The sequence below is a fragment of the Stigmatopora argus genome, unplaced genomic scaffold (assembly GCF_051989625.1).
Source record: "Stigmatopora argus isolate UIUO_Sarg unplaced genomic scaffold, RoL_Sarg_1.0 HiC_scaffold_35, whole genome shotgun sequence".
NCBI lineage: Eukaryota > Metazoa > Chordata > Actinopteri > Syngnathiformes > Syngnathidae > Stigmatopora > Stigmatopora argus.
The window spans coordinates 592,672-654,653 of NW_027520049.1; the positions used below are offsets into that span (position 1 = coordinate 592,672).

General features: G+C 41.6%; 1 long non-coding RNA gene across 1 annotated transcript; it reads right to left on the reverse strand.

The window, feature by feature from the left end:
- Positions 1-49,315: 49,315 nt before the first annotated feature.
- Positions 49,316-58,373, reverse strand: LOC144070336 (uncharacterized). The gene is made up of 2 exons (XR_013299217.1): positions 57,833-58,373; positions 49,316-51,701 (listed from the first exon to the last, which is right to left on the reverse strand). It is a non-coding gene; the product is annotated as an uncharacterized LOC144070336 (long non-coding RNA).
- Between the last annotated feature and the right edge of the window lie 3,609 nt (positions 58,374-61,982).

Consider the following 61,982-nt stretch of genomic DNA (forward strand, 5'->3'; position numbering starts at 1 on the left):
GTTATGCCACAATCAATGTACCTAATATGGGCACTTTTATGACAACGAGTGCTTGTCTTGGAACTGGTCCTGAGCGGTTCTGGTTGGTCCATTTACCCTGAATTTTTGTCTCATATGAGGGGAGATGTATATTGACCATTTTCTATAAAATAATCTTCCAGGGAGTTTCTGGGTGGATGTTAGGCAAGAATAAGTGTCCAAATTGGGGTAATTTTCGTTAAAAATAGTGGTTGCATTGGAACTGGTCTTGGGTGGTTCTGTTTGGTCCATTTAACCTGAATTTTTGTCTCATATGAGGGTAGATGTATATTGACCATTCTGTATAAAATAATCTTCCAGGGTAGTTGTGAAGTAAAGTTATGCCACAAACAGTGTGCCTAATTTGGGCACTTTTATGACAACGAGTGCTTGTATTGGAACTGGTCCTGATTGGTTCTGGTTGATCCATTTACCCAGGAATGGTGTCTTATTTGTGGGTAGATGTATAATTCACAATATTGTGTAAAATTAGTCTTCCAGGGAGGTTCTGGGGGGATGTTAGGCAAGAAATAGTTCCCAAATTGGGGTAAATTGCGTTAAAAATAGTGGTTGTCTTGGAACTGGTCTTGGGTGGTTCTGGTTGGTCCATTTAACCTGAATTTTTGTCTCATATGAGGGTAGATCTATATTGACAATTCTGTATAAAATAATCTTCCAGGGTAGTTGTGAAGTAAAGTTATGCCACAAACAGTGTGCCTAATTTGGGCACTTTTATGACAACGAGTGCTTGTGTTGGAACTGGTCCTGAGTGGTTCTGGTTGGTCCATTTACCCAGGAATGGTGTCTTATTTGTGGGTAGATGTATAATTCACAATATTGTGTAAAATTAGTCTTCCAGGGAGGTTCTGGGGGGATGTTAGGCAAGAAATAGTGCCCAAATTGGGGTAAATTGCGTTAAAAATAGTGGTTGTCTTGGAACTGGTCTTGGGTGGTTCTGGTTGGTCCATTTAACCTGAATTTTTGTCTCATATGAGGGTAGATGTATATTGACAATTCTGTATAAAATAATCTTCCAGGGTAGTTGTGAAGTAAAGTTATGCCACAAACAGTGTGCCTAATTTGGGCACTTTTATGACAACGAGTGCTTGTGTTGGAACTGGTCCTGAGTGGTTCTGGTTGGTCCATTTACCCAGGAATGGTGTCTTATTTGTGGGTAGATGTATACTTCACAATTTTGTGTAAAATTAGTCTTCCAGGGAGGTTCTGGGGGGATGTTAGGCAAGAATAAGTGCCCAAATTGGGGTAAATTGCGTCAAAAATAGTGGTTGTCTTGGAACTGGTCTTGGGTGGTTCTGGTTGGTCCATTTACCCTGAATTTTTGTCTCCTATGAGGGTAGATGTATATTGACCATTCTGTATAAAATAATCTTCCAGGGTAGTTGTGAAGTAAAGTTATGCCACAATCAATGTACCTAATATGGGCACTTTTATGACAACGAGTGCTTGTCTTGGAACTGGTCCTGAGCGGTTCTGGTTGGTCCATTTACCCTGAATTTTTGTCTCATATGAGGGGAGATGTATATGGACCATTTTCTATAAAATAATCTTCCAGGGAGTTTCTGGGTGGATGTTAGGCAAGAATAAGTGTCCAAATTGGGGTAATTTTCGTTTCAAATAGTGGTTGCATTGGAACTGGTCTTGGGTGGTTCTGTTTGGTCCATTTAACCTGAATTTTTGTCTCATATGAGGGTAGATGTATATTGACCATTCTGTATAAAATAATCTTCCAGGGTAGTTGTGAAGTAAAGTTATGCCACAAACAGTGTGCCTAATTTGGGCACTTTTATGACAACGAGTGCTTGTATTGGAACTGGTCCTGATTGGTTCTGGTTGGTCCATTTACCCAGGAATGGTGTCTTATTTGTGGGTAGATGTATAATTCACAATATTGTGTAAAATTAGTCTTCCAGGGAGGTTCTGGGGGGATGTTAGGCAAGAAATAGTGCCCAAATTGGGATAAATTGCGTTAAAAATAGTGGTTGTCTTGGAACTGGTCTTGGGTGGTTCTGGTTGGTCCATTTAACCTGAATTTTTGTCTCATATGAGGGGAGATGTATATTGACAATTCTGTATAAAATAATCTTCCAGGGTAGTTGTGAAGTAAAGTTATGCCACAAACAGTGTGCCTAATTTGGGCACTTTTATGACAACGAGTGCTTGTGTTGGAACTGGTCCTGAGCGGTTCTGGTTGGTCCATTTACCCTGAATTTTTGTCTCATATGAGGGGAGATGTATATTGACCATTTTCTATAAAATAATCTTCCAGGGAGTTTCTGGGTGGATGTTAGGCAAGAATAAGTGTCCAAATTGGGGTAATTTTCGTTAAAAATAGTGGTTGCATTGGAACTGGTCTTGGGTGGTTCTGTTTGGTCCATTTAACCTGAATTTTTGTCTCATATGAGGGTAGATGTATATTGACCATTCTGTATAAAATAATCTTCCAGGGTAGTTGTGAAGTAAAGTTATGCCACAAACAGTGTGCCTAATTTGGGCACTTTTATGACAACGAGTGCTTGTATTGGAACTGGTCCTGATTGGTTCTGGTTGGTCCATTTACCCAGGAATGGTGTCTTATTTGTGGGTAGATGTATAATTCACAATATTGTGTAAAATTAGTCTTCCAGGGAGGTTCTGGGGGGATGTTAGGCAAGAAATAGTGCCCAAATTGGGGTAAATTGCGTTAAAAATAGTGGTTGTCTTGGAACTGGTCTTGGGTGGTTCTGGTTGGTCCATTTAACCTGAATTTTTGTCTCATATGAGGGTAGATGTATATTGACAATTCTGTATAAAATAATCTTCCAGGGTAGTTGTGAAGTAAAGTTATGCCACAAACAGTGTGCCTAATTTGGGCACTTTTATGACAACGAGTGCTTGTGTTGGAACTGGTCCTGAGTGGTTCTGGTTGGTCCATTTACCCAGGAATGGTGTCTTATTTGTGGGTAGATGTATACTTCACAATTTTGTGTAAAATTAGTCTTCCAGGGAGGTTCTGGGGGGATGTTAGGCAAGAATAAGTGCCCAAATTGGGGTAAATTGCGTCAAAAATAGTGGTTGTCTTGGAACTGGTCTTGGGTGGTTCTGGTTGGTCCATTTACCCTGAATTTTTGTCTCCTATGAGGGTAGATGTATATTGACCATTCTGTATAAAATAATCTTCCAGGGTAGTTGTGAAGTAAAGTTATGCAACAATCAATGTACCTAATATGGGCACTTTTATGACAACGAGTGCTTGTCTTGGAACTGGTCCTGAGCGGTTCTGGTTGGTCCATTTACCCTGAATTTTTGTCTCATATGAGGGGAGATGTATATTGACCATTTTCTATAAAATAATCTTCCAGGGAGTTTCTGGGTGGATGTTAGGCAAGAATAAGTGTCCAAATTGGGGTAATTTTCGTTAAAAATAGTGGTTGCATTGGAACTGGTCTTGGGTGGTTCTGTTTGGTCCATTTAACCTGAATTTTTGTCTCATATGAGGGTAGATGTATATTGACCATTCTGTATAAAATAATCTTCCAGGGTAGTTGTGAAGTAAAGTTATGCCACAAACAGTGTGCCTAATTTGGGCACTTTTATGACAACGAGTGCTTGTATTGGAACTGGTCCTGATTGGTTCTGGTTGGTCCATTTACCCAGGAATGGTGTCTTATTTGTGGGTAGATGTATAATTCACAATATTGTGTAAAATTAGTCTTCCAGGGAGGTTCTGGGGGGATGTTAGGCAAGAAATAGTGCCCAAATTGGGGTAAATTGCGTTAAAAATAGTGGTTGTCTTGGAACTGGTCTTGGGTGGTTCTGGTTGGTCCATTTAACCTGAATTTTTGTCTCATATGAGGGTAGATGTATATTGACAATTCTGTATAAAATAATCTTCCAGGGTAGTTGTGAAGTAAAGTTATGCCACAAACAGTGTGCCTAATTTGGGCACTTTTATGACAACGAGTGCTTGTGTTGGAACTGGTCCTGAGCGGTTCTGGTTGGTCCATTTACCCTGATTTTTTTGTCTCATATGAGGGGAGATGTATATTGACCATTTTCTATAAAATAATCTTCCAGGGAGTTTCTGGGTGGATGTTAGGCAAGAATAAGTGTCCAAATTGGGGTAATTTTCGTTAAAAATAGTGGTTGCATTGGAACTGGTCTTGGGTGGTTCTGTTTGGTCCATTTAACCTGAATTTTTGTCTCATATGAGGGTAGGTGTATATTGACCATTCTGTATAAAATAATCTTCCAGGGTAGTTGTGAAGTAAAGTTATGCCACAAACAGTGTGCCTAATTTGGGCACTTTTATGACGAGTGCTTGTATTGGAACTGGTCCTGATTGGTTCTGGTTGGTCCATTTACCCAGGAATGGTGTCTTATTTGTGGGTAGATGTATAATTCACAATATTGTGTAAAATTAGTCTTCCAGGGAGGTTCTGGGGGGATGTTAGGCAAGAAATAGTGCCCAAATTGGGGTAAATTGCGTTAAAAATAGTGGTTGTCTTGGAACTGGTCTTGGGTGGTTCTGTTTGGTCCATTTAACCTGAATTTTTGTCTCATATGAGGGTAGATGTATATTGACAATTCTGTATAAAATAATCTTCCAGGGTAGTTGTGAAGTAAAGTTATGCCACAAACAGTGTGCCTAATTTGGGCACTTTTATGACAACGAGTGCTTGTGTTGGAACTGGTCCTGAGTGGTTCTGGTTGGTCCATTTACCCAGGAATGGTGTCTTATTTGTGGGTAGATGTATACTTCACAATTTTGTGTAAAATTAGTCTTCCAGGGAGGTTCTGGGGGGATGTTAGGCAAGAATAAGTGCCCAAAATGGGGTAAATTGCGTCAAAAATAGTGGTTGTCTTGGAACTGGTCTTGGGTGGTTCTGGTTGGTCCATTTACCCTGAATTTTTGTCTCCTATGAGGGTAGATGTATATTGACCATTCTGTATAAAATAATCTTCCAGGGTAGTTGTGAAGTAAAGTTATGCCACAATCAATGTACCTAATATGGGCACTTTTATGACAACGAGTGCTTGTCTTGGAACTGGTCCTGAGCGGTTCTGGTTGGTCCATTTACCCTGAATTTTTGTCTCATATGAGGGGAGATGTATATTGACCATTTTCTATAAAATAATCTTCCAGGGAGTTTCTGGGTGGATGTTAGGCAAGAATAAGTGTCCAAATTGGGGTAATTTTCGTTAAAAATAGTGGTTGCATTGGAACTGGTCTTGGGTGGTTCTGTTTGGTCCATTTAACCTGAATTTTTGTCTCATATGAGGGTAGATGTATATTGACAATTCTGTATAAAATAATCTTCCAGGGTAGTTGTGAAGTAAAGTTATGCCACAAACAGTGTGCCTAATTTGGGCACTTTTATGACAACGAGTGCTTGTGTTGGAACTGGTCCTGAGTGGTTCTGGTTGGTCCATTTACCCAGGAATGGTGTCTTATTTGTGGGTAGATGTATACTTCACAATTTTGTGTAAAATTAGTCTTCCAGGGAGGTTCTGGGGGGATGTTAGGCAAGAATAAGTGCCCAAATTGGGGTAAATTGCGTCAAAAATAGTGGTTGTCTTGGAACTGGTCTTGGGTGGTTTTGGTTGGTCCATTTACCCTGAATTTTTGTCTCCTATGAGGGTAGATGTATATTGACCATTCTGTATAAAATAATCTTCCAGGGTAGTTGTGAAGTAAAGTTATGCCACAATCAATGTACCTAATATGGGCACTTTTATGACAACGAGTGCTTGTCTTGGAACTGGTCCTGAGCGGTTCTGGTTGGTCCATTTACCCGGAATTTTTGTCTCATATGAGGGGAGATGTATATTGACCATTTTCTATAAAATAATCTTCCAGGGAGTTTCTGGGTGGATGTTAGGCAAGAATAAGTGTCCAAATTGGGGTAATTTTCGTTAAAAATAGTGGTTGCATTGGAACTGGTCTTGGGTGGTTCTGTTTGGTCCATTTAACCTGAATTTTTGTCTCATATGAGGGTAGATGTATATTGACCATTCTCTATAAAATAATCTTCCAGGGTAGTTGTGAAGTAAAGTTATGCCACAAACAGTGTGCCTAATTTGGGCACTTTTATGACAACGAGTGCTTGTATTGGAACTGGTCCTGATTGGTTCTGGTTGGTCCATTTACCCAGGAATGGTGTCTTATTTGTGGGTAGATGTATAATTCACAATATTGTGTAAAATTAGTCTTCCAGGGAGGTTCTGGGGGGATGTTAGGCAAGAAATAGTGCCCAAATTGGGGTAAATTGCGTTAAAAATAGTGGTTGTCTTGGAACTGGTCTTGGGTGGTTCTGTTTGGTCCATTTAACCTGAATTTTTGTCTCATATGAGGGTAGATGTATATTGACAATTCTGTATAAAATAATCTTCCAGGGTAGTTGTGAAGTAAAGTTATGCCACAAACAGTGTGCCTAATTTGGGCACTTTTATGACAACGAGTGCTTGTGTTGGAACTGGTCCTGAGTGGTTCTGGTTGGTCCATTTACCCAGGAATGGTGTCTTATTTGTGGGTAGATGTATACTTCACAATTTTGTGTAAAATTAGTCTTCCAGGGAGGTTCTGGGGGGATGTTAGGCAAGAATAAGTGCCCAAAATGGGGTAAATTGCGTCAAAAATAGTGGTTGTCTTGGAACTGGTCTTGGGTGGTTCTGGTTGGTCCATTTACCCTGAATTTTTGTCTCCTATGAGGGTAGATGTATATTGACCATTCTGTATAAAATAATCTTCCAGGGTAGTTGTGAAGTAAAGTTATGCCACAATCAATGTACCTAATATGGGCACTTTTATGACAACGAGTGCTTGTCTTGGAACTGGTCCTGAGCGGTTCTGGTTGGTCCATTTACCCGGAATTTTTGTCTCATATGAGGGGAGATGTATATTGACCATTTTCTATAAAATAATCTTCCAGGGAGTTTCTGGGTGGATGTTAGGCAAGAATAAGTGTCCAAATTGGGGTAATTTTCGTTAAAAATAGTGGTTGCATTGGAACTGGTCTTGGGTGGTTCTGTTTGGTCCATTTAACCTGAATTTTTGTCTCATATGAGGGTAGATGTATATTGACCATTCTGTATAAAATAATCTTCCAGGGTAGTTGTGAAGTAAAGTTATGCCACAAACAGTGTGCCTAATTTGGGCACTTTTATGACAACGAGTGCTTGTATTGGAACTGGTCCTGATTGGTTCTGGTTGGTCCATTTACCCAGGAATGGTGTCTTATTTGTGGGTAGATGTATAATTCACAATATTGTGTAAAATTAGTCTTCCAGGGAGGTTCTGGGGGGATGTTAGGCAAGAAATAGTGCCCAAATTGGGGTAAATTGCGTTAAAAATAGTGGTTGTCTTGGAACTGGTCTTGGGTGGTTCTGGTTGGTCCATTTAACCTGAATTTTTGTCTCATATGAGGGTAGATGTATATTGACAATTCTGTATAAAATAATCTTCCAGGGTAGTTGTGAAGTAAAGTTATGCCACAAACAGTGTGCCTAATTTGGGCACTTTTATGACAACGAGTGCTTGTGTTGGAACTGGTCCTGAGCGGTTCTGGTTGGTCCATTTACCCTGATTTTTTGTCTCATATGAGGGGAGATGTATATTGACCATTTTCTATAAAATAATCTTCCAGGGAGTTTCTGGGTGGATGTTAGGCAAGAATAAGTGTCCAAATTGGGGTAATTTTCGTTAAAAATAGTGGTTGCATTGGAACTGGTCTTGGGTGATTCTGTTTGGTCCATTTAACCTGAATTTTTGTCTCATATGAGGGTAGGTGTATATTGACCATTCTGTATAAAATAATCTTCCAGGGTAGTTGTGAAGTAAAGTTATGCCACAAACAGTGTGCCTAATTTGGGCACTTTTATGACAACGAGTGCTTGTATTGGAACTGGTCCTGATTGGTTCTGGTTGGTCCATTTACCCAGGAATGGTGTCTTATTTGTGGGTAGATGTATAATTCACAATATTGTGTAAAATTAGTCTTCCAGGGAGGTTCTGGGGGGATGTTAGGCAAGAAATAGTGCCCAAATTGGGGTAAATTGCGTTAAAAATAGTGGTTGTCTTGGAACTGGTCTTGGGTGGTTCTGGTTGGTCCATTTAACCTGAATTTTTGTCTCATATGAGGGTAGATGTATATTGACAATTCTGTATAAAATAATCTTCCAGGGTAGTTGTGAAGTAAAGTTATGCCACAAACAGTGTGCCTAATTTGGGCACTTTTATGACAACGAGTGCTTGTGTTGGAACTGGTCCTGAGTGGTTCTGGTTGGTCCATTTACCCAGGAATGGTGTCTTATTTGTGGGTAGATGTATACTTCACAATTTTGTGTAAAATTAGTCTTCCAGGGAGGTTCTGGGGGGATGTTAGGCAAGAATAAGTGCCCAAATTGGGGTAAATTGCGTCAAAAATAGTGGTTGTCTTGGAACTGGTCTTGGGTGGTTCTGGTTGGTCCATTTACCCTGAATTTTTGTCTCCTATGAGGGTAGATGTATATTGACCATTCTGTATAAAATAATCTTCCAGGGTAGTTGTGAAGTAAAGTTATGCCACAATCAATGTACCTAATATGGGCACTTTTATGACAACGAGTGCTTGTCTTGGAACTGGTCCTGAGCGGTTCTGGTTGGTCCATTTACCCTGAATTTTTGTCTCATATGAGGGGAGATGTATATTGACCATTTTCTATAAAATAATCTTCCAGGGAGTTTCTGGGTGGATGTTAGGCAAGAATAAGTGTCCAAATTGGGGTAATTTTCGTTAAAAATAGTGGTTGCATTGGAACTGGTCTTGGGTGGTTCTGTTTGGTCCATTTAACCTGAATTTTTGTCTCATATGAGGGTAGATGTATATTGACCATTCTGTATAAAATAATCTTCCAGGGTAGTTGTGAAGTAAAGTTATGCCACAAACAGTGTGCCTAATTTGGGCACTTTTATGACAACGAGTGCTTGTATTGGAACTGGTCCTGATTGGTTCTGGTTGGTCCATTTACCCAGGAATGGTGTCTTATTTGTGGGTAGATGTATAATTCACAATATTGTGTAAAATTAGTCTTCCAGGGAGGTTCTGGGGGGATGTTAGGCAAGAAATAGTGCCCAAATTGGGGTAAATTGCGTTAAAAATAGTGGTTGTCTTGGAACTGGTCTTGGGTGGTTCTGGTTGGTCCATTTAACCTGAATTTTTGTCTCATATGAGGGTAGATGTATATTGACAATTCTGTATAAAATAATCTTCCAGGGTAGTTGTGAAGTAAAGTTATGCCACAAACAGTGTGCCTAATTTGGGCACTTTTATGACAACGAGTGCTTGTGTTGGAACTGGTCCTGAGTGGTTCTGGTTGGTCCATTTACCCAGGAATGGTGTCTTATTTGTGGGTAGATGTATACTTCACAATTTTGCGTAAAATTAGTCTTCCAGGGAGGTTCTGGGGGGATGTTAGGCAAGAATAAGTGCCCAAATTGGGGTAAATTGCGTCAAAAATAGTGGTTGTCTTGGAACTGGTCTTGGGTGGTTCTGGTTGGTCCATTTACCCTGAATTTTTGTCTCCTATGAGGGTAGATGTAAATTGACCATTCTGTATAAAATAATCTTCCAGGGTAGTTGTGAAGTAAAGTTATGCCACAATCAATGTACCTAATATGGGCACTTTTATGACAACGAGTGCTTGTCTTGGAACTGGTCCTGAGCGGTTCTGGTTGGTCCATTTACCCTGAATTTTTGTCTCATATGAGGGGAGATGTATATTGACCATTTTCTATAAAATAATCTTCCAGGGAGTTTCTGGGTGGATGTTAGGCAAGAATAAGTGTCCAAATTGGGGTAATTTTCGTTAAAAATAGTGGTTGCATTGGAACTGGTCTTGGGTGGTTCTGTTTGGTCCATTTAACCTGAATTTTTGTCTCATATGAGGGTAGATGTATATTGACCATTCTGTATAAAATAATCTTCCAGGGTAGTTGTGAAGTAATGTTATGCCACAAACAGTGTGCCTAATTTGGGCACTTTTATGACAACGAGTGCTTGTATTGGAACTGGTCCTGATTGGTTCTGGTTGGTCCATTTACCCAGGAATGGTGTCTTATTTGTGGGTAGATGTATAATTCACAATATTGTGTAAAATTAGTCTTCCAGGGAGGTTCTGGGGGGATGTTAGGCAAGAAATAGTGCCCAAATTGGGGTAAATTGCGTTAAAAATAGTGGTTGTCTTGGAACTGGTCCTGAGCGGTTCTGGTTGGTCCATTTAACCTGAATTTTTGTCTCATATGAGGGGAGATGTATATTGACCATTTTCTATAAAATAATCTTCCAGGGAGTTTCTGGGTGGATGTTAGGCAAGAATAAGTGTCCAAATTGGGGTAATTTTCGTTAAAAATAGTGGTTGCATTGGAACTGGTCTTGGGTGGTTCTGTTTGGTCCATTTAACCTGAATTTTTGTCTCATATGAGGGTAGATGTATATTGACCATTCTGTATAAAATAATCTTCCAGGGTAGTTGTGAAGTAAAGTTATGCCACAAACAGTGTGCCTAATTTGGGCACTTTTATGACAACGAGTGCTTGTATTGGAACTGGTCCTGATTGGTTCTGGTTGGTCCATTTACCCAGGAATGGTGTCTTATTTGTGGGTAGATGTATAATTCACAATATTGTGTAAAATTAGTCTTCCAGGGAGGTTCTGGGGGGATGTTAGGCAAGAAATAGTGCCCAAATTGGGGTAAATTGCGTTAAAAATAGTGGTTGTCTTGGAACTGGTCTTGGGTGGTTCTGGTTGGTCCATTTAACCTGAATTTTTGTCTCATATGAGGGTAGATGTATATTGACAATTCTGTATAAAATAATCTTCCAGGGTAGTTGTGAAGTAAAGTTATGCCACAAACAGTGTGCCTAATTTGGGCACTTTTATGACAACGAGTGCTTGTGTTGGAACTGGTCCTGAGTGGTTCTGGTTGGTCCATTTACCCAGGAATGGTGTCTTATTTGTGGGTAGATGTATACTTCACAATTTTGTGTAAAATTAGTCTTCCAGGGAGGTTCTGGGGGGATGTTAGGCAAGAATAAGTGCCCAAATTGGGGTAAATTGCGTCAAAAATAGTGGTTGTCTTGGAACTGGTCTTGGGTGGTTCTGGTTGTTCCATTTACCCTGAATTTTTGTCTCCTATGAGGGTAGATGTATATTGACCATTCTGTATAAAATAATCTTCCAGGGTAGTTGTGAAGTAAAGTTATGCCACAATCAATGTACCTAATATGGGCACTTTTATGACAACGAGTGCTTGTCTTGGAACTGGTCCTGAGCGGTTCTGGTTGGTCCATTTACCCTGATTTTTTGTCTCATATGAGGGGAGATGTATATTGACCATTTTCTATAAAATAATCTTCCAGGGAGTTTCTGGGTGGATGTTAGGCAAGAATAAGTGTCCAAATTGGGGTAATTTTCGTTAAAAATAGTGGTTGCATTGGAACTGGTCTTGGGTGATTCTGTTTGGTCCATTTAACCTGAATTTTTGTCTCATATGAGGGTAGGTGTATATTGACCATTCTGTATAAAATAATCTTCCAGGGTAGTTGTGAAGTAAAGTTATGCCACAAACAGTGTGCCTAATTTGGGCACTTTTATGACAACGAGTGCTTGTATTGGAACTGGTCCTGATTGGTTCTGGTTGGTCCATTTACCCAGGAATGGTGTCTTATTTGTGGGTAGATGTATAATTCACAATATTGTGTAAGATTAGTCTTCCAGGGAGGTTCTGGGGGGATGTTAGGCAAGAAATAGTGCCCAAATTGGGGTAAATTGCGTTAAAAATAGTGGTTGTCTTGGAACTGGTCTTGGGTGGTTCTGGTTGGTCCATTTAACCTGAATTTTTGTCTCATATGAGGGTAGATGTATATTGACAATTCTGTATAAAATAATCTTCCAGGGTAGTTGTGAAGTAAAGTTATGCCACAAACAGTGTGCCTAATTTGGGCACTTTTATGACAACGAGTGCTTGTGTTGGAACTGGTCCTGAGTGGTTCTGGTTGGTCCATTTACCCAGGAATGGTGTCTTATTTGTGGGTAGATGTATACTTCACAATTTTTTGTAAAATTAGTCTTCCAGGGAGGTTCTGGGGGGATGTTAGGCAAGAATAAGTGCCCAAATTGGGGTAAATTGCGTCAAAAATAGTGGTTGTCTTGGAACTGGTCTTGGGTGGTTCTGGTTGGTCCATTTACCCTGAATTTTTGTCTCCTATGAGGGTAGATGTATATTGACCATTCTGTATAAAATAATCTTCCAGGGTAGTTGTGAAGTAAAGTTATGCCACAATCAATGTACCTAATATGGGCACTTTTATGACAACGAGTGCTTGTCTTGGAACTGGTCCTGAGCGGTTCTGGTTGGTCCATTTACCCTGAATTTTTGTCTCATATGAGGGGAGATGTATATTGACCATTTTCTATAAAATAATCTTCCAGGGAGTTTCTGGGTGGATGTTAGGCAAGAATAAGTGTCCAAATTGGGGTAATTTTCGTTAAAAATAGTGGTTGCATTGGAACTGGTCTTGGGTGGTTCTGTTTGGTCCATTTAACCTGAATTTTTGTCTCATATGAGGGTAGATGTATATTGACCATTCTGTATAAAATAATCTTCCAGGGTAGTTGTGAAGTAAAGTTATGCCACAAACAGTGTGCCTAATTTGGGCACTTTTATGACAACGAGTGCTTGTATTGGAACTGGTCCTGATTGGTTCTGGTTGGTCCATTTACCCAGGAATGGTGTCTTATTTGTGGGTAGATGTATAATTCACAATATTGTGTAAAATTAGTCTTCCAGGGAGGTTCTGGGGGGATGTTAGGCAAGAAATAGTGCCCAAATTGGGGTAAATTGCGTTAAAAATAGTGGTTGTCTTGGAACTGGTCTTGGGTGGTTCTGGTTGGTCCATTTAACCTGAATTTTTGTCTCATATGAGGGTAGATGTATATTGACAATTCTGTATAAAATAATCTTCCAGGGTAGTTGTGAAGTAAAGTTATGCCACAAACAGTGTGCCTAATTTGGGCACTTTTATGACAACGAGTGCTTGTGTTGGAACTGGTCCTGAGTGGTTCTGGTTGGTCCATTTACCCAGGAATGGTGTCTTATTTGTGGGTAGATGTATACTTCACAATTTTGTGTAAAATTAGTCTTCCAGGGAGGTTCTGGGGGGATGTTAGGCAAGAAATAGTGCCCAAATTGGGGTAAATTGCGTTAAAAATAGTGGTTGTCTTGGAACTGGTCTTGGGTGGTTCTGGTTGGTCCATTTAACCTGAATTTTTGTCTCATATGAGGGTAGATGTATATTGACAATTCTGTATAAAATAATCTTCCAGGGTAGTTGTGAAGTAAAGTTATGCCACAAACAGTGTGCCTAATTTGGGCACTTTTATGACAACGAGTGCTTGTGTTGGAACTGGTCCTGAGCGGTTCTGGTTGGTCCATTTACCCTGATTTTTTGTCTCATATGAGGGGAGATGTATATTGACCATTTTCTATAAAATAATCTTCCAGGGAGTTTCTGGGTGGATGTTAGGCAAGAATAAGTGTCCAAATTGGGGTAATTTTCGTTAAAAATAGTGGTTGCATTGGAACTGGTCTTGGGTGATTCTGTTTGGTCCATTTAACCTGAATTTTTGTCTCATATGAGGGTAGGTGTATATTGACCATTCTGTATAAAATAATCTTCCAGGGTAGTTGTGAAGTAAAGTTATGCCACAAACAGTGTGCCTAATTTGGGCACTTTTATGACAACGAGTGCTTGTATTGGAACTGGTCCTGATTGGTTCTGGTTGGTCCATTTACCCAGGAATGGTGTCTTATTTGTGGGTAGATGTATAATTCACAATATTGTGTAAAATTAGTCTTCCAGGGAGGTTCTGGGGGGATGTTAGGCAAGAAATAGTGCCCAAATTGGGGTAAATTGCGTTAAAAATAGTGGTTGTCTTGGAACTGGTCTTGGGTGGTTCTGGTTGGTCCATTTAACCTGAATTTTTGTCTCATATGAGGGTAGATGTATATTGACAATTCTGTATAAAATAATCTTCCAGGGTAGTTGTGAAGTAAAGTTATGCCACAAACAGTGTGCCTAATTTGGGCACTTTTATGACAACGAGTGCTTGTGTTGGAACTGGTCCTGAGTGGTTCTGGTTGGTCCATTTACCCAGGAATGGTGTCTTATTTGTGGGTAGATGTATACTTCACAATTTTGTGTAAAATTAGTCTTCCAGGGAGGTTCTGGGGGGATGTTAGGCAAGAATAAGTGCCCAAATTGGGGTAAATTGCGTCAAAAATAGTGGTTGTCTTGGAACTGGTCTTGGGTGGTTCTGGTTGGTCCATTTACCCTGAATTTTTGTCTCCTATGAGGGTAGATGTATATTGACCATTCTGTATAAAATAATCTTCCAGGGTAGTTGTGAAGTAAAGTTATGCCACAATCAATGTACCTAATATGGGCACTTTTATGACAACGAGTGCTTGTCTTGGAACTGGTCCTGAGCGGTTCTGGTTGGTCCATTTACCCTGAATTTTTGTCTCATATGAGGGGAGATGTATATTGACCATTTTCTATAAAATAATCTTCCAGGGAGTTTCTGGGTGGATGTTAGGCAAGAATAAGTGTCCAAATTGGGGTAATTTTCGTTAAAAATAGTGGTTGCATTGGAACTGGTCTTGGGTGGTTCTGTTTGGTCCATTTAACCTGAATTTTTGTCTCATATGAGGGTAGATGTATATTGACCATTCTGTATAAAATAATCTTCCAGGGTAGTTGTGAAGTAAAGTTATGCCACAAACAGTGTGCCTAATTTGGGCACTTTTATGACAACGAGTGCTTGTATTGGAACTGGTCCTGATTGGTTCTGGTTGGTCCATTTACCCAGGAATGGTGTCTTATTTGTGGGTAGATGTATAATTCACAATATTGTGTAAAATTAGTCTTCCAGGGAGGTTCTGGGGGGATGTTAGGCAAGAAATAGTGCCCAAATTGGGGTAAATTGCGTTAAAAATAGTGGTTGTCTTGGAACTGGTCTTGGGTGGTTCTGGTTGGTCCATTTAACCTGAATTTTTGTCTCATATGAGGGTAGATGTATATTGACAATTCTGTATAAAATAATCTTCCAGGGTAGTTGTGAAGTAAAGTTATGCCACAAACAGTGTGCCTAATTTGGGCACTTTTATGACAACGAGTGCTTGTGTTGGAACTGGTCCTGAGTGGTTCTGGTTGGTCCATTTACCCAGGAATGGTGTCTTATTTGTGGGTAGATGTATACTTCACAATTTTGTGTAAAATTAGTCTTCCAGGGAGGTTCTGGGGGGATGTTAGGCAAGAATAAGTGCCCAAATTGGGGTAAATTGCGTCAAAAATAGTGGTTGTCTTGGAACTGGTCTTGGGTGGTTCTGGTTGGTCCATTTACCCTGAATTTTTGTCTCCTATGAGGGTAGATGTAAATTGACCATTCTGTATAAAATAATCTTCCAGGGTAGTTGTGAAGTAAAGTTATGCCACAATCAATGTACCTAATATGGGCACTTTTATGACAACGAGTGCTTGTCTTGGAACTGGTCCTGAGCGGTTCTGGTTGGTCCATTTACCCTGAATTTTTGTCTCATATGAGGGGAGATGTATATTGACCATTTTCTATAAAATAATCTTCCAGGGAGTTTCTGGGTGGATGTTAGGCAAGAATAAGTGTCCAAATTGGGGTAATTTTCGTTAAAAATAGTGGTTGCATTGGAACTGGTCTTGGGTGGTTCTGTTTGGTCCATTTAACCTGAATTTTTGTCTCATATGAGGGTAGATGTATATTGACCATTCTGTATAAAATAATCTTCCAGGGTAGTTGTGAAGTAAAGTTATGCCACAAACAGTGTGCCTAATTTGGGCACTTTTATGACAACGAGTGCTTGTATTGGAACTGGTCCTGATTGGTTCTGGTTGGTCCATTTACCCAGGAATGGTGTCTTATTTGTGGGTAGATGTATAATTCACAATATTGTGTAAAATTAGTCTTCCAGGGAGGTTCTGGGGGGATGTTAGGCAAGAAATAGTGCCCAAATTGGGGTAAATTGCGTTAAAAATAGTGGTTGTCTTGGAACTGGTCCTGAGCGGTTCTGGTTGGTCCATTTAACCTGAATTTTTGTCTCATATGAGGGGAGATGTATATTGACCATTTTCTATAAAATAATCTTCCAGGGAGTTTCTGGGTGGATGTTAGGCAAGAATAAGTGTCCAAATTGGGGTAATTTTCGTTAAAAATAGTGGTTGCATTGGAACTGGTCTTGGGTGGTTCTGTTTGGTCCATTTAACCTGAATTTTTGTCTCATATGAGGGTAGATGTATATTGACCATTCTGTATAAAATAATCTTCCAGGGTAGTTGTGAAGTAAAGTTATGCCACAAACAGTGTGCCTAATTTGGGCACTTTTATGACAACGAGTGCTTGTATTGGAACTGGTCCTGATTGGTTCTGGTTGGTCCATTTACCCAGGAATGGTGTCTTATTTGTGGGTAGATGTATAATTCACAATATTGTGTAAAATTAGTCTTCCAGGGAGGTTCTGGGGGGATGTTAGGCAAGAAATAGTGCCCAAATTGGGGTAAATTGCGTTAAAAATAGTGGTTGTCTTGGAACTGGTCTTGGGTGGTTCTGGTTGGTCCATTTAACCTGAATTTTTGTCTCATATGAGGGTAGATGTATATTGACAATTCTGTATAAAATAATCTTCCAGGGTAGTTGTGAAGTAAAGTTATGCCACAAACAGTGTGCCTAATTTGGGCACTTTTATGACAACGAGTGCTTGTGTTGGAACTGGTCCTGAGTGGTTCTGGTTGGTCCATTTACCCAGGAATGGTGTCTTATTTGTGGGTAGATGTATACTTCACAATTTTGTGTAAAATTAGTCTTCCAGGGAGGTTCTGGGGGGATGTTAGGCAAGAATAAGTGCCCAAATTGGGGTAAATTGCGTCAAAAATAGTGGTTGTCTTGGAACTGGTCTTGGGTGGTTCTGGTTGGTCCATTTACCCTGAATTTTTGTCTCCTATGAGGGTAGATGTATATTGACCATTCTGTATAAAATAATCTTCCAGGGTAGTTGTGAAGTAAAGTTATGCCACAATCAATGTACCTAATATGGGCACTTTTATGACAACGAGTGCTTGTCTTGGAACTGGTCCTGAGCGGTTCTGGTTGGTCCATTTACCCTGATTTTTTGTCTCATATGAGGGGAGATGTATATTGACCATTTTCTATAAAATAATCTTCCAGGGAGTTTCTGGGTGGATGTTAGGCAAGAATAAGTGTCCAAATTGGGGTAATTTTCGTTAAAAATAGTGGTTGCATTGGAACTGGTCTTGGGTGATTCTGTTTGGTCCATTTAACCTGAATTTTTGTCTCATATGAGGGTAGGTGTATATTGACCATTCTGTATAAAATAATCTTCCAGGGTAGTTGTGAAGTAAAGTTATGCCACAAACAGTGTGCCTAATTTGGGCACTTTTATGACAACGAGTGCTTGTATTGGAACTGGTCCTGATTGGTTCTGGTTGGTCCATTTACCCAGGAATGGTGTCTTATTTGTGGGTAGATGTATAATTCACAATATTGTGTAAGATTAGTCTTCCAGGGAGGTTCTGGGGGGATGTTAGGCAAGAAATAGTGCCCAAATTGGGGTAAATTGCGTTAAAAATAGTGGTTGTCTTGGAACTGGTCTTGGGTGGTTCTGGTTGGTCCATTTAACCTGAATTTTTGTCTCATATGAGGGTAGATGTATATTGACAATTCTGTATAAAATAATCTTCCAGGGTAGTTGTGAAGTAAAGTTATGCCACAAACAGTGTGCCTAATTTGGGCACTTTTATGACAACGAGTGCTTGTGTTGGAACTGGTCCTGAGTGGTTCTGGTTGGTCCATTTACCCAGGAATGGTGTCTTATTTGTGGGTAGATGTATACTTCACAATTTTTTGTAAAATTAGTCTTCCAGGGAGGTTCTGGGGGGATGTTAGGCAAGAATAAGTGCCCAAATTGGGGTAAATTGCGTCAAAAATAGTGGTTGTCTTGGAACTGGTCTTGGGTGGTTCTGGTTGGTCCATTTACCCTGAATTTTTGTCTCCTATGAGGGTAGATGTATATTGACCATTCTGTATAAAATAATCTTCCAGGGTAGTTGTGAAGTAAAGTTATGCCACAATCAATGTACCTAATATGGGCACTTTTATGACAACGAGTGCTTGTCTTGGAACTGGTCCTGAGCGGTTCTGGTTGGTCCATTTACCCTGAATTTTTGTCTCATATGAGGGGAGATGTATATTGACCATTTTCTATAAAATAATCTTCCAGGGAGTTTCTGGGTGGATGTTAGGCTAGAATAAGTGTCCAAATTGGGGTAATTTTCGTTAAAAATAGTGGTTGCATTGGAACTGGTCTTGGGTGGTTCTGTTTGGTCCATTTAACCTGAATTTTTGTCTCATATGAGGGTAGATGTATATTGACCATTCTGTATAAAATAATCTTCCAGGGTAGTTGTGAAGTAAAGTTATGCCACAAACAGTGTGCCTAATTTGGGCACTTTTATGACAACGAGTGCTTGTATTGGAACTGGTCCTGATTGGTTCTGGTTGGTCCATTTACCCAGGAATGGTGTCTTATTTGTGGGTAGATGTATAATTCACAATATTGTGTAAAATTAGTCTTCCAGGGAGGTTCTGGGGGGATGTTAGGCAAGAAATAGTGCCCAAATTGGGGTAAATTGCGTTAAAAATAGTGGTTGTCTTGGAACTGGTCTTGGGTGGTTCTGGTTGGTCCATTTAACCTGAATTTTTGTCTCATATGAGGGTAGATGTATATTGACAATTCTGTATAAAATAATCTTCCAGGGTAGTTGTGAAGTAAAGTTATGCCACAAACAGTGTGCCTAATTTGGGCACTTTTATGACAACGAGTGCTTGTGTTGGAACTGGTCCTGAGTGGTTCTGGTTGGTCCATTTACCCAGGAATGGTGTCTTATTTGTGGGTAGATGTATACTTCACAATTTTGTGTAAAATTAGTCTTCCAGGGAGGTTCTGGGGGGATGTTAGGCAAGAATAAGTGCCCAAATTGGGGTAAATTGCGTCAAAAATAGTGGTTGTCTTGGAACTGGTCTTGGGTGGTTCTGGTTGGTCCATTTACCCTGAATTTTTGTCTCCTATGAGGGTAGATGTATATTGACCATTCTGTATAAAATAATCTTCCAGGGTAGTTGTGAAGTAAAGTTATGCCACAATCAATGTACCTAATATGGGCACTTTTATGACAACGAGTGCTTGTCTTGGAACTGGTCCTGAGCGGTTCTGGTTGGTCCATTTACCCTGAATTTTTGTCTCATATGAGGGGAGATGTATATTGACCATTTTCTATAAAATAATCTTCCAGGGAGTTTCTGGGTGGATGTTAGGCAAGAATAAGTGTCCAAATTGGGGTAATTTTCATTAAAAATAGTGGTTGCATTGGAACTGGTCTTGGGTGGTTCTGTTTGGTCCATTTAACCTGAATTTTTGTCTCATATGAGGGTAGATGTATATTGACCATTCTGTATAAAATAATCTTCCAGGGTAGTTGTGAAGTAAAGTTATGCCACAAACAGTGTGCCTAATTTGGGCACTTTTATGACAACGAGTGCTTGTATTGGAACTGGTCCTGATTGGTTCTGGTTGGTCCATTTACCCAGGAATGGTGTCTTATTTGTGGGTAGATGTATAATTCACAATATTGTGTAAAATTAGTCTTCCAGGGAGGTTCTGGGGGGATGTTAGGCAAGAAATAGTGCCCAAATTGGGGTAAATTGCGTTAAAAATAGTGGTTGTCTTGGAACTGGTCTTGGGTGGTTCTGGTTGGTCCATTTAACCTGAATTTTTGTCTCATATGAGGGGAGATGTATATTGACAATTCTGTATAAAATAATCTTCCAGGGTAGTTGTGAAGTAAAGTTATGCCACAAACAGTGTGCCTAATTTGGGCACTTTTATGACAACGAGTGCTTGTGTTGGAACTGGTCCTGAGCGGTTCTGGTTGGTCCATTTACCCTGAATTTTTGTCTCATATGAGGGGAGATGTATATTGACCATTTTCTATAAAATAATCTTCCAGGGAGTTTCTGGGTGGATGTTAGGCAAGAATAAGTGTCCAAATTGGGGTAATTTTCGTTAAAAATAGTGGTTGCATTGGAACTGGTCTTGGGTGGTTCTGTTTGGTCCATTTAACCTGAATTTTTGTCTCATATGAGGGTAGATGTATATTGACCATTCTGTATAAAATAATCTTCCAGGGTAGTTGTGAAGTAAAGTTATGCCACAAACAGTGTGCCTAATTTGGGCACTTTTATGACAACGAGTGCTTGTATTGGAACTGGTCCTGATTGGTTCTGGTTGGTCCATTTACCCAGGAATGGTGTCTTATTTGTGGGTAGATGTATAATTCACAATATTGTGTAAAATTAGTCTTCCAGGGAGGTTCTGGGGGGATGTTAGGCAAGAAATAGTGCCCAAATTGGGGTAAATTGCGTTAAAAATAGTGGTTGTCTTGGAACTGGTCTTGGGTGGTTCTGGTTGGTCCATTTAACCTGAATTTTTGTCTCATATGAGGGTAGATGTATATTGACAATTCTGTATAAAATAATCTTCCAGGGTAGTTGTGAAGTAAAGTTATGCCACAAACAGTGTGCCTAATTTGGGCACTTTTATGACAACGAGTGCTTGTGTTGGAACTGGTCCTGAGTGGTTCTGGTTGGTCCATTTACCCAGGAATGGTGTCTTATTTGTGGGTAGATGTATACTTCACAATTTTGTGTAAAATTAGTCTTCCAGGGAGGTTCTGGGGGGATGTTAGGCAAGAATAAGTGCCCAAATTGGGGTAAATTGCGTCAAAAATAGTGGTTGTCTTGGAACTGGTCTTGGGTGGTTCTGGTTGTTCCATTTACCCTGAATTTTTGTCTCCTATGAGGGTAGATGTATATTGACCATTCTGTATAAAATAATCTTCCAGGGTAGTTGTGAAGTAAAGTTATGCCACAATCAATGTACCTAATATGGGCACTTTTATGACAATGAGTGCTTGTCTTGGAACTGGTCCTGAGCGGTTCTGGTTGGTCCATTTACCCTGAATTTTTGTCTCATATGAGGGGAGATGTATATTGACCATTTTCTATAAAATAATCTTCCAGGGAGTTTCTGGGTGGATGTTAGGCAAGAATAAGTGTCCAAATTGGGGTAATTTTCGTTAAAAATAGTGGTTGCATTGGAACTGGTCTTGGGTGGTTCTGTTTGGTCCATTTAACCTGAATTTTTGTCTCATATGAGGGTAGATGTATATTGACCATTCTGTATAAAATAATCTTCCAGGGTAGTTGTGAAGTAAAGTTATGCCACAAACAGTGTGCCTAATTTGGGCACTTTTATGACAACGAGTGCTTGTATTGGAACTGGTCCTGATTGGTTCTGGTTGGTCCATTTACCCAGGAATGGTGTCTTATTTGTGGGTAGATGTATAATTCACAATATTGTGTAAAATTAGTCTTCCAGGGAGGTTCTGGGGGGATGTTAGGCAAGAAATAGTGCCCAAATTGGGGTAAATTGCGTTAAAAATAGTGGTTGTCTTGGAACTGGTCTTGGGTGGTTCTGGTTGGTCCATTTAACCTGAATTTTTGTCTCATATGAGGGTAGATGTATATTGACAATTCTGTATAAAATAATCTTCCAGGGTAGTTGTGAAGTAAAGTTATGCCACAAACAGTGTGCCTAATTTGGGCACTTTTATGACAACGAGTGCTTGTGTTGGAACTGGTCCTGAGTGGTTCTGGTTGGTCCATTTACCCAGGAATGGTGTCTTATTTGTGGGTAGATGTATACTTCACAATTTTGTGTAAAATTAGTCTTCCAGGGAGGTTCTGGGGGGATGTTAGGCAAGAATAAGTGCCCAAATTGGGGTAAATTGCGTCAAAAATAGTGGTTGTCTTGGAACTGGTCTTGGGTGGTTCTGGTTGGTCCATTTACCCTGAATTTTTGTCTCCTATGAGGGTAGATGTATATTGACCATTCTGTATAAAATAATCTTCCAGGGTAGTTGTGAAGTAAAGTTATGCCACAATCAATGTACCTAATATGGGCACTTTTATGACAACGAGTGCTTGTCTTGGAACTGGTCCTGAGCGGTTCTGGTTGGTCCATTTACCCTGAATTTTTGTCTCATATGAGGGAAGATGTATATTGACCATTTTCTATAAAATAATCTTCCAGGGAGTTTCTGGGTGGATGTTAGGCAAGAATAAGTGTCCAAATTGGGGTAATTTTCGTTAAAAATAGTGGTTGCATTGGAACTGGTCTTGGGTGGTTCTGTTTGGTCCATTTAACCTGAATTTTTGTCTCATATGAGGGTAGATGTATATTGACCATTCTGTATAAAATAATCTTCCAGGGTAGTTGTGAAGTAAAGTTATGCCACAAACAGTGTGCCTAATTTGGGCACTTTTATGACAACGAGTGCTTGTATTGGAACTGGTCCTGATTGGTTCTGGTTGGTCCATTTACCCAGGAATGGTGTCTTATTTGTGGGTAGATGTATAATTCACAATATTGTGTAAAATTAGTCTTCCAGGGAGGTTCTGGGGGGATGTTAGGCAAGAAATAGTGCCCAAATTGGGGTAAATTGCGTTAAAAATAGTGGTTGTCTTGGAACTGGTCCTGAGCGGTTCTGGTTGGTCCATTTAACCTGAATTTTTGTCTCATATGAGGGGAGATGTATATTGACCATTTTCTATAAAATAATCTTCCAGGGAGTTTCTGGGTGGATGTTAGGCAAGAATAAGTGTCCAAATTGGGGTAATTTTCGTTAAAAATAGTGGTTGCATTGGAACTGGTCTTGGGTGGTTCTGTTTGGTCCATTTAACCTGAATTTTTGTCTCATATGAGGGTAGATGTATATTGACCATTCTGTATAAAATAATCTTCCAGGGTAGTTGTGAAGTAAAGTTATGCCACAAACAGTGTGCCTAATTTGGGCACTTTTATGACAACGAGTGCTTGTATTGGAACTGGTCCTGATTGGTTCTGGTTGGTCCATTTACCCAGGAATGGTGTCTTATTTGTGGGTAGATGTATAATTCACAATATTGTGTAAAATTAGTCTTCCAGGGAGGTTCTGGGGGGATGTTAGGCAAGAAATAGTGCCCAAATTGGGGTAAATTGCGTTAAAAATAGTGGTTGTCTTGGAACTGGTCTTGGGTGGTTCTGGTTGGTCCATTTAACCTGAATTTTTGTCTCATATGAGGGTAGATGTATATTGACAATTCTGTATAAAATAATCTTCCAGGGTAGTTGTGAAGTAAAGTTATGCCACAAACAGTGTGCCTAATTTGGGCACTTTTATGACAACGAGTGCTTGTGTTGGAACTGGTCCTGAGTGGTTCTGGTTGGTCCATTTACCCAGGAATGGTGTCTTATTTGTGGGTAGATGTATACTTCACAATTTTGTGTAAAATTAGTCTTCCAGGGAGGTTCTGGGGGGATGTTAGGCAAGAATAAGTGCCCAAATTGGGGTAAATTGCGTCAAAAATAGTGGTTGTCTTGGAACTGGTCTTGGGTGGTTCTGGTTGTTCCATTTACCCTGAATTTTTGTCTCCTATGAGGGTAGATGTATATTGACCATTCTGTATAAAATAATCTTCCAGGGTAGTTGTGAAGTAAAGTTATGCCACAATCAATGTACCTAATATGGGCACTTTTATGACAACGAGTGCTTGTCTTGGAACTGGTCCTGAGCGGTTCTGGTTGGTCCATTTACCCTGATTTTTTGTCTCATATGAGGGGAGATGTATATTGACCATTTTCTATAAAATAATCTTCCAGGGAGTTTCTGGGTGGATGTTAGGCAAGAATAAGTGTCCAAATTGGGGTAATTTTCGTTAAAAATAGTGGTTGCATTGGAACTGGTCTTGGGTGATTCTGTTTGGTCCATTTAACCTGAATTTTTGTCTCATATGAGGGTAGGTGTATATTGACCATTCTGTATAAAATAATCTTCCAGGGTAGTTGTGAAGTAAAGTTATGCCACAAACAGTGTGCCTAATTTGGGCACTTTTATGACAACGAGTGCTTGTATTGGAACTGGTCCTGATTGGTTCTGGTTGGTCCATTTACCCAGGAATGGTGTCTTATTTGTGGGTAGATGTATAATTCACAATATTGTGTAAGATTAGTCTTCCAGGGAGGTTCTGGGGGGATGTTAGGCAAGAAATAGTGCCCAAATTGGGGTAAATTGCGTTAAAAATAGTGGTTGTCTTGGAACTGGTCTTGGGTGGTTCTGGTTGGTCCATTTAACCTGAATTTTTGTCTCATATGAGGGTAGATGTATATTGACAATTCTGTATAAAATAATCTTCCAGGGTAGTTGTGAAGTAAAGTTATGCCACAAACAGTGTGCCTAATTTGGGCACTTTTATGACAACGAGTGCTTGTGTTGGAACTGGTCCTGAGTGGTTCTGGTTGGTCCATTTACCCAGGAATGGTGTCTTATTTGTGGGTAGATGTATACTTCACAATTTTGTGTAAAATTAGTCTTCCAGGGAGGTTCTGGGGGGATGTTAGGCAAGAATAAGTGCCCAAATTGGGGTAAATTGCGTCAAAAATAGTGGTTGTCTTGGAACTGGTCTTGGGTGGTTCTGGTTGGTCCATTTACCCTGAATTTTTGTCTCCTATGAGGGTAGATGTATATTGACCATTCTGTATAAAATAATCTTCCAGGGTAGTTGTGAAGTAAAGTTATGCCACAATCAATGTACCTAATATGGGCACTTTTATGACAACGAGTGCTTGTCTTGGAACTGGTCCTGAGCGGTTCTGGTTGGTCCATTTACCCTGAATTTTTGTCTCATATGAGGGAAGATGTATATTGACCATTTTCTATAAAATAATCTTCCAGGGAGTTTCTGGGTGGATGTTAGGCAAGAATAAGTGTCCAAATTGGGGTAATTTTCGTTAAAAATAGTGGTTGCATTGGAACTGGTCTTGGGTGGTTCTGTTTGGTCCATTTAACCTGAATTTTTGTCTCATATGAGGGTAGATGTATATTGACCATTCTGTATAAAATAATCTTCCAGGGTAGTTGTGAAGTAAAGTTATGCCACAAACAGTGTGCCTAATTTGGGCACTTTTATGACAACGAGTGCTTGTATTGGAACTGGTCCTGATTGGTTCTGGTTGGTCCATTTACCCAGGAATGGTGTCTTATTTGTGGGTAGATGTATAATTCACAATATTGTGTAAAATTAGTCTTCCAGGGAGGTTCTGGGGGGATGTTAGGCAAGAAATAGTGCCCAAATTGGGGTAAATTGCGTTAAAAATAGTGGTTGTCTTGGAACTGGTCCTGAGCGGTTCTGGTTGGTCCATTTAACCTGAATTTTTGTCTCATATGAGGGGAGATGTATATTGACCATTTTCTATAAAATAATCTTCCAGGGAGTTTCTGGGTGGATGTTAGGCAAGAATAAGTGTCCAAATTGGGGTAATTTTCGTTAAAAATAGTGGTTGCATTGGAACTGGTCTTGGGTGGTTCTGTTTGGTCCATTTAACCTGAATTTTTGTCTCATATGAGGGTAGATGTATATTGACCATTCTGTATAAAATAATCTTCCAGGGTAGTTGTGAAGTAAAGTTATGCCACAAACAGTGTGCCTAATTTGGGCACTTTTATGACAACGAGTGCTTGTATTGGAACTGGTCCTGATTGGTTCTGGTTGGTCCATTTACCCAGGAATGGTGTCTTATTTGTGGGTAGATGTATAATTCACAATATTGTGTAAAATTAGTCTTCCAGGGAGGTTCTGGGGGGATGTTAGGCAAGAAATAGTGCCCAAATTGGGGTAAATTGCGTTAAAAATAGTGGTTGTCTTGGAACTGGTCTTGGGTGGTTCTGGTTGGTCCATTTAACCTGAATTTTTGTCTCATATGAGGGTAGATGTATATTGACAATTCTGTATAAAATAATCTTCCAGGGTAGTTGTGAAGTAAAGTTATGCCACAAACAGTGTGCCTAATTTGGGCACTTTTATGACAACGAGTGCTTGTGTTGGAACTGGTCCTGAGTGGTTCTGGTTGGTCCATTTACCCAGGAATGGTGTCTTATTTGTGGGTAGATGTATACTTCACAATTTTGTGTAAAATTAGTCTTCCAGGGAGGTTCTGGGGGGATGTTAGGCAAGAATAAGTGCCCAAATTGGGGTAAATTGCGTCAAAAATAGTGGTTGTCTTGGAACTGGTCTTGGGTGGTTCTGGTTGTTCCATTTACCCTGAATTTTTGTCTCCTATGAGGGTAGATGTATATTGACCATTCTGTATAAAATAATCTTCCAGGGTAGTTGTGAAGTAAAGTTATGCCACAATCAATGTACCTAATATGGGCACTTTTATGACAACGAGTGCTTGTCTTGGAACTGGTCCTGAGCGGTTCTGGTTGGTCCATTTACCCTGATTTTTTGTCTCATATGAGGGGAGATGTATATTGACCATTTTCTATAAAATAATCTTCCAGGGAGTTTCTGGGTGGATGTTAGGCAAGAATAAGTGTCCAAATTGGGGTAATTTTCGTTAAAAATAGTGGTTGCATTGGAACTGGTCTTGGGTGATTCTGTTTGGTCCATTTAACCTGAATTTTTGTCTCATATGAGGGTAGGTGTATATTGACCATTCTGTATAAAATAATCTTCCAGGGTAGTTGTGAAGTAAAGTTATGCCACAAACAGTGTGCCTAATTTGGGCACTTTTATGACAACGAGTGCTTGTATTGGAACTGGTCCTGATTGGTTCTGGTTGGTCCATTTACCCAGGAATGGTGTCTTATTTGTGGGTAGATGTATAATTCACAATATTGTGTAAGATTAGTCTTCCAGGGAGGTTCTGGGGGGATGTTAGGCAAGAAATAGTGCCCAAATTGGGGTAAATTGCGTTAAAAATAGTGGTTGTCTTGGAACTGGTCTTGGGTGGTTCTGGTTGGTCCATTTAACCTGAATTTTTGTCTCATATGAGGGTAGATGTATATTGACAATTCTGTATAAAATAATCTTCCAGGGTAGTTGTGAAGTAAAGTTATGCCACAAACAGTGTGCCTAATTTGGGCACTTTTATGACAACGAGTGCTTGTGTTGGAACTGGTCCTGAGTGGTTCTGGTTGGTCCATTTACCCAGGAATGGTGTCTTATTTGTGGGTAGATGTATACTTCACAATTTTGTGTAAAATTAGTCTTCCAGGGAGGTTCTGGGGGGATGTTAGGCAAGAATAAGTGCCCAAATTGGGGTAAATTGCGTCAAAAATAGTGGTTGTCTTGGAACTGGTCTTGGGTGGTTCTGGTTGGTCCATTTACCCTGAATTTTTGTCTCCTATGAGGGTAGATGTATATTGACCATTCTGTATAAAATAATCTTCCAGGGTAGTTGTGAAGTAAAGTTATGCCACAATCAATGTACCTAATATGGGCACTTTTATGACAACGAGTGCTTGTCTTGGAACTGGTCCTGAGCGGTTCTGGTTGGTCCATTTACCCTGAATTTTTGTCTCATATGAGTGGAGATGTATATTGACCATTTTCTATAAAATAATCTTCCAGGGAGTTTCTGGGTGGATGTTAGGCAAGAATAAGTGTCCAAATTGGGGTAATTTTCGTTAAAAATAGTGGTTGCATTGGAACTGGTCTTGGGTGGTTCTGTTTGGTCCATTTAACCTGAATTTTTGTCTCATATGAGGGTAGATGTATATTGACCATTCTGTATAAAATAATCTTCCAGGGTAGTTGTGAAGTAAAGTTATGCCACAAACAGTGTGCCTAATTTGGGCACTTTTATGACAACGAGTGCTTGTATTGGAACTGGTCCTGATTGGTTCTGGTTGGTCCATTTACCCAGGAATGGTGTCTTATTTGTGGGTAGATGTATAATTCACAATATTGTGTAAAATTAGTCTTCCAGGGAGGTTCTGGGGGGATGTTAGGCAAGAAATAGTGCCCAAATTGGGGTAAATTGCGTTAAAAATAGTGGTTGTCTTGGAACTGGTCTTGGGTGGTTCTGGTTGGTCCATTTAACCTGAATTTTTGTCTCATATGAGGGTAGATGTATATTGACAATTCTGTATAAAATAATCTTCCAGGGTAGTTGTGAAGTAAAGTTATGCCACAAACAGTGTGCCTAATTTGGGCACTTTTATGACAACGAGTGCTTGTGTTGGAACTGGTCCTGAGTGGTTCTGGTTGGTCCATTTACCCAGGAATGGTGTCTTATTTGTGGGTAGATGTATACTTCACAATTTTTTGTAAAATTAGTCTTCCAGGGAGGTTCTGGGGGGATGTTAGGCAAGAATAAGTGCCCAAATTGGGGTAAATTGCGTCAAAAATAGTGGTTGTCTTGGAACTGGTCTTGGGTGGTTCTGGTTGGTCCATTTACCCTGAATTTTTGTCTCCTATGAGGGTAGATGTATATTGACCATTCTGTATAAAATAATCTTCCAGGGTAGTTGTGAAGTAAAGTTATGCCACAATCAATGTACCTAATATGGGCACTTTTATGACAACGAGTGCTTGTCTTGGAACTGGTCCTGAGCGGTTCTGGTTGGTCCATTTACCCTGAATTTTTGTCTCATATGAGGGGAGATGTATATTGACCATTTTCTATAAAATAATCTTCCAGGGAGTTTCTGGGTGGATGTTAGGCAAGAATAAGTGTCCAAATTGGGGTAATTTTCATTAAAAATAGTGGTTGCATTGGAACTGGTCTTGGGTGGTTCTGTTTGGTCCATTTAACCTAAATTTTTGTCTCATATGAGGGTAGATGTATATTGACCATTCTGTATAAAATAATCTTCCAGGGTAGTTGTGAAGTAAAGTTATGCCACAAACAGTGTGCCTAATTTGGGCACTTTTATGACAACGAGTGCTTGTGTTGGAACTGGTCCTGAGTGGTTCTGGTTGGTCCATTTACCCAGGAATGGTGTCTTATTTGTGGGTAGATGTATACTTCACAATTTTGTGTAAAATTAGTCTTCCAGGGAGGTTCTGGGGGGATGTTAGGCAAGAATAAGTGCCCAAATTGGGGTAAATTGCGTCAAAAATAGTGGTTGTCTTGGAACTGGTCTTGGGTGGTTCTGGTTGTTCCATTTACCCTGAATTTTTGTCTCCTATGAGGGTAGATGTATATTGACCATTCTGTATAAAATAATCTTCCAGGGTAGTTGTGAAGTAAAGTTATGCCACAATCAATGTACCTAATATGGGCACTTTTATGACAACGAGTGCTTGTCTTGGAACTGGTCCTGAGCGGTTCTGGTTGGTCCATTTACCCTGATTTTTTGTCTCATATGAGGGGAGATGTATATTGACCATTTTCTATAAAATAATCTTCCAGGGAGTTTCTGGGTGGATGTTAGGCAAGAATAAGTGTCCAAATTGGGGTAATTTTCGTTAAAAATAGTGGTTGCATTGGAACTGGTCTTGGGTGATTCTGTTTGGTCCATTTAACCTGAATTTTTGTCTCATATGAGGGTAGGTGTATATTGACCATTCTGTATAAAATAATCTTCCAGGGTAGTTGTGAAGTAAAGTTATGCCACAAACAGTGTGCCTAATTTGGGCACTTTTATGACAACGAGTGCTTGTATTGGAACTGGTCCTGATTGGTTCTGGTTGGTCCATTTACCCAGGAATGGTGTCTTATTTGTGGGTAGATGTATAATTCACAATATTGTGTAAGATTAGTCTTCCAGGGAGGTTCTGGGGGGATGTTAGGCAAGAAATAGTGCCCAAATTGGGGTAAATTGCGTTAAAAATAGTGGTTGTCTTGGAACTGGTCTTGGGTGGTTCTGGTTGGTCCATTTAACCTGAATTTTTGTCTCATATGAGGGTAGATGTATATTGACAATTCTGTATAAAATAATCTTCCAGGGTAGTTGTGAAGTAAAGTTATGCCACAAACAGTGTGCCTAATTTGGGCACTTTTATGACAACGAGTGCTTGTGTTGGAACTGGTCCTGAGTGGTTCTGGTTGGTCCATTTACCCAGGAATGGTGTCTTATTTGTGGGTAGATGTATACTTCACAATTTTGTGTAAAATTAGTCTTCCAGGGAGGTTCTGGGGGGATGTTAGGCAAGAATAAGTGCCCAAATTGGGGTAAATTGCGTCAAAAATAGTGGTTGTCTTGGAACTGGTCTTAAGTGGTTCTGGTTGGTCCATTTACCCTGAATTTTTGTCTCCTATGAGGGTAGATGTATATTGACCATTCTGTATAAAATAATCTTCCAGGGTAGTTGTGAAGTAAAGTTATGCCACAATCAATGTACCTAATATGGGCACTTTTATGACAACGAGTGCTTGTCTTGGAACTGGTCCTGAGCGGTTCTGGTTGGTCCATTTACCCTGAATTTTTGTCTCATATGAGGGGAGATGTATATTGACCATTTTCTATAAAATAATCTTCCAGGGAGTTTCTGGGTGGATGTTAGGCAAGAATAAGTGTCCAAATTGGGGTAATTTTCGTTAAAAATAGTGGTTGCATTGGAACTGGTCTTGGGTGGTTCTGTTTGGTCCATTTAACCTGAATTTTTGTCTCATATGAGGGTAGATGTATATTGACCATTCTGTATAAAATAATCTTCCAGGGTAGTTGTGAAGTAAAGTTATGCCACAAACAGTGTGCCTAATTTGGGCACTTTTATGACAACGAGTGCTTGTATTGGAACTGGTCCTGATTGGTTCTGGTTGGTCCATTTACCCAGGAATGGTGTCTTATTTGTGGGTAGATGTATAATTCACAATATTGTGTAAAATTAGTCTTCCAGGGAGGTTCTGGGGGGATGTTAGGCAAGAAATAGTGCCCAAATTGGGGTAAATTGCGTTAAAAATAGTGGTTGTCTTGGAACTGGTCTTGGGTGGTTCTGGTTGGTCCATTTAACCTGAATTTTTGTCTCATATGAGGGTAGATGTATATTGACAATTCTGTATAAAATAATCTTCCAGGGTAGTTGTGAAGTAAAGTTATGCCACAAACAGTGTGCCTAATTTGGGCACTTTTATGACAACGAGTGCTTGTGTTGGAACTGGTCCTGAGTGGTTCTGGTTGGTCCATTTACCCAGGAATGGTGTCTTATTTGTGGGTAGATGTATACTTCACAATTTTGTGTAAAATTAGTCTTCCAGGGAGGTTCTGGGGGGATGTTAGGCAAGAATAAGTGCCCAAATTGGGGTAAATTGCGTCAAAAATAGTGGTTGTCTTGGAACTGGTCTTGGGTGGTTCTGGTTGGTCCATTTACCCTGAATTTTTGTCTCCTATGAGGGTAGATGTATATTGACCATTCTGTATAAAATAATCTTCCAGGGTAGTTGTGAAGTAAAGTTATGCCACAATCAATGTACCTAATATGGGCACTTTTATGACAACGAGTGCTTGTCTTGGAACTGGTCCTGAGCGGTTCTGGTTGGTCCATTTACCCTGAATTTTTGTCTCATATGAGGGGAGATGTATATTGACCATTTTCTATAAAATAATCTTCCAGGGAGTTTCTGGGTGGATGTTAGGCAAGAATAAGTGTCCAAATTGGGGTAATTTTCATTAAAAATAGTGGTTGCATTGGAACTGGTCTTGGGTGGTTCTGTTTGGTCCATTTAACCTGAATTTTTGTCTCATATGAGGGTAGATGTATATTGACCATTCTGTATAAAATAATCTTCCAGGGTAGTTGTGAAGTAAAGTTATGCCACAAACAGTGTGCCTAATTTGGGCACTTTTATGACAACGAGTGCTTGTATTGGAACTGGTCCTGATTGGTTCTGGTTGGTCCATTTACCCAGGAATGGTGTCTTATTTGTGGGTAGATGTATAATTCACAATATTGTGTAAAATTAGTCTTCCAGGGAGGTTCTGGGGGGATGTTAGGCAAGAAATAGTGCCCAAATTGGGGTAAATTGCGTTAAAAATAGTGGTTGTCTTGGAACTGGTCTTGGGTGGTTCTGGTTGGTCCATTTAACCTGAATTTTTGTCTCATATGAGGGGAGATGTATATTGACAATTCTGTATAAAATAATCTTCCAGGGTAGTTGTGAAGTAAAGTTATGCCACAAACAGTGTGCCTAATTTGGGCACTTTTATGACAACGAGTGCTTGTGTTGGAACTGGTCCTGAGCGGTTCTGGTTGGTCCATTTACCCTGAATTTTTGTCTCATATGAGGGGAGATGTATATTGACCATTTTCTATAAAATAATCTTCCAGGGAGTTTCTGGGTGGATGTTAGGCAAGAATAAGTGTCCAAATTGGGGTAATTTTCGTTAAAAATAGTGGTTGCATTGGAACTGGTCTTGGGTGGTTCTGTTTGGTCCATTTAACCTGAATTTTTGTCTCATATGAGGGTAGATGTATATTGACCATTCTGTATAAAATAATCTTCCAGGGTAGTTGTGAAGTAAAGTTATGCCACAAACAGTGTGCCTAATTTGGGCACTTTTATGACAACGAGTGCTTGTATTGGAACTGGTCCTGATTGGTTCTGGTTGGTCCATTTACCCAGGAATGGTGTCTTATTTGTGGGTAGATGTATAATTCACAATATTGTGTAAAATTAGTCTTCCAGGGAGGTTCTGGGGGGATGTTAGGCAAGAAATAGTGCCCAAATTGGGGTAAATTGCGTTAAAAATAGTGGTTGTCTTGGAACTGGTCTTGGGTGGTTCTGGTTGGTCCATTTAACCTGAATTTTTGTCTCATATGAGGGTAGATGTATATTGACAATTCTGTATAAAATAATCTTCCAGGGTAGTTGTGAAGTAAAGTTATGCCACAAACAGTGTGCCTAATTTGGGCACTTTTATGACAACGAGTGCTTGTGTTGGAACTGGTCCTGAGTGGTTCTGGTTGGTCCATTTACCCAGGAATGGTGTCTTATTTGTGGGTAGATGTATACTTCACAATTTTGTGTAAAATTAGTCTTCCAGGGAGGTTCTGGGGGGATGTTAGGCAAGAATAAGTGCCCAAATTGGGGTAAATTGCGTCAAAAATAGTGGTTGTCTTGGAACTGGTCTTGGGTGGTTCTGGTTGTTCCATTTACCCTGAATTTTTGTCTCCTATGAGGGTAGATGTATATTGACCATTCTGTATAAAATAATCTTCCAGGGTAGTTGTGAAGTAAAGTTATGCCACAATCAATGTACCTAATATGGGCACTTTTATGACAACGAGTGCTTGTCTTGGAACTGGTCCTGAGCGGTTCTGGTTGGTCCATTTACCCTGAATTTTTGTCTCATATGAGGGGAGATGTATATTGACCATTTTCTATAAAATAATCTTCCAGGGAGTTTCTGGGTGGATGTTAGGCAAGAATAAGTGTCCAAATTGGGGTAATTTTCGTTAAAAATAGTGGTTGCATTGGAACTGGTCTTGGGTGGTTCTGTTTGGTCCATTTAACCTGAATTTTTGTCTCATATGAGGGTAGATGTATATTGACCATTCTGTATAAAATAATCTTCCAGGGTAGTTGTGAAGTAAAGTTATGCCACAAACAGTGTGCCTAATTTGGGCACTTTTATGACAACGAGTGCTTGTATTGGAACTGGTCCTGATTGGTTCTGGTTGGTCCATTTACCCAGGAATGGTGTCTTATTTGTGGGTAGATGTATAATTCACAATATTGTGTAAAATTAGTCTTCCAGGGAGGTTCTGGGGGGATGTTAGGCAAGAAATAGTGCCCAAATTGGGGTAAATTGCGTTAAAAATAGTGGTTGTCTTGGAACTGGTCTTGGGTGGTTCTGGTTGGTCCATTTAACCTGAATTTTTGTCTCATATGAGGGTAGATGTATATTGACAATTCTGTATAAAATAATCTTCCAGGGTAGTTGTGAAGTAAAGTTATGCCACAAACAGTGTGCCTAATTTGGGCACTTTTATGACAACGAGTGCTTGTGTTGGAACTGGTCCTGAGTGGTTCTGGTTGGTCCATTTACCCAGGAATGGTGTCTTATTTGTGGGTAGATGTATACTTCACAATTTTGTGTAAAATTAGTCTTCCAGGGAGGTTCTGGGGGGATGTTAGGCAAGAATAAGTGCCCAAATTGGGGTAAATTGCGTCAAAAATAGTGGTTGTCTTGGAACTGGTCTTGGGTGGTTCTGGTTGGTCCATTTACCCTGAATTTTTGTCTCCTATGAGGGTAGATGTATATTGACCATTCTGTATAAAATAATCTTCCAGGGTAGTTGTGAAGTAAAGTTATGCCACAATCAATGTACCTAATATGGGCACTTTTATGACAACGAGTGCTTGTCTTGGAACTGGTCCTGAGCGGTTCTGGTTGGTCCATTTACCCTGAATTTTTGTCTCATATGAGGGGAGATGTATATTGACCATTTTCTATAAAATAATCTTCCAGGGAGTTTCTGGGTGGATGTTAGGCAAGAATAAGTGTCCAAATTGGGGTAATTTTCGTTAAAAATAGTGGTTGCATTGGAACTGGTCTTGGGTGGTTCTGTTTTGTCCATTTAACCTGAATTTTTGTCTCATATGAGGGTAGATGTATATTGACCATTCTGTATAAAATAATCTTCCAGGGTAGTTGTGAAGTAAAGTTATGCCACAAACAGTGTGCCTAATTTGGGCACTTTTATGACAACGAGTGCTTGTATTGGAACTGGTCCTGATTGGTTCTGGTTGGTCCATTTACCCAGGAATGGTGTCTTATTTGTGGGTAGATGTATAATTCACAATATTGTGTAAAATTAGTCTTCCAGGGAGGTTCTGGGGGGATGTTAGGCAAGAAATAGTGCCCAAATTGGGGTAAATTGCGTTAAAAATAGTGGTTGTCTTGGAACTGGTCTTGGGTGGTTCTGGTTGGTCCATTTAACCTGAATTTTTGTCTCATATGAGGGGAGATGTATATTGACAATTCTGTATAAAATAATCTTCCAGGGTAGTTGTGAAGTAAAGTTATGCCACAAACAGTGTGCCTAATTTGGGCACTTTTATGACAACGAGTGCTTGTGTTGGAACTGGTCCTGAGTGGTTCTGGTTGGTCCATTTACCCAGGAATGGTGTCTTATTTGTGGGTAGATGTATACTTCACAATTTTGTGTAAAATTAGTCTTCCAGGGAGGTTCTGGGGGGATGTTAGGCAAGAATAAGTGCCCAAATTGGGGTAAATTGCGTCAAAAATAGTGGTTGTCTTGGAACTGGTCTTGGGTGGTTCTGGTTGTTCCATTTACCCTGAATTTTTGTCTCCTATGAGGGTAGATGTATATTGACCATTCTGTATAAAATAATCTTCCAGGGTAGTTGTGAAGTAAAGTTATGCCACAATCAATGTACCTAATATGGGCACTTTTATGACAACGAGTGCTTGTCTTGGAACTGGTCCTGAGCGGTTCTGGTTGGTCCATTTACCCTGATTTTTTGTCTCATATGAGGGGAGATGTATATTGACCATTTTCTATAAAATAATCTTCCAGGGAGTTTCTGGGTGGATGTTAGGCAAGAATAAGTGTCCAAATTGGGGTAATTTTCGTTAAAAATAGTGGTTGCATTGGAACTGGTCTTGGGTGGTTCTGTTTGGTCCATTTAACCTGAATTTTTGTCTCATATGAGGGTAGATGTATATTGACCATTCTGTATAAAATAATCTTCCAGGGTAGTTGTGAAGTAAAGTTATGCCACAAACAGTGTGCCTAATTTGGGCACTTTTATGACAACGAGTGCTTGTATTGGAACTGGTCCTGATTGGTTCTGGTTGGTCCATTTACCCAGGAATGGTGTCTTATTTGTGGGTAGATGTATAATTCACAATATTGTGTAAAATTAGTCTTCCAGGGAGGTTCTGGGGGGATGTTAGGCAAGAAATAGTGCCCAAATTGGGGTAAATTGCGTTAAAAATAGTGGTTGTCTTGGAACTGGTCTTGGGTGGTTCTGGTTGGTCCATTTAACCTGAATTTTTGTCTCATATGAGGGTAGATGTATATTGACAATTCTGTATAAAATAATCTTCCAGGGTAGTTGTGAAGTAAAGTTATGCCACAAACAGTGTGCCTAATTTGGGCACTTTTATGACAACGAGTGCTTGTGTTGGAACTGGTCCTGAGTGGTTCTGGTTGGTCCATTTACCCAGGAATGGTGTCTTATTTGTGGGTAGATGTATACTTCACAATTTTGTGTAAAATTAGTCTTCCAGGGAGGTTCTGGGGGGATGTTAGGCAAGAATAAGTGCCCAAATTGGGGTAAATTGCGTCAAAAATAGTGGTTGTCTTGGAACTGGTCTTGGGTGGTTCTGGTTGGTCCATTTACCCTGAATTTTTGTCTCCTATGAGGGTAGATGTATATTGACCATTCTGTATAAAATAATCTTCCAGGGTAGTTGTGAAGTAAAGTTATGCCACAATCAATGTACCTAATATGGGCACTTTTATGACAACGAGTGCTTGTCTTGGAACTGGTCCTGAGCGGTTCTGGTTGGTCCATTTACCCTGAATTTTTGTCTCATATGAGGGGAGATGTATATTGACCATTTTCTATAAAATAATCTTCCAGGGAGTTTCTGGGTGGATGTTAGGCAAGAATAAGTGTCCAAATTGGGGTAATTTTCGTTAAAAATAGTGGTTGCATTGGAACTGGTCTTGGGTGGTTCTGTTTGGTCCATTTAACCTGAATTTTTGTCTCATATGAGGGTAGATGTATATTGACCATTCTGTATAAAATAATCTTCCAGGGTAGTTGTGAAGTAAAGTTATGCCACAAACAGTGTGCCTAATTTGGGCACTTTTATGACAACGAGTGCTTGTATTGGAACTGGTCCTGATTGGTTCTGGTTGGTCCATTTACCCAGGAATGGTGTCTTATTTGTGGGTAGATGTATAATTCACAATATTGTGTAAAATTAGTCTGGTTGGTCCATTTACCCAGGAATGGTGTCTTATTTGTGGGTAGATGTATACTTCACAATTTTGTGTAAAATTAGTCTTCCAGGGAGGTTCTGGGGGGATGTTAGGCAAGAATAAGTGCCCAAATTGGGGTAAATTGCGTCAAAAATAGTGGTTGTCTTGGAACTGGTCTTGGGTGGTTCTGGTTGGTCCATTTACCCTGAATTTTTGTCTCCTATGAGGGTAGATGTATATTGACCATTCTGTATAAAATAATCTTCCAGGGTAGTTGTGAAGTAAAGTTATGCCACAATCAATGTACCTAATATGGGCACTTTTATGACAACGAGTGCTTGTCTTGGAACTGGTCCTGAGCGGTTCTGGTTGGTCCATTTACCCTGAATTTTTGTCTCATATGAGGGGAGATGTATATTGACCATTTTCTATAAAATAATCTTCCAGGGAGTTTCTGGGTGGATGTTAGGCAAGAATAAGTGTCCAAATTGGGGTAATTTTCGTTAAAAATAGTGGTTGCATTGGAACTGGTCTTGGGTGGTTCTGTTTGGTCCATTTAACCTGAATTTTTGTCTCATATGAGGGTAGATGTATATTGACCATTCTGTATAAAATAATCTTCCAGGGTAGTTGTGAAGTAAAGTTATGCCACAAACAGTGTGCCTAATTTGGGCACTTTTATGACAACGAGTGCTTGTATTGGAACTGGTCCTGATTGGTTCTGGTTGGTCCATTTACCCAGGAATGGTGTCTTATTTGTGGGTAGATGTATAATTCACAATATTGTGTAAAATTAGTCTTCCAGGGAGGTTCTGGGGGGATGTTAGGCAAGAAATAGTGCCCAAATTGGGGTAAATTGCGTTAAAAATAGTGGTTGTCTTGGAACTGGTCTTGGGTGGTTCTGGTTGGTCCATTTAACCTGAATTTTTGTCTCATATGAGGGTAGATGTATATTGACAATTCTGTATAAAATAATCTTCCAGGGTAGTTGTGAAGTAAAGTTATGCCACAAACAGTGTGCCTAATTTGGGCACTTTTATGACAACGAGTGCTTGTGTTGGAACTGGTCCTGAGTGGTTCTGGTTGGTCCATTTACCCAGGAATGGTGTCTTATTTGTGGGTAGATGTATAATTCACAATATTGTGTAAAATTAGTCTTCCAGGGAGGTTCTGGGGGGATGTTAGGCAAGAAATAGTGCCCAAATTGGGGTAAATTGCGTTAAAAATAGTGGTTGTCTTGGAACTGGTCTTGGGTGGTTCTGGTTGGTCCATTTAACCTGAATTTTTGTCTCATATGAGGGTAGATGTATATTGACAATTCTGTATAAAATAATCTTCCAGGGTAGTTGTGAAGTAAAGTTATGCCACAAACAGTGTGCCTAATTTGGGCACTTTTATGACAACGAGTGCTTGTGTTGGAACTGGTCCTGAGTGGTTCTGGTTGGTCCATTTACCCAGGAATGGTGTCTTATTTGTGGGTAGATGTATACTTCACAATTTTGTGTAAAATTAGTCTTCCAGGGAGGTTCTGGGGGGATGTTAGGCAAGAATAAGTGCCCAAATTGGGGTAAATTGCGTCAAAAATAGTGGTTGTCTTGGAACTGGTCTTGGGTGGTTCTGGTTGGTCCATTTACCCTGAATTTTTGTCTCCTATGAGGGTAGATGTATATTGACCATTCTGTATAAAATAATCTTCCAGGGTAGTTGTGAAGTAAAGTTATGCCACAATCAATGTACCTAATATGGGCACTTTTATGACAACGAGTGCTTGTCTTGGAACTGGTCCTGAGCGGTTCTGGTTGGTCCATTTACCCTGAATTTTTGTCTCATATGAGGGGAGATGTATATTGACCATTTTCTATAAAATAATCTTCCAGGGAGTTTCTGGGTGGATGTTAGGCAAGAATAAGTGTCCAAATTGGGGTAATTTTCGTTAAAAATAGTGGTTGCATTGGAACTGGTCTTGGGTGGTTCTGTTTGGTCCATTTAACCTGAATTTTTGTCTCATATGAGGGTAGATGTATATTGACCATTCTGTATAAAATAATCTTCCAGGGTAGTTGTGAAGTAAAGTTATGCCACAAACAGTGTGCCTAATTTGGGCACTTTTATGACAACGAGTGCTTGTATTGGAACTGGTCCTGATTGGTTCTGGTTGGTCCATTTACCCAGGAATGGTGTCTTATTTGTGGGTAGATGTATAATTCACAATATTGTGTAAAATTAGTCTTCCAGGGAGGTTCTGGGGGGATGTTAGGCAAGAAATAGTGCCCAAATTGGGGTAAATTGCGCTAAAAATAGTGGTTGTCTTGGAACTGGTCTTGGGTGGTTCTGGTTGGTCCATTTAACCTGAATTTTTGTCTCATATGAGGGTAGATGTATATTGACAATTCTGTATAAAATAATCTTCCAGGGTAGTTGTGAAGTAAAGTTATGCCACAAACAGTGTGCCTAATTTGGGCACTTTTATGACAACGAGTGCTTGTGTTGGAACTGGTCCTGAGTGGTTCTGGTTGGTCCATTTACCCAGGAATGGTGTCTTATTTGTGGGTAGATGTATAATTCACAATATTGTGTAAAATTAGTCTTCCAGGGAGGTTCTGGGGGGATGTTAGGCAAGAAATAGTGCCCAAATTGGGGTAAATTGCGTTAAAAATAGTGGTTGTCTTGGAACTGGTCTTGGGTGGTTCTGGTTGGTCCATTTAACCTGAATTTTTGTCTCATATGAGGGTAGATGTATATTGACAATTCTGTATAAAATAATCTTCCAGGGTAGTTGTGAAGTAAAGTTATGCCACAAACAGTGTGCCTAATTTGGGCACTTTTATGACAACGAGTGCTTGTGTTGGAACTGGTCCTGAGTGGTTCTGGTTGGTCCATTTACCCAGGAATGGTGTCTTATTTGTGGGTAGATGTATACTTCACAATTTTGTGTAAAATTAGTCTTCCAGGGAGGTTCTGGGGGGATGTTAGGCAAGAATAAGTGCCCAAATTGGGGTAAATTGCGTCAAAAATAGTGGTTGTCTTGGAACTGGTCTTGGGTGGTTCTGGTTGGTCCATTTACCCTGAATTTTTGTCTCCTATGAGGGTAGATGTATATTGACCATTCTGTATAAAATAATCTTCCAGGGTAGTTGTGAAGTAAAGTTATGCCACAATCAATGTACCTAATATGGGCACTTTTATGACAACGAGTGCTTGTCTTGGAACTGGTCCTGAGCGGTTCTGGTTGGTCCATTTACCCTGAATTTTTGTCTCATATGAGGGGAGATGTATATGGACCATTTTCTATAAAATAATCTTCCAGGGAGTTTCTGGGTGGATGTTAGGCAAGAATAAGTGTCCAAATTGGGGTAATTTTCGTTAAAAATAGTGGTTGCATTGGAACTGGTCTTGGGCGGTTCTGTTTGGTCCATTTAACCTGAATTTTTGTCTCATATGAGGGTAGATGTATATTGACCATTCTGTATAAAATAATCTTCCAGGGTAGTTGTGAAGTAAAGTTATGCCACAAACAGTGTGCCTAATTTGGGCACTTTTATGACAACGAGTGCTTGTATTGGAACTGGTCCTGATTGGTTCTGGTTGGTCCATTTACCCAGGAATGGTGTCTTATTTGTGGGTAGATGTATAATTCACAATATTGTGTAAAATTAGTCTTCCAGGGAGGTTCTGGGGGGATGTTAGGCAAGAAATAGTGCCCAAATTGGGGTAAATTGCGTTAAAAATAGTGGTTGTCTTGGAACTGGTCTTGGGTGGTTCTGGTTGGTCCATTTAACCTGAATTTTTGTCTCATATGAGGGTAGATGTATATTGACAATTCTGTATAAAATAATCTTCCAGGGTAGTTGTGAAGTAAAGTTATGCCACAAACAGTGTGCCTAATTTGGGCACTTTTATGACAACGAGTGCTTGTGTTGGAACTGGTCCTGAGCGGTTCTGGTTGGTCCATTTACCCTGATTTTTTGTCTCATATGAGGGGAGATGTATATTGACCATTTTCTATAAAATAATCTTCCAGGGAGTTTCTGGGTGGATGTTAGGCAAGAATAAGTGTCCAAATTGGGGTAATTTTCGTTAAAAATAGTGGTTGCATTGGAACTGGTCTTGGGTGGTTCTGTTTGGTCCATTTAACCTGAATTTTTGTCTCATATGAGGGTAGATGTATATTGACCATTCTGTATAAAATAATCTTCCAGGGTAGTTGTGAAGTAAAGTTATGCCACAAACAGTGTGCCTAATTTGGGCACTTTTATGACAACGAGTGCTTGTATTGGAACTGGTCCTGATTGGTTCTGGTTGGTCCATTTACCCAGGAATGGTGTCTTATTTGTGGGTAGATGTATACTTCACAATATTGTGTAAAATTAGTCTTCCAGGGAGGTTCTGGGGGGATGTTAGGCAAAAATAAGTGCCCAAATTGGGGTAAATTGCGTTAAAAATAGTGGTTGTCTTGGAACTGGTCTTGGGTGGTTCTGGTTGTTCCATTTAACCTGAATTTTTTTCTCATATGAGGGTAGATGTATATTGACAATTCTGTATAAAATAATCTTCCAGGGTAGTTGTGAAGTAAAGTTATGCCACAAACAGTGTGCCTAATTTGGGCACTTTTATGACAACGAGTGCTTGTGTTGGAACTGGTCCTGAGTGGTTCTGGTTGGTCCATTTACCCAGGAATGGTGTCTTATTTGTGGGTAGATGTATACTTCACAATTTTGTTTAAAATTAGTCTTCCAGGGAGGTTCTGGGGGGATGTTAGGCAAGAATAAGTGCCCAAATTGGGGTAAATTGCGTCAAAAATAGTGGTTGTCTTGGAACTGGTCTTGGGTGGTTCTGGTTGGTCCATTTACCCTGAATTTTTGTCTCCTATGAGGGTAGATGTATATTGACCATTCTGTATAAAATAATCTTCCAGGGTAGTTGTGAAGTAAAGTTATGCCACAATCAATGTACCTAATATGGGCACTTTTATGACAACGAGTGCTTGTGTTGGAACTGGTCCTGAGCGGTTCTGGTTGGTCCATTTACCCTGAATTTTTGTCCCATATGAGGGGAGATGTATATTGACCATTTTCTATAAAATAATCTTCCAGGGAGTTTCTGGGTGGATGTTAGGCAAGAATAAGTGTCCAAATTGGGGTAATTTTCGTTAAAAAAAGTGGTTGCATTGGAACTGGTCTTGGGTGGTTCTGTTTGGTCCATTTAACCTGAATTTTTGTCTCATATGAGGGTAGATGTATATGGACCATTCTGTATAAAATAATCTTCCAGGGTAGTTGTGAAGTAAAGTTATGCCACAAACAGTGTGCCTAATTTGGGGACTTTTATGACAACGAGTGCTTGTATTGGAACTGGTCCTGATTGGTTCTGGTTGGTCCATTTACCCAGGAATGGTGTCTTATTTGTGGGTAGATGTATAATTCACAATATTGTGTAAAATTAGTCTTCCAGGGAGGTTCTGGGGGGATGTTAGGCAAGAAATAGTGCCCAAATTGGGGTAAATTGCGTTAAAAATAGTGGTTGTCTTGGAACTGGTCTTGGGTGGTTCTGGTTGGTCCATTTAACCTGAATTTTTGTCTCATATGAGGGTAGATGTATATTGACAATTCTGTATAAAATAATCTTCCAGGGTAGTTGTGAAGTAAAGTTATGCCACAAACAGTGTGCATAATTTGGGCACTTTTATGACAACGAGTGCTTGTGTTGGAACTGGTCCTGAGCGGTTCTGGTTGGTCCATTTACCCTGAATTTTTGTCTCATATGAGGGGAGATGTATATTGACCATTTTCTATAAAATAATCTTCCAGGGAGTTTCTGGGTGGATGTTAGGCAAGAATAAGTGTCCAAATTGGGGTAATTTTCGTTAAAAATAGTGGTTGCATTGGAACTGGTCTTGGGTGGTTCTGGTTGGTCCATTTAACCTGAATTTTTGTCTCATATGAGGGTAGATGTATATTGACCATTCTGTATAAAATAATCTTCCAGGGTAGTTGTGAAGTAAAGTTATGCCACAAACAGTGTGCCTAATTTGGGCACTTTTATGACAACGAGTGCTTGTATTGGAACTGGTCCTGATTGGTTCTGGTTGGTCCATTTACCCAGGAATGGTGTCTTATTTGTGGGTAGATGTATAATTCACAATATTGTGTAAAATTAGTCTTCCAGGGAGGTTCTGGGGGGATGTTAGGCAAGAAATAGTGCCCAAATTGGGGTAAATTGCGTTAAAAATAGTGGTTGTCTTGGAACTGGTCTTGGGTGGTTCTGGTTGGTCCATTTAACCTGAATTTTTGTCTCATATGAGGGTAGATGTATATTGACAATTCTGTATAAAATAATCTTCCAGGGTAGTTGTGAAGTAAAGTTATGCCACAAACAGTGTGCCTAATTTGGGCACTTTTATGACAACGAGTGCTTGTGTTGGAACTGGTCCTGAGTGGTTCTGGTTGGTCCATTTACCCAGGAATGGTGTCTTATTTGTGGGTAGATGTATACTTCACAATTTTGTGTAAAATTAATCTTCCAGGGAGGTTCTGGGGGGATGTTAGGCAAGAATAAGTGCCCAAATTGGGGTAAATTGCGTCAAAAATAGTGGTTGTCTTGGAACTGGTCTTGGGTGGTTCTGGTTGGTCCATTTACCCTGAATTTTTGTCTCCTATGAGGGTAGATGTATATTGACCATTCTGTATAAAATAATCTTCCAGGGTAGTTGTGAAGTAAAGTTATGCCACAATCAATGTACCTAATATGGGCACTTTTATGACAACGAGTGCTTGTCTTGGAACTGGTCCTGAGCGGTTCTGGTTGGTCCATTTACCCTGAATTTTTGTCTCATATGAGGGGAGATGTATATTGACCATTTTCTATAAAATAATCTTCCAGGGAGTTTCTGGGGGAATGTTAGGCAAGAATAAGTGTCCAAATTGGGGTAATTTTCGTTAAAAATAGTGGTTGCATTGGAACTGGTCTTGGGTGGTTCTGGTTGGTCCATTTAACCTGAATTTTTGTCTCATATGAGGGTAGATGTATATTGACCATTCTGTATAAAATAATCTTCCAGGGTAGTTGTGAAGTAAAGTTATGCCACAAACAGTGTGCCTAATTTGGGCACTTTTATGACAACGAGTGCTTTTATTGGAACAGGTCCTGATTGGTTCTGGTTGGTCCATTTACCCAGGAATGGTGTCTTATTTGTGGGTAGATGTATAATTCACAATATTGTGTAAAATTAGTCTTCCAGAGAGGTTCTGGGGGGATGTTAGGCAAGAAATAGTGCCCAAATTGGGGTAAATTGCGTTAAAAATAGTGGTTGTCTTGGAACTGGTCTTGGGTGGTTCTGGTTGGTCCATTTAACCTGAATTTTTGTCTCATATGAGGGTAGATGTATATTGACAATTCTGTATAAAATAATCTTCCAGGGTAGTTGTGAAGTAAAGTTATGCCACAATCAATGTACCTAATATGGGCACTTTTATGACAACGAGTGCTTGTGTTGGAACTGGTCCTGAGCGGTTCTGGTTGGTCCATTTACCCTGATTTTTTGTCTCATCTGAGGGGAGATGTATATTGACCATTTTCTATAAAATAATCTTCCAGGGAGTTTCTGGGTGGATGTTAGGCAAGAATAAGTGTCCAAATTGGGGTAATTTTCGTTAAAAATAGTGGTTGCATTGGAACTGGTCTTGGGTGGTTCTGTTTGGTCCATTTAACCTGAATTTTTGTCTCATATGAGGGTAGATGTATATTGACCATTCTGTATAAAATAATCTTCCAGGGTAGTTGTGAAGTAAAGTTATGCCACAAACAGTGTGCCTAATTTGGGCACTTTTATGACAACGAGTGCTTGTATTGGAACTGGTCCTGATTGGTTCTGGTTGGTCCATTTACCCAGGAATGGTGTCTTATTTGTGGGTAGATGTATAATTCACAATATTGTGTAAAATTAGTCTTCCAGGGAGGTTCTGGGGGGATGTTAGGCAAGAAATAGTGCCCAAATTGGGGTAAATTGCGTTAAAAATAGTGGTTGTCTTGGAACTGGTCTTGGGTGGTTCTGGTTGGTCCATTTAACCTGAATTTTTGTCTCATATGAGGGTAGATGTATATTGACAATTCTGTATAAAATAATCTTCCAGGGTAGTTGTGAAGTAAAGTTATGCCACAAACAGTGTGCCTAATTTGGGCACTTTTATGACAACGAGTGCTTGTGTTGGAACTGGTCCTGAGTGGTTCTGGTTGGTCCATTTACCCAGGAATGGTGTCTTATTTGTGGGTAGATGTATACTTCACAATTTTGTGTAAAATTAGTCTTCCAGGGAGGTTCTGGGGGGATGTTAGGCAAGAATAAGTGCCCAAATTGGGGTAAATTGCGTCAAAAATAGTGGTTGTCTTGGAACTGGTCTTGGGTGGTTCTGGTTGGTCCATTTACCCTGAATTTTTGTCTCCTATGAGGGTAGATGTATATTGACCATTCTGTATAAAATAATCTTCCAGGGTAGTTGTGAAGTAAAGTTATGCCACAATCAATGTACCTAATATGGGCACTTTTATGACAACGAGTGCTTGTCTTGGAACTGGTCCTGAGCGGTTCTGGTTGGTCCATTTACCCTGAATTTTTGTCTCATATGAGGGGAGATGTATATTGACCATTTTCTATAAAATAATCTTCCAGGGAGTTTCTGGGTGGATGTTAGGCAAGAATAAGTGTCCAAATTGGGGTAATTTTCGTTAAAAATAGTGGTTGCATTGGAACTGGTCTTGGGTGGTTCTGTTTGGTCCATTTAACCTCAATTTTTGTCTCATATGAGGGTAGATGTATATTGACCATTCTGTATAAAATAATCTTCCAGGGTAGTTGTGAAGTAAAGTTATGCCACAAACAGTGTGCCTAATTTGGGCACTTTTATGACAACGAGTGCTTGTATTGGAACTGGTCCTGATTGGTTCTGGTTGGTCCATTTACCCAGAAATGGTGTCTTATTTGTGGGTAGATGTATAATTCACAATATTGTGTAAAATTAGTCTTCCAGGGAGGTTCTGGGGGGATGTTAGGCAAGAAATAGTGCCCAAATTGGGGTAAATTGCGTTAAAAATAGTGGTTGTCTTGGAACTGGTCTTGGGTGGTTCTGGTTGGTCCATTTAACCTGAATTTTTGTCTCATATGAGGGTAGATGTATATTGACAATTCTGTATAAAATAATCTTCCAGGGTAGTTGTGAAGTAAAGTTATGCCACAAACAGTGTGCCTAATTTGGGCACTTTTATGACAACGAGTGCTTGTGTTGGAACTGGTCCTGAGTGGTTCTGGTTGGTCCATTTACCCAGGAATGGTGTCTTATTTGTGGGTAGATGTATACTTCACAATTTTGTGTAAAATTAGTCTTCCAGGGAGGTTCTGGGGGGATGTTAGGCAAGAATAAGTGCCCAAATTGGGGTAAATTGCGTCAAAAATAGTGGTTGTCTTGGAACTGGTCTTGGGTGGTTCTGGTTGGTCCATTTACCCTGAATTTTTGTCTCCTATGAGGGTAGATGTATATTGACCATTCTGTATAAAATAATCTTCCAGGGTAGTTGTGAAGTAAAGTTATGCCACAATCAATGTACCTAATATGGGCACTTTTATGACAACGAGTGCTTGTCTTGGAACTGGTCCTGAGCGGTTCTGGTTGGTCCATTTACCCTGAATTTTTGTCTCATATGAGGGGAGATGTATATTGACCATTTTCTATAAAATAATCTTCCAGGGAGTTTCTGGGTGGATGTTAGGCAAGAATAAGTGTCCAAATTGGGGTAATTTTCGTTAAAAATAGTGGTTGCATTGGAACTGGTCTTGGGTGGTTCTGTTTGGTCCATTTAACCTGAATTTTTGTCTCATATGAGGGTAGATGTATATTGACCATTCTGTATAAAATAATCTTCCAGGGTAGTTGTGAAGTAAAGTTATGCCACAAACAGTGTGCCTAATTTGGGCACTTTTATGACAACGAGTGCTTGTATTGGAACTGGTCCTGATTGGTTCTGGTTGGTCCATTTACCCAGGAATGGTGTCTTATTTGTGGGTAGATGTATAATTCACAATATTGTGTAAAATTAGTCTTCCAGGGAGGTTCTGGGGGGATGTTAGGCAAGAAATAGTGCCCAAATTGGGGTAAATTGCGTTAAAAATAGTGGTTGTCTTGGAACTGGTCTTGGGTGGTTCTGGTTGGTCCATTTAACCTGAATTTTTGTCTCATATGAGGGTACATGTATATTGACAATTCTGTATAAAATAATCTTCCAGGGTAGTTGTGAAGTAAAGTTATGCCACAAACAGTGTGCCTAATTTGGGCACTTTTATGACAACGAGTGCTTGTATTGGAACTGGTCCTGATTGGTTCTGGTTGGTCCATTTACCCAGGAATGGTGTCTTATTTGTGGGTAGATGTATAATTCACAATATTGTGTAAAATTAGTCTTCCAGGGAGGTTCTGGGGGGATGTTAGGCAAGAAATAGTGCCCAAATTGGGGTAAATTGCGTTAAAAATAGTGGTTGTCTTGGAACTGGTCTTGGGTGGTTCTGTTTGGTCCATTTAACCTGAATTTTTGTCTCATATGAGGGTAGATGTATATTGACAATTCTGTATAAAATAATCTTCCAGGGTAGTTGTGAAGTAAAGTTATGCCACAAACAGTGTGCCTAATTTGGGCACTTTTATGACAACGAGTGCTTGTGTTGGAACTGGTCCTGAGTGGTTCTGGTTGGTCCATTTACCCAGGAATGGTGTCTTATTTGTGGGTAGATGTATACTTCACAATTTTGTGTAAAATTAGTCTTCCAGGGAGGTTCTGGGGGGATGTTAGGCAAGAATAAGTGCCCAAATTGGGGTAAATTGCGTCAAAAATAGTGGTTGTCTTGGAACTGGTCTTGGGTGGTTCTGGTTGGTCCATTTACCCTGAATTTTTGTCTCCTATGAGGGTAGATGTATATTGACAATTCTGTATAAAATAATCTTCCAGGGTAGTTGTGAAGTAAAGTTATGCCACAAACAGTGTGCCTAATTTGGGCACTTTTATGACAACGAGTGCTTGTGTTGGAACTGGTCCTGAGCGGTTCTGGTTGGTCCATTTACCCTGATTTTTTGTCTCATATGAGGGGAGATGTATATTGACCATTTTCTATAAAATAATCTTCCAGGGAGTTTCTGGGTGGATGTTAGGCAAGAATAAGTGTCCAAATTGGGGTAATTTTCGTTAAAAATAGTGGTTGCATTGGAACTGGTCTTGGGTGGTTCTGTTTGGTCCATTTAACCTGAATTTTTGTCTCATATGAGGGTAGGTGTATATTGACCATTCTGTATAAAATAATCTTCCAGGGTAGTTGTGAAGTAAAGTTATGCCACAAACAGTGTGCCTAATTTGGGCACTTTTATGACAACGAGTGCTTGTATTGGAACTGGTCCTGATTGGTTCTGGTTGGTCCATTTACCCAGGAATGGTGTCTTATTTGTGGGTAGATGTATAATTCACAATATTGTGTAAAATTAGTCTTCCAGGGAGGTTCTGGGGGGATGTTAGGCAAGAAATAGTGCCCAAATTGGGGTAAATTGCGTTAAAAATAGTGGTTGTCTTGGAACTGGTCTTGGGTGGTTCTGGTTGGTCCATTTAACCTGAATTTTTGTCTCATATGAGGGTAGATGTATATTGACAATTCTGTATAAAATAATCTTCCAGGGTAGTTGTGAAGTAAAGTTATGCCACAAACAGTGTGCCTAATTTGGGCACTTTTATGACAACGAGTGCTTGTGTTGGAACTGGTCCTGAGTGGTTCTGGTTGGTCCATTTACCCAGGAATGGTGTCTTATTTGTGGGTAGATGTATACTTCACAATTTTGTGTAAATTGTCGGTATCCGGGGGTTTTGGGTTTGGGTTTGGGTTTGGGTTTGGGTTAGAGTTAGGGGTTGGGTTGGGGTTTGGGTTAGAGTTAGGGGTTGGGTTGGGGTTGTGGTTGGGGTTGTGGTTGTGGTTGTGGTTGGGGGCTCGGTTGTTGTTAGGGGTAGGGTGGTCCCCGGCAGGAGCGTGTCCGGGAAAAGTGTCACTTGATCGGGCATGAGTAGTAGGATGAGTCGGTCCCGGTGCTGGGGTTGAGCCACCGGGACGGCATGATTGGGTTGCCCGAGAATGGTGTCTGTTGGTCGGGCAGGAGTAGGAGGATGAGTCGGTATCCGGGGTTTTGGGTTTGGGTTTGGGTTAGAGTTGGGGGTTGGGTTGGGGTTGTGGTTGGGGTTGTGGTTGTGGTTGGGGGCTCGGTTGTTGTTAGGGGTAGGGTGGTTGTTGGGGCTACTTGCCAACACTTAAATAAACTCGAACACAAGAGCACACATTGAGACAGAAAGAATGAAATTCAAGGCCGCGTCTGCAGAGGCGGGGGTCAAGCAAGAACTCAGATGCCGGAGAATGTGACTACTCTCCAGGCCTCTCCAAGCTATTTCCCGCCGTAAACCTGCTTCAACGGTGTTTTTAATAGAGATAAGACAAGTCATAAAAATGGGAGGCGTTAATACAAATGAAGGAGGTGGAGGACAAAATGGTGTAGTGCACATTTGAACCAATAGGTGTAGATAAATTCTATTCTAGTGACTTCTAATACATCAGAGTGCAAAAGTGTGCAAGATTAAATATAAGAATACAATTCATATTTCACATTTCCCCCCTGAAGTAACTAAAATAAATTTCTTTAAACATCAATTTGTATCCCTCCTTTTCAGGTTTTAGAATGCAAATATCATCATCAGTTACTATTCATAGGGTATGGAAAATAACAAAATCACTTGTCAAGGCAGAGGCGAAAACTCAAGTTTACTCAGCGGTACTTGAGAAAAAATTCCTCTACGTCCCTCTTAATGAGCGAACACAATTTTTAAGTCAAGACAAGTACATTTACCCAGAGGACTCAACATTCTGGGATTCGTCACACTTTGGAGGAGTGCAAGAATCTCCAGCATGGTTTGTCATGCTGTGGTACTGTATGTCACTGTAAGCTACCAGCGTGTGCTGGATAGATTTTTGAATCATAGCTTTCATACAAGGGATTACACACATTAAGAAAATACAGAATAGTAGTAAAACCGCAAGAAAGGGAGTTGCAAATTTAATCAGAATATGGAACCATGATCCGGTTGTGAACCACGACCACAGTGATGCACCTACGGCTGAGTGATCCTGGGCCATGGTGTTGGCTAGGGCTTTCATTTCAGCTATGGCACGAGTTATGTTACCTTCGTCACCGGTTTCATCTGGGATGAAGGTGCAACAGTGTTCTCCAACTATGGCACACACACCTCCATCCTTAGCTGTTATCAAATCTAGGACCATTCGGTCTTGCAACTCCATTTCTCTAAGGGCTTTCAATTCATCTGCTATACCTTGTAGGGCCTTGACTGTTTGGTTAATGAACAGTCCCATGCGATAATTCAATGTCTCTACACGGAGCATAAGTTTACCCACTCCAAGCTGGGGAAGTAGTGACAATATGATTTTTTGGGGGGTGGACCATAATTTATGATCATCAGGAACATCACTGCCCCAAATTGAATCATGTGGTTTGAATTGCACTGGTGTTGATCTCTTATTTCTTACTGGTATTTTCACTCCCCTTAAAATGAATGCATCTTGGACCATCTGCACCATTGCACAACGACCTTTCCATGCTGTGGGCAAACCCAAATACACCGTATATCCACACATCCAATACCCATCATCTTGAGGATCAGTGCCCATCACATCGGGGACAGTGTAATAGTCCCTGCAGGTGGCACCCAGGGGTGCTCCTGTGGCATTGAACCTGGCTTTGTTAGTGGTGTCTCGTGTGCACGGAGTAAGTACCTCACTACAGTATTTCATGGGGACTTCTCCTACCGGTCTAGAGTTGCCCCATAATGCCATGTTACTAGCGAAACACACAGCCTTAAAATCGCGTGGGAATGGGACGTTGTTTAACATAGCTAGATTTGTCCAATCATAGTTCAATAACCTTGTGAATTTTCTACCTGTTAAAGGTGGTACAGTGGCATCAATTTTGGGAACTACAGATCTAATTACATTCCACAGGTACCGTGATCTCAGGATGTCGGGATACCATAGAGGTGTGTAGGTGTTATAGGCATAGGGGTCAATCGGCTTGGGATACACTGGTGGGGTACCTGTGGAATAGGGCATACGACTACACACATAACAACTTTCTTTCACACCAGTTAGTTTTTTCTGAAATACCATGAAATTATACCACATATTTTCTTCGTAGTGGTTCTTTGGATTGTTCTTTTCATACCACTTCACTCTCCTCTGTGACAGGATCACAGCATTGTCTCGTTTTTCAACTCGAATCTCTGGGGGCGGGGCATTCAGCCACACCCAGGCTGTCACTGACAGTACAGTCACTGTGATGAGGGTGGCAACAGCTTTCATTTTGGCTTCTGTGTGAGGGTGCAAAGACTATGAGAGGTCAAGGTTAGTTGAGGGGTGCTCGTGGCAGGTGAGCAGACGTCAGATGAGTTTTTCACGAACAAGGGTTTTGGCACCGTCCGACTTCCAGTCTACTCAGAGTCACCGATTTCTCGAACAACTTTGACTTGGGATTGGTGAATCCACGTCGACCTCTCAGCAATCTTTACTGCTGTGGGGGTGGTGAGTTGAACCACGAATGGGCCTTCCCAACGTGGCGAGGACCAGGACTTCCTTTTTATGACTCGAATCAGGATCTGGTCACCAGGCTTCACCACCTCCTGCAAGGGAGACAAAGGGGATAGCGGCAGCTTACATGTATTTTGGACAAGTTTTTCTCTAAACATTTTTACCATCCACTCTGTGAGTGGATCTGCCTCGCCCTTAGTCTCTTGCCATGGTTCACCTTCCCATAGGGGAAGATGAAATGGTCTTCCATGAACTATCTCAAAAGGTGTTAATCCTGAGCTAGTTGGTACTATTCTCATATATGTTTTGACCAGTGATAGGCATTCTGGCCATGGCTTTTTTGTCTCCTCCATGGTTTTCTTAAGCCTTAGTTTTATTGTACCATTCGTTCTCTCTACCAGTCCCGCGCTTTGCGGATGGTACGAGCAGTGGTTTTTTAAACTTATTCCTAGGTGTTTTGCCATGTGTTGTACTATGCTGTTTACAAAATGAGCTCCATTGTCACTCCAGATGATTCTGGGGATCCCATGTTCTGGGATTATGTGTTTACAGATAGCTTTAGCCACCGTCAATGCGTCTGGTGATTTTGAAGGGACTATTTCAGTCCATTTTGAGAATGAGTCAATCAAGACTAAACAGTATTTATATTGGTTGCTTCTGGATAATTCAATGAAATCCATGTGTATAATTTCAAATGGGTAGGTACTTTTGGGCATTGGCCTCGTTTGGGCCTGAGGTTACCTTGCACATTATGTCTGCAACAAATTAAACAGTTCTTACAAAAAATTTTAAAGTAGGTATTTAGACCTGTTGGCACATAAAACACACGCTGTACCATCTTAATCATTCCCCCTGTTGAGACATGAGACTTTCCATGGCTCAATTTTGCTACCATTTGGAATAAATTCTTTGGTAAGCATGGTAGGCCTTTTGTTGTATATAGGCCGTCTGCAGACTGTTCTGCGCCTTTAAGTATCCATGCATCTTTTTCTTTCTGTGGTGCAATGTTTTGCATATCAATCAATACTGTTTTGGGGATTGACTCATTTTGTTGTTGTTGTTGTTGTGTATACTGTGCAGTAAGTGTTTGTGCTGCTCCTTTAGCTGCTGTATCTGCTCTAGCATTTCCTCTACTAATTCTGTCACTGCTGTTAGTATGTGCCTTACATTTGCATACAGCTATGTGGCTTGGAAGTAGTACTGCATTAAGTAATTGTTTCAGCAGTTCGGCATGTTCTACTGATTTGCCTGTGGATGTTTTCATCCCTCTTCTATTCCATTGTGCGGCAAATACATGTAGAGTGGAGTGTGCATATTGGCTGTCTGTATAAATGGTGACCTTCTTACCTTTAAACAATTTGCATGCCTTTGTCAATGCTATAATTTCTGCAGCTTGAGCTGATAGATTAGATGGCAATTTTTCTGCACATAAGACTTTGTTGTCTGTGACGACTGCGAATCCTACTTGATTTCTTCCTTGTTCTGATTTGGATGCTGATCCATCTACGTATACATAAGTGCTGTCTGGAATAGGAGTATCTTTGAGATCTGGTCTTGGTTTGCAGCTTTCGCTGGTTCTTTCATCACATTGGTGTGGATCTCCGTCTTCTTCGGTTGGTATTAACGTTGCTGGGTTCAAGGTATTGCATCGCTTAATGGTGAGATGGGGTTGCGATAACAATGTGGCTGTTATGGCCAGGTGTCTTGCTGGTGACAGGAATGACATTTTGGTTTGTGTTATCAGTAGATCCACTTCATGGGGGACTTGGAGTGTGAGTGGATGGAACAGTACAAGTTCAGCTGTCATCTGGACGGCCAATGCTGCTGCGCACACTGCTCGTACACACGGAGGTAGAGCAGCTGCAACTGGGTCCAGTCGTTTTGAGTAGAACGCTACTGGTTTCATCTTTGTTCCATGTGGTTGTAGTAACACTGATGTCATGAACGTTCCTTTGCAAGTCACTGTTTGGGTGAATGTTTTTTCATAGTCAGGAAGCGCTAGGACTCCTGATTCCAGGATTTGTTGCTTCACTTCCATGAATGTTCGGTTTCCTTCTTCAGTCCATGTTACTGGGTCTCTCATCGTCATCTCAGTAGCATAGATCATGTCTAGCAGTGGTTGAGTTAGTTCTGCATAGTTTGGAATCCAACTCCTGCAGTAGTTAGTTAGGCCTAAGAAGGCCATCATTTGTTTTTTCGTCTGTGGTTTCGGACATTGCTGGATGGCTTCTCGTCTTCCATCCGTTAGTTCCCTTCCTTTCTGTGAGACTCGGTGTCCCAGGAAGGTGACTGACTCCTGACAGTACTGCAGTTTCTTCAGCGATGCTTTGTTCCCAGTTTGCTCCAGATGTTTGAATAATCTGATCGCTTCTTCTTTGTTTTCCTCTTCTGTGGGACTGGCTATCAGTATGTCGTCTACATATACTAAGATCTGTGTGGTGTCTTTATGTTCATGCTGATTTATACATGCTGCGATCTCTTGTGAGAATATTGTGGGGCTGTCACAGAACCCCTGTGGCAGCCTTGTGTATGTGTATTTGGTTCCTTCGAACGTGAAACCAAACCAGTCTTGGGCTGTTTTGTGTAATGGAACAGAGAAAAATGCATTGCTTAGATCAATTACTGTAAAGAATTTCTGATGTGGTTTTAACTCGTTCAACAGTTTATGTGGGTCTGGTACACAGGGTGCTCTGGATCTCACTGCTTCGTTGACCCGTCTTAGGTCCTGGACCAATCTCCACGTTCCTGTCTCTGTTTTCTTCACGGGAAAGATAGCCGTGTTACATTCGCTTGATGGACTTTCAATTAGAATGCCTGCTTCGAGCATTTCTTTAATTACTGGTCGGATGCCATCTATAGCATCTGGTTTAAGGGCGTATTGTTTGGCTCGTGGTCGAAATGATGTCTTGGGCTCAATTCTTACTTCCTTTGCTGTGGTCATTTTTCCTACGTCTGCTTTTGATTTGGACCACAGTGAACTCGGTACTGTAGGGAAGTCTTCAGCTTGTAGCAGTATGTAGTCTTGTCATGCAGTCAAATGCGTTTTCGGACTTGCTTGAGTCATCCACTTCAGCTTATGTCTTGTCACTGTTCCATATGGGGTGTTTGTCAGTACGCTGACTGTGGGAGTCTGATGTGACCACGACTCCTCGCTTCTGGTCTCCAAGAATTGCACCATGTGTCCTAGGTCTTTCCAGGACCTGTGGGGTTTTCTCTTTATGGACACATGGGGTGTTATCCCAAACTGTAGCAGTTTTTCCGCTTGAGGCGGCAAGTCCACTGAGGCGGCCGCATCCCCCTCTGTCGTGGAGTACAAGTACTGCAGTCGAACTAGTTGGGGTCCCAGTCGCTCAAACTGTTTAACAAATTCCGGTCTGGCTTTCCCAAACTTCATGGTGATGTGTAGTGGCCAGTGGGTTTGTGTTTGGCCATTTACATTTTCGACTTTGGATTTTAAATGCCGGATTACAGATGAGGGCCCTTGTGTTGCTAAATCTAGGGAGTAGAACGTATAAGGTTCCTCTTGATCTTCGACTACTTGGATTTCCGCTTCTTCCCACCTGTGTACTGGTTTCATACCATCATCCGTGGGGATAAGGCTGATTCCCAGTTTACGGAGTAGATCTCTTCCCAGGAGGTTCACAGGACAGTTCTTACTTAGGACGAACTTTGCTTCATGATCTCGTCCATTTTCATCTGTTATTTTTGTTTTCTTCGACTTCTTCAACAGCTCCATGTGTCCTCCTGCTCCTATCACAGTGATCCATTCCTTTCCTGGTACCAATCCTGGCACTTTGTCTTTAATGACTGATTTATCTGCTCCAGTGTCGCATAAGAATCTTACTGGTGTTTGACTTTGTCCCACCAGCAAGGTGTAGTATGGTTTGCTGTCTCTGTCCCAGAGGGTGGACATGATTTCGGTTAAGTCTAACACTTCTACTGGCGAGCAGGGGGTTTCTTCGTCCTCCCCATCGCTTTCTTCAGTTTCCTCTTCCGTGTTAGGCTTCCATTTCTCTTTCTTCTGGCGTCATTCTTGATATTGATTTTCAGGGTTGAACGGTGGGGGTCTCTGGTTCCACGTTGGTGGATTTTTGCAGTCTCGAGCAAAGTGTCCTCTCTGTCCACAATTGTAACACTTGTCATCTGGGTTTGCTTTTCTTGGTGGGCCGTGTCTTCCTCGGCCTCTTCCTCGGCCTCTTCCTCTTCCACGTCCTCGTTGGTAGAATATTTCTGATGACTCTTGGTTCACCAATGAGGCCATGGCTTGGGTAAGAGTATTAACTCCGGAGCTTACCTGTTTTTGGCGGTGTCTCTCCTCGGCATGAATCGCCCACTCCATTAGTTGATTCATTGGCATGGTTCGGTATGTGACACAGTACTTCTGCACGAACCCTTTGATTTGGGGCTGGAGCCCTTCCAGGAACCCTTGTCTCAATTGGGCTTGGTACGCTCCTTGCTCATTTTGGTCTTCTGTTATCCCACTGTGAATTTTGAACACTTCTTCAAATCTTGCTCTAAATTTATGAATTCCTTCTCCTTGTTCCTGTGTTGTGGCTCTGATTTTGTCATAACATGGTGTAGGGCGCCACGTGTCTCGAACTCGGGTCAGGACTCTTTCCACTAGCTGCGTTAGGTATTCTGAATCATGGGGGTGGATTTTTCCTTGGTTGTTTCTCTCGTCGAAGTTTCCTCTTACTCTGGCCCAGTTGTGTCCCAGACTCAAGGTGAATGCTTTTCTTGTCTCAGCTCCATTCAGGTGGAAACTTTGTCTCAGCTGTTCAAAATTATTGGTCCATTCAATTGGGTTCTTTATTGGGTCTCCCAGTCCTTTGCATGCTTCGGTGCATTCGGACTCGGTCCATGGACGGTGGACGAGAATGGTTTGATCGCGATCTCCGTTCACTTGAAAGTGTGGATTTGCAACTTCAACCATGGGGTACATTTGGCTTGGTGGTGCCCATGGCTGTGGGTCAGCGTGAGGTCCTTCAAATGCTATCAAGGAAGGATAGAGTTGTTGCCCCCCCCTTTTTTCTTTTTGTGCTCTCGTCTGCATTTTGATGACTCCTGCTGGTCCTGCAGGGGCATCTGTGGGCTCTGGCTCACCCCTCCTTACTTCATCGTGTGGTATGCAAGAGACATTTTGTAACTTGAGATGTTGTTCTTGTGTGTGCATTGGAGGTCCCCCTCCCGCATTGTGCTCTTGGCTTGTAGTGAAAGGAGCCTGGTACGGTCTGTCGCCGGAGCGGGGGGCTGAGGAGGGGGCCAGTGTTTCTTCATGAGGTCTAATATCAATCAAAGCTGTCATACTTGTTTTTTGTTCAGCTTGTTTAATTTTCTTAATAATCTTTTTCTTATGTCTTAATTGGGCCTGGACGATCCAAACCTGAATATCTTCAAGCTCTCTACATATCTTCTCCTTTTTTCCACTTTCAACAGCTTTCTCCACTTGCAATTTTCGCTTTATGGCCTGTAATGGCTCTTCCAAAAGTCTCCCATCCCACTCTTTATTCTTCCTCCATTTTTCCATATAAGTGCAATTATCAGGAAAATGTTTAAGCATAAACTTCATGTCGGTTGGAACTTCTTTGCTGCTTTTCAATCCCATTTTGGAGACTTTTCTTTTGTTTGAAGATTTTTTATTTTTCTTAAAAATAATTATATTTGCAAATTCTGCTATTCCCGTAACGCATTTATGACTTTTTATTTATGCCGGTGTTTACTCACCTTCTTTAGGGACGTCCCGTTTAATTAACTATCTTATTTATCCACCTAAGTAGTCATTTAGACTCTTGTTTTGCGCGGCAAAGTTGTGATTTACGAGCGTGTCACTAGTGCTCTGGTTTGAATTTCTCCTTATGAAGATTACTTGCAAGTTTTATAGTTATTATTCTATATATTTTTTCTTTATATTGAGCTCTTTCATTCTCTTGGCACAGTATAACAATATTTTTCTTCTATATTTTTAACACAACCCTCGAAGTCCCTTGGCGGGGGGGGCCCCTACCTTCCCTTTGTCTGCTGATCAGGCAGATCGGCCGACACACAGCCTTTTATCGTGCTGTATACTGTTAAACATAATTCCGACAAACAGAAAAATGTCTTTCCGACACACAGAAAGAAGAATCTCCGACACACAGAGAAGAGTATACGCAACTTTTCTTTTTTTTACTTTTTTTTTTTTTTTTGGGTTGGATTCTACAAATTAATTTTAAAAGTGCCTTACCGCTCAGGTGCGCTCTGCGTCCGGTGGGATGGATTCGCTTCCTTCTTCTGGACAGCGGAGAATCGATCACCCTTCTCCTCAATGGGGAAACAGCTGACGTCAGATTTTTGGATTGATTTTTCGCGATCCAAAATCAAGATGCGAATCTTCCCGGGTTTCGGGCACCAGAATGTTGGGGCTACTTGCCAACACTTAAATAAACTCGAACACAAGAGCACACATTGAGACAGAAAGAATGAAATTCAAGGCCGCGTCTGCAGAGGCGGGGGTCAAGCAAGAACTCAGATGCCGGAGAATGTGACTACTCTCCAGGCCTCTCCAAGCTATTTCCCGCCATAAACCTGCTTCAACGGTGTTTTTAATAGAGATAAGACAAGTCATAAAAATGGGAGGCGTTAATACAAATGAAGGAGGTGGAGGACAAAATGGTGTAGTGCACATTTGAACCAATAGGTGTAGATAAATTCTATTCTAGTGACTTCTAATACATCAGAGTGCAAAAGTGTGCAAGATTAAATATAAGAATACAATTCATATTTCACAGTGGTCCCCGGCAGGAGCGTGTCCGGGAAAAGTGTCACTTGATCGGGCATGAGTAGTAGGATGAGTCGGTCCCGGTGCTGGGGTTGAGCCACCGGGACGGCATGATTGGGTTGCCCGAGAATGGTGTCTGTTGGTCGGGCAGGAGTAGGAGGATGAGTCGGTATCCGGGGTTTTGGGTTTGGGTTTGGGTTTGGGTTTGGGTTTGGGTTTGGGTTTGGGTTAGAGTTAGGGGTTGGGTTGGGGTTGTGGTTGGGGTTGTGGTTGTGGTTGGGGGCTCGGTTGTTGTTAGGGGTAGGGTGGTCCCCGGCAGGAGCGTGTCCGGGAAAAGTGTCACTTGATCGGGCATGAGTAGTAGGATGAGTCGGTCCCGGTGCTGGGGTTGAGCCACCGGGACGGCATGATTGGGTTGCCCGAGAATGGTGTCTGTTGGTCGGGCAGGAGTAGGAGGATGAGTCGGTATCCGGGGTTTTGGGTTTGGGTTTGGGTTTGGGTTTGGGTTAGAGTTAGGGGTTGGGTTGGGGTTGTGGTTGGGGTTGTGGTTGTGGTTGGGGGCTCGGTTGTTGTTAGGGGTAGGGTGGTCCCCGGCAGGAGCGTGTCCGGGAAAAGTGTCACTTGATCGGGCATGAGTAGTAGGATGAGTCGGTCCCGGTGCTGGGGTTGAGCCACCGGGACGGCATGATTGGGTTGCCCGAGAATGGTGTCTGTTGGTCGGGCAGGAGTAGGAGGATGAGTCGGTATCCGGGGTTTTGGGTTTGGGTTTGGGTTAGAGTTGGGGGTTGGGTTGGGGTGGTGGTTGGGGTTGTGGTTGTGGTTGGGGGCTCGGTTGTTGTTAGGGGTAGGGTGGTCCCCGGCAGGAGCGTGTCCGGGAAAAGTGTCACTTGATCGGGCATGAGTAGTAGGATGAGTCGGTCCCGGTGCTGGGGTTGAGCCACCGGGACGGCATGATTGGGTTGCCCGAGAATGGTGTCTGTTGGTCGGGCAGGAGTAGGAGGATGAGTCGGTATCCGGGGTTTTGGGTTTGGGTTTGGGTTTGGGTTTGGGTTTGGGTTTGGGTTTGGGTTAGAGTTAGGGGTTGGGTTGGGGTTGTGGTTGGGGTTGTGGTTGTGGTTGGGGGCTCGGTTGTTGTTAGGGGTAGGGTGGTCCCCGGCAGGAGCGTGTCCGGGAAAAGTGTCACTTGATCGGGCATGAGTAGTAGGATGAGTCGGTCCCGGTGCTGGGGTTGAGCCACCGGGACGGCATGATTGGGTTGCCCGAGAATGGTGTCTGTTGGTCGGGCAGGAGTAGGAGGATGAGTCGGTATCCGGGGTTTTGGGTTTGGGTTTGGGTTAGAGTTGGGGGTTGGGTTGGGGTTGTGGTTGGGGTTGTGGTTGTGGTTGGGGGCTCGGTTGTTGTTAGGGGTAGGGTGGTCCCCGGCAGGAGCGTGTCCGGGAAAAGTGTCACTTGATCGGGCATGAGTAGTAGGATGAGTCGGTCCCAGTGCTGGGGTTGAGCCACCGGGACGGCATGATTGGGTTGCCCGAGAATGGTGTCTGTTGGTCGGGCAGGAGTAGGAGGATGAGTCGGTATCCGGGGTTTTGGGTTTGGGTTTGGGTTTGGGTTTGGGTTAGAGTTAGGGGTTGGGTTGGGGTTGTGGTTGGGGTTGTGGTTGTGGTTGGGGGCTCGGTTGTTGTTAGGGGTAGGGTGGTCCCCGGCAGGAGCGTGTCCGGGAAAAGTGTCACTTGATCGGGCATGAGTAGTAGGATGAGTCGGTCCCGGTGCTGGGGTTGAGCCACCGGGACGGCATGATTGGGTTGCCCGAGAATGGTGTCTGTTGGTCGGGCAGGAGTAGGAGGATGAGTCGGTATCCGGGGTTTTGGGTTTGGGTTTGGGTTTGGGTTAGAGTTGGGGGTTGGGTTGGGGTTGTGGTTGGGGTTGTGGTTGTGGTTGGGGGCTCGGTTGTTGTTAGGGGTAGGGTGGTCCCCGGCAGGAGCGTGTCCGGGAAAAGTGTCACTTGATCGGGCATGAGTAGTAGGATGAGTCGGTCCCGGTGCTGGGGTTGAGCCACCGGGACGGCATGATTGGGTTGCCCGAGAATGGTGTCTGTTGGTCGGGCAGGAGTAGGAGAATGAGTCGGTATCCGGGGGTTTGGGTTTGGGTTTGGGTTAGAGTTAGGGGTTGGGGTTGTGGTTGGGGTTGTGGTTGTGGTTGGGGGCTCGGTTGTTGTTAGGGGTAGGGTGGTCCCCGGCAGGAGCGTGTCCGGGAAAAGTGTCACTTGATCGGGCATGAGTAGTAGGATGAGTCGGTCCCGGTGCTGGGGTTGAGCCACCGGGACGGCATGATTGGGTTGCCCGAGAATGGTGTCTGTTGGTCGGGCAGGAGTAGGAGGATGAGTCGGTATCCGGGGTTTTGGGTTTGGGTTTGGGTTTGGGTTTGGGTTTGGGTTAGAGTTAGGGGTTGGGTTGGGGTTGTGGTTGGGGTTGTGGTTGTGGTTGGGGGCTCGGTTGTTGTTAGGGGTAGGGTGGTCCCCGGCAGGAGCGTGTCCGGGAAAAGTGTCACTTGATCGGGCATGAGTAGTAGGATGAGTCGGTCCCGGTGCTGGGGTTGAGCCACCGGGACGGCATGATTGGGTTGCCCGAGAATGGTGTCTGTTGGTCGGGCAGGAGTAGGAGGATGAGTCGGTATCCGGGGTTTTGGGTTTGGGTTTGGGTTAGAGTTGGGGGTTGGGTTGGGGTTGTGGTTGGGGTTGTGGTTGTGGTTGGGGGCTCGGTTGTTGTTAGGGGTAGGGTGGTCCCCGGCAGGAGCGTGTCCGGGAAAAGTGTCACTTGATCGGGCATGAGTAGTAGGATGAGTCGGTCCCGGTGCTGGGGTTGAGCCACCGGGACGGCATGATTGGGTTGCCCGAGAATGGTGTCTGTTGGTCGGGCAGGAGTAGGAGGATGAGTCGGTATCCGGGGTTTGGGGTTTGGGTTTGGGTTTGGGTTAGAGTTGGGGGTTGGGTTGGGGTTGTGGTTGGGGTTGTGGTTGTGGTTGGGGGCTCGGTTGTTGTTAGGGGTAGGGTGGTCCCCGGCAGGAGCGTGTCCGGGAAAAGTGTCACTTGATCGGGCATGAGTAGTAGGATGAGTCGGTCCCGGTGCTGGGGTTGAGCCACCGGGACGGCATGATTGGGTTGCCCGAGAATGGTGTCTGTTGGTCGGGCAGGAGTAGGAGAATGAGTCGGTATCCGGGGGTTTGGGTTTGGGTTTGGGTTAGAGTTAGGGGTTGGGTTGGGGTTGTGGTTGGGGTTGTGGTTGTGGTTGGGGGCTCGGTTGTTGTTAGGGGTAGGGTGGTCCCCGGCAGGAGCGTGTCCGGGAAAAGTGTCACTTGATCGGGCATGAGTAGTAGGATGAGTCGGTCCCGGTGCTGGGGTTGAGCCACCGGGACGGCATGATTGGGTTGCCCGAGAATGGTGTCTGTTGGTCGGGCAGGAGTAGGAGGATGAGTCGGTATCCGGGGTTTTGGGTTTGGGTTTGGGTTTGGGTTTGGGTTTGGGTTTGGGTTTGGGTTTGGGTTAGAGTTAGGGGTTGGGTTGGGGTTGTGGTTGGGGTTGTGGTTGTGGTTGGGGGCTCGGTTGTTGTTAGGGGTAGGGTGG